The sequence below is a fragment of the Nicotiana tabacum genome, chromosome 10 (assembly GCF_000715075.1).
Source record: "Nicotiana tabacum cultivar K326 chromosome 10, ASM71507v2, whole genome shotgun sequence".
NCBI lineage: Eukaryota > Viridiplantae > Streptophyta > Magnoliopsida > Solanales > Solanaceae > Nicotiana > Nicotiana tabacum.
This window is the reverse complement of record NC_134089.1, coordinates 110351074-110423162: the sequence shown is the minus strand read 5'-3', so window position 1 is coordinate 110423162 and position 72089 is coordinate 110351074. Positions and strand designations below refer to the sequence as shown.

General features: G+C 36.6%; 2 protein-coding genes across 2 annotated transcripts; one reads left to right on the top strand and one right to left on the bottom strand.

The window, feature by feature from the left end:
• Positions 1 to 46208: 46208 nt before the first annotated feature.
• On the top strand, positions 46209 to 54266 carry LOC107795281 (putative bifunctional methylthioribulose-1-phosphate dehydratase/enolase-phosphatase E1 1). Its single transcript, XM_016617890.2, has 13 exons — positions 46209 to 46226; positions 46329 to 46583; positions 46693 to 46829; positions 48440 to 48535; positions 49583 to 49702; positions 51249 to 51338; positions 51601 to 51783; positions 51912 to 52067; positions 52725 to 52874; positions 52989 to 53090; positions 53337 to 53446; positions 53532 to 53650; positions 53926 to 54266. Exons 2-13 carry the CDS (start codon positions 46397 to 46399, stop codon positions 54015 to 54017), a joined length of 1542 nt encoding a protein of 513 aa, XP_016473376.1. The 5' UTR covers positions 46209 to 46226; positions 46329 to 46396; the 3' UTR covers positions 54018 to 54266.
• A 4358-nt stretch (positions 54267 to 58624) lies between these two features.
• On the bottom strand, positions 58625 to 59695 carry LOC107769703 (VQ motif-containing protein 4). Its single transcript, XM_016588939.2, has one exon. It carries the CDS (start codon positions 59489 to 59491, stop codon positions 58814 to 58816), a length of 678 nt encoding a protein of 225 aa, XP_016444425.2. The 5' UTR covers positions 59492 to 59695; the 3' UTR covers positions 58625 to 58813.
• Between the last annotated feature and the right edge of the window lie 12394 nt (positions 59696 to 72089).

Below are 72089 nucleotides of genomic sequence, written 5' to 3'. Positions count from 1 at the left end.
CTTTGAGGTTCTCGCTTTCTCTGGTTAATCTGTTCTTTTTTCTCTTGTAGGCAGCAACCTGCACTTTGTTCTTAAATTTTAGATCTTTAATCTGTTGTTTCAGCTTGCCTATTTCGGCAAGATATTCCCGCTCTTTGGCCAACCGGTCCCAATGTTCTTGTGAAGCCTTGGCAAACTCTTGAAGGTGAGGTCTTTTAGCCGGCCTTCTAGACGACATTTCCCCTTTGTACCAAGCCTGATATCCAGGTGAAACTTCCCCTCTTGCTTGATTCAACACACAAGTATTTGCCTCTAAGTATTGACATTGGCTCCAAATCTGGCGGACCCTCGCTTCAGGAAACTGACCATCGGAACTGATCTCAATTACCTGAGTGCTTAAATCCTCATCTTTGGGCACTATCTGACACCTCCCAAGTTGCCTCAAAACCCGATACGGCGCATAAGGTTGAATGCTCTTAAGTCCCATCAAGAGAAAATGGGGTCTAGCTGCTGGCATGTATATGACTTCGTCGATCGGTAACCATCCCAGTGTCCACTGTATTTGACTGGCGTTGAGGGTCCGGAAATATGAAGTCCATGCCGAGACTCCTTCAGGTAGGCGGGCCTCATTAATTCTGGTGTAGAACTCCTCTATGCATGTCTTTTCAGAAGACCCATGGCTTAGGAACTGGGCTCGGTGACATAGGTGTTCGGTCATCCACATTTGCAACAACAAGTTACAACCTTCAAAAAAGTTTCCTCCGGCTTTGCAGGCCGTGAGAGCTCGGAACATATCAGATACAATCATCGGTGCCAGCGTGCTATCTTTTTGAGTGAGCAAAGTACTGACGACCCCAGCTATCTTTATGTCAATATTCCCGTCTTTCCTCGGGAAAATTAAAACCCCTAAGAAGGTTATCATGAAAGCAACCCGTCTATGTTCGTCCCACTTTCGACGGTTACTTTTGCTGCACAACTTATTTTCTGGCTTGTCGAATCCTCCTATGTGGCCATATCTTTGGTATATGAAGCTCAGAGTGCAAAAACCTTTTGCCAAATCAGGGTTATGAATTTTTCTGACTATCTTTAACGAGTCCAGAAACTGGTGCACTGCTACAGCTCTTGGAGCAACCAGGTATTTATGCCTCAACGGAACCTCAGTACTGCCGATGTACCCTACTATTTCTTCTAAAGTTGGGGTGAGTTCAAAGTCCGAGAAATGGAAGACATTGTGCGCAGGGTCCCAGTAAGGGACTAGGGCTCTTATAATATCTCCTCGAGGCCTGATGTCCAACAAACTCGTGAGACCTTTCAAATGTTTCTTGATTTCGTCATGGCCTTCTTTGCCTAAATCACTCCACCATAGCCACAACTGGAGGGGAATTTTATTCATGATTGAAAAAGGTTCATTCTGAATCGTGCTCATTCTGCACATTTATTAATATGATTAAACAAAAGAAAATTTATTTGACTCAAAATGATTTGATTATTTTCTTAAAAAAACAGATCTTCCGAACACGACCTTTCAGCACTTCAGGGACGAATATTTTAAGGTTGTGCGAGTAAAAAAATGACAGAAGTGGCCATTTATACAAAGTCAGCCTTCCGGCGTTCCTTTTGGGAGCATTCGGCTTTTGATAAAAAACGGCATCACCCGACTCTGTGACAGAAAATTAAAATTTTGACATATATTTTTTCGATTTTTTACAAAATGGGAGGTTGGACCCGAAGAGGGTTGCCTACGTATCTCACGTCCTGTGAGAATCAAACCGGCGCAGACATAAACTAAACTTGTAAACAAGACTCCTTTCTTTTTCTTTTTTTTTCAAATAAATTAAACTAAAAAAACAAAACATTTTTATTTTTTCAAAATTTTGGCATGGTTTTGATACTTTTTGGACTTTTGGTTTTATTTTTCTAAAAAGTAGTTATCTCCCTACACTGCTATTTTCTCTTCTTCTTCTTTTTTCACAATTTATCTTAAAAATTGATGATTTCAGAAGCCGGTCAGCATGCAGATCTGAAGCAAATAAATATGCAAATCAAACAGGATGCAGCAGGATGGTCTTTTTCTATTTCAGGTTGCTAGTCCTAGACGGACCCAACCCCTGTGTTGAGTCCCCTAAGTTAAATGCAACGTGATGCAAATAAGCGTTCCTACTAGGGATCCAGCATGAAGTCACGTTATTCTATGTTCGAAACCTGGGTCGGTGTTCTAGATAGTGTACCCGAGCGGAAAACTCGAGCTGAGGAAGGAGCTCCTTTCCGGGAACCAAAAGGCCAGCCGGCTTAGAAACTTTCCGAGCCTCTTCTATTCAGGGTATGACACTAACAGAATAGGGAGTCTTAACCAGTAAGCACATCCCCGGAGGTAAGAAGAGAAGGTTTTGGCACAGTTTATATGTACAGTTCAAATAATATCAAAGCAGTAAAAAGCATCATTTTGCACATCTAGGCCAAAACATGTCATAAGATCAGATAATAAATAAAATCAAATATAACAATTCATCTAAGCTCGAATTTCTAACCCTGAACCAGTGGTTCTGGGTTTAAATTCCCCAGCAGAGTCGCCAGAGCTGTCACACCTCCTTTTTCCGGCACCCGCGAGGGTGAAAGAGTTTTTTCCAATTAAAGGACAATCGAAACGGGATTTATTTATTTATTTCAGAGTCGCCACTTGGGAGATTTAGGGTGTCCCAAGTCACCAATTTAATCCCGAATCGAGGAAAAGAATGACTCCATATTACAGTCTGCGAATCAGAAATCCAGATAAGGAATTCTGTTAACCCGGGAGAAGGTGTTAGGCATTCCCGAATTCCGTGGTTCTAGCACGGTCGCTCAACTGTTATATTTGGCTTATTTACCTGATTTTTAAACAATTAAGAACTTATATGCAAAGTTAGCATTAAACCGCTTTTATCATTATTCTTATTATTATTTTATACAAGAATTGCAACGTCGTGAAAAAGCATCTCGAACCACGTCACAACCAGTGTACACGTGATTTGTTGACGCATTTTGACTTCGTCAAGATCGGGATTTGGGTTACATAAATGCACACCCGTATTTAAGAAAATAACTTTATTAAATATGCGCCAAAATACTACGTGTTATTAAACTATTAGGTAAGACTATGAAATTTACTAAATGGCCCATCCCGGAATCTAAATAGTTTTTTTAAAAAAAAAAATAAATAAGATTGGAGGACCCTGCAAATTTTGTATTGTTTATATTTATTTATTTTTAGCGAAATCCTCCCTTATTTTATAATTATTTTTTAATGACTACATTTTATTATTACTAAGTTTTTCTATAAATATAAAATCAATCTCTACATACTTAAAATAATATATTAGATACTAGTTTAAAACAAATATTAATGGAAGGTAATATTACTAAAATTATAATTATAAATACAACATGGAATTGTCAAATAATTATTTTTTAAAAAAAACTAATTATCCCATAGTCGGATTAAAAATCATATTGTTAGATGACTTGAGCTATTGAAATTAATTATTTACAAATACTGAAAATTAGAAATAATCTTGATTACTAAACCGTATTTCTAAAAATTAAATAATTTAACCTTAATTATCCTTGTTTTAATTCAAATTATGTCCTAATACTTGATTCGCAAAATTAATTCTTGTTTTAACTGAATTTAGCTACATGATTTCGATTAACTTAACGTTGGCGATACTAAAACCCTTATGAATAAGGAACTTAATCAATTTTGCCAAACTGATTTAATAAAGCTATTTTTACATTATTTTCTTCTATTTTTATTATTTGACAGTTTAATCAGTAATGAACATGCTTAAATATATACTACCTAATAATCAGGTTAAAGCAAAGCATTATTTAATACATCGCTACAATATGCCTAATTATGCAAACGACGGCGATTTACAGAATAATAATACATGAAATAACCTAAATACAATTTTAAAAAATTAAAACTAAATTAGAAATTTAACATTCCATTCTTCATTTCAACTTACAAAATGCCAAAATTACAGTTGTGTACCTGATATTGCCAATATAAGAAGAAGAAAGTTAGCCACGTAGTACGTAACACAGCAACAACAATAATAACCAGCAATCCAGTCAACAGAAATCCCAGTGACAGATTTGAAAATCAAAATAAAATCTAGAAACACTGTCAACAAACAACGGACAGAAACCAAGGGAATTTTCAGATTTGAAAAGCTAATTAATGTTTAACCCTTAATTTCTAAACCCGTATATCAGAATATTTATCAGGTGTGTACTACTCTCTCTTCTAATTTCCAGCTCTTTTTATTTGTTTTTTTTTCTTTTCTTTTTCTTTCTTGAAAGTTTTAATATTTTTCGGATTTTTTCTTTCTCTCTTAAATATTCAGCTTTTTTTCTCTCTCTTTCTCTATCTGTTCTCCTTTCTAAAATCTGATCAAGCCTCCTATATATATCACATCCCAAACCCTTTAATTAATTAATAAAACAACCATTTTCTCCTACCAAATCCATTATATTCCCACTCATCCCCATTTTAATCCTACTAAATTAAACAAATATATCAACCCCACCCCATTACATCTTGTCCCCCATGCTTATCATAAACAATTACCATATTCTCCTCCACTACATTATGTCTTGTCCCCCATTATATTAAACAATTATATCACCTACACCCCATTACCTTTTGTCCCCCATGCTTAGCATAAAGAATTATTCAAAATGTTCAATTCCCAAACTACCCCTCCGAACTTATTGCAATTACCATTTTACCCCTGAACGTACTGCAAATTACCAAACTACCCCCATCAGCTCTAAACAATCAATTAATCAAACTTAACCAAAATATAGCCAATATGACCAATTTCTAAATAAATTCAACAACAACTCATATGAACACAGATGAACAACATCAAATTAATGTGAATGAATTAACCATCTTGGGAACCAATCCTGGTTAATTTAGACCAACAATAGATGAGCAAGGAAACAACAATATTAACAACACAACACATGATTCAAACTAAATCAACAAATCAAAAACATAAACTCGCATTAAATCACTGGATTAAAAATGAACTTCAAACAAAGATGAACATGAATTAAATCTATTTTAAACAACAAAACATGATGGATTCACATGATTAAACCAACATACTTCCCTACTACAACTAAATTCTTTTAGACAAATAACAAGATCGAAGAAGAAACAATTATGAACTTAAACTTGAATCTAACAATATTAACAATTTCTGAAAAATACATAAAACACATGAAACAAATTGAAGAAATAATTAATTAAATTTCAATTTGAATCTAACAAACATTAAACTAACAATTTCACATGAACAACTGAAAAATTAACAAAACAATGAACATGAACAAAACAAAAATCAAACATCTACCGATTTTAGATTCGAGAAATATCAAAACAAAATACGGACAAAAATAAAACTCAAAATCTACTAACCGGATTGAAACGACAAACAACGACTAACCAACGACGAACTCGTATGGACTGTTTTGACGACGCCAACCAAAACTCGAACAAACGACGACGAAGACGAATTTAAGAAGCAACTGAAGCAGCGATGAAGCAGAAAAAGAAGCAGCTGGGTGTGTTTGGTTTGTCAGTACGAAGAAGATGAAAGCAGCAACAGCAGCGTGGCCTGCTTGGTTGACGACGAAGCAGCGGCGACGGGGTAGCTTCGAACCAGCTGCTCGACGGGCAGCAGCAGTAGAAGCCTCTGGTCGTTTGGACGTGAGGTTGAGGAAGAAGAAAGCAGAAACAGCTGGTCATTTCTCGAGACGAAGAAGGTCGTTGATTGTTGAAGGGATGGATTTCCGGCGGGCTAGGTGGCTGTCGCTACTGATTTTCAGTTGGCTGGTGGGGTGCGACGATGGTCATCGACGATGGAGATAGGGTTTTTAAGGACTGGGGTTGTTTGGTTTCGGTGAGACGACGACGAGCGTCGGGGACTGTTTTGTTTAGCAAGATGGTGGTCACTTGGAGACGAAGCAGCGACAGAAGCAGGAGGGTCAGCCATGGACGAGCCTGAGCTCGCCATGGAGAAGATGAAGACGCAGCAGTGATGGAGCTTGAGTGAAGCAGCTCGCCATGGTTGTGCAGTAGTGAAGCAACTGGGGACAACGCGGGTTGTCGAGAAGGAAAATCGCCATGGGAGCTCAAGCTTGAGCTTGGTGACGAAGACGACGAAGCAATGGCAGCGGGGTCGTTTGGTGTGGCTATGGAGGTTGGTACGGGCAACCATGATCGTTTGGACGAAGCTGCAAGGGGCAGCCATGAGAGGTGGGTGGTTTTGGATTTTGGAGAAGAAGATAAGGAAGGGGGGGGGATGGTTAGTCTAGCTTTAGGGTTTGGGTTTTTTTTGTTTTTTTTTTTTTTGAAATGCAAGATAGGGGGTGTTGGGTATTTGGGTTATGGATTGGGTCGACCCGGTTTGAAATGGACCGGGTCGTGGGGAAGGTTGGACAATTTTTTGGGCCTGTGGCTTACAATTGAAGAAGTGGCCCAATCCGATTTTTCTTTGTATTTTTGCTCTCTTTTCTTCTTTTATTTTCCTAAAACTAAATTCTAAAAATTCTTAAATTATTATTAAGAACTAAATTAAGTTATAAAAGCGCAAATTAACTCCCAGTAATAATTAACGCACAATTAAGTAATAATTAAGCATAAAATTGTACATTTGGACATTAAATACTAAAAATGCAAAAGATGCCTATTTTTGTAATTTTTAATTTTTGTAAAACAAATTTAATTACTAACAATTGTAGAACTAAATCCTACATGCAAAATGCGACATATTTTTGTATTTTTTATTAATTTAACAAATAAACATGCACAGACAAATACAAAGAATTATCCAAAAATGTCACAAAAATTCTCAAAATTGCACACCAAGGAAAATCATTTTATTTTGAATTTTTTGGGAGTAATTCTCATATAGGGCAAAAATTACGTGCTCGCAATACCTTTTTTAGCTGGTAAAAAATAATGGAGTTGTACCCAATTTTTTTTTACTGATTTGACTCGAAAATAAAAATATACAATAAAAATAAATAGAAATTATATCTAAAACAAATAACAGAAAATACACAACTAGTACTCCATTATTTTTGCTAAAAAATTTCTATTTAGCTAAAATGATGGAGTTCTCACCAAACTTTTTAGAAATTTGACCCAAAAAAAGAAGAAATATGTCGTTGGAACAAATAGACATTATATCTATAGAAGAAATTAAAAAGAATAAAAGTTAGAGTAAAGTCTACATTGTATATTAAAATGAAGCAATAAGAAATACATAGTTGTAGAATAAACCATTACATATTTATATGACAATTAAAAGTTAAAAAATAACCTACTTGGAAACTAATTTTTCGATTTTTCTTCACTCCCACACGCTTAAAAGAGAGTGCACCCATACTCTTTGTCACACCAACATTCAAGGGTAATGGTTCTCAAAAGCCTGAGTTCAAAGGGTAAATAAGCTCATGAATAGTTTAAGGTTGTAACTAATAATTCGTGCCAAGTTTAGGGGGGTTTTAGGTATTCTGCCTAGAATTACAATTCAAGTATCACCTTTTTACTTTTCTTTTTTTAATAAATTTTAATATCAATTTGAAATTGTTTACCCCAAAAATGGATAATAATTAAATTTATATGTGGTTATAAGAATACGCGGATTAATTCGATACAAATGATAAATGACGTAAGATTAAACAAATAAAGAACGTAGTAAATTGCCAAACCAATCGTCGGAATGATCCTGGACTCGGTAATAGCTTAATGAAGTGCTTGCCTTCGCTCATGGGCCTACAATATAGGGAACTTGGTGAACAAAAGTAAGAACAGAGAAGAATAACAATATATTGCCTTGATACGTGTTACAAAAGTGCCTAATGAATAGTCAGACTCCCCTTTATATAGTAGGGGAGTTTTACCCTAAATACAATTCCATAAAAGGTAAAAATATTCCGTTTTACTAATCATTAATTTCCTGGCGATACGTATCAAAATTCACGTCGTAACATTCGGCTGGGCACAGATATCACAACTTTTTGTTAGTCTTGCTCGATTATCTGGTAATGCTCTCTGAAGTTTTGGGATTAGAACCGGATCTGGGGGATGTGGCCCCGATTCATCCGAGAGTAGGTGTTTTGCCCGGACCCCTACTCGAGGGGCTCCTTGCCCCGATTCCAGTTCCTTACGGTCACATCTCTGCTCCGTTTACTTCATCGAGAACTGAGGTATCCAACGGGCCTGGTTTCACCCGTATACAGATAGTCCCCTCGTTTCTCGGAGAGTAAGCTTACAGAAATGACGAAAAATGACATATGCAATTCGATTCCTTCTTCAATACGCCTTGACAGGAACGATAAAGAATCGAAAACGTTAAAGAATCGGAAACGTCCCGTCAGTCGGATTGTTATGATTTCAAACACGTGTCAGCCATCGACAGGTCATCCCTGAATGCGAAGCGGCGTGAAACCTTTATAAATACTTTCCTCTTTCGTTCATTTTTTTTACCTTTTAGCCAACCTTCTACCTTCGAGTTTTCAGGATATCACTACCCTTCTTCATACTCTAATATTTTTATCTTCGTTCTTGAAGACTTCTCAGTAAGTTGCAATTTTTTACCTAATTTTTACCCAAATCAGCACACTTGAATTTTCATCTTTCAACCTTTCTTCATATTTTTCAAGCTTTTTCCAGATAACAATGGCTAAAACTTCAAAATCTATACCCTAACAAGTCATTTATTCTTCTTCACAACCAACCGCTGAAATAGAGGATACCACTCCCAATGTGGTCATCCTCAAGAGGTCCACTCCTGGCGTGGCTACCGATGAACTAGCTATCGAGTGTCCCTTGAAAATGCTCATCCTCGGGGGTTGTTCGATTGCCGATGACTTTAAGGTTAAGAAGACCTCATTGGTGCAGGCCCGAGGTGAAGGAGTATCAAGGTATATATGTTCCATTACTGAAGACAACCTCCTCGCGGTCCGAGAGGACTGCAACTGGGCGGGTAAGGACATAGTAGTCCCCGGGCCTGTGGACGCCATCACAAGGGGTATCTAAGTGTTTACACTTATCCCTTCACATTGGGCCCGGTGGACCCAGTTATCTTAGATTCCTGCAAGAGGTGCGAAGTATGCCTCAATCCACCCATCACTGTGGAGGATCATGATCCTCCTTTGTTATTTTGTGAATAAGACTGAATCTTATCAGTTCACTATCGATCACCTACTCCGCCTATACAGCCCTCTAATCTTTCAAGGGGGACTAATAAAGCTCACATGCCGGGCAACTAAAGTCTTATTCTTAACATCGATAAGGACCGTGACCGGGGCTGGCAGGGATGTTTCGTTCGGGTAAAAACTGAAGACTTAATTCCCTCGGAACTCATGCCATTCCCCGAGAAGTGGAACGCATCTTGTAAGTACTCCATTTTACCTTCATCTCCTCTTTTCTCACTGGCATTTGTGCTGGTGCAGCCGTCGCTCGAGTCCCAAACGGTATCCCTCGGTTCAAGGAGTGTATCAAAGGCATTTGCTCATAGGTGCCTTATTCCGAGCGCACATGGATCAAACTCTCGAGAGGCCTTTAGGAGGACCGTTCTCATAGTAATACCCTTCCTCGAATAGGTAACATCTGACTATCCCATTCGCATCATACTTCCCCTATTTTCTTCACTTTTTCTTTTGCAAGTTTGCCTAAGACCATTGAGCTTAGGCCTTCAGTAGGGGACAAGGATCTGTCCGTTGACCCCTCCACTTTGGGGAAGCTCGAGGTAAGATAAAAGAAGAAAAGAAAGGCTCTAGACTCCCCGAGCTCAGAGAAGAAGAAGCCAAAGAGAATGTTGGCCTGTAAGCCAAATGAAAGTTCTAGCTCTCGAGCACCCGACTCATGCTTGCTTTTTCGGCTCAGAAAGGAGCCCGAGGAAGATGATTTTTTTGTGGCCCATAGGTCGACATACCTCGAGGAGTAAGCAGTTGTTGAAGAGGATATCCATGAGGTTGATCTCCCTCAAACCTGGGAGGTCGATGAGGAGACTGGGGCTGAGACTTCCCAAGATGCTAGCCACGCCCCGAAGGAGGCACCCAGTGTAATAAATATTTCAGGGTCGCCTTCTTATACCGAGTCCATACTCGAGGAGGCCCGAGCAGGAAAAGAGAGGTCTAACGAAGGGACTCATGGCACGGACGATTCCCTTTGTCCCTTTTTTAATGGCATGGACTCGTCCGTCTTGGAAGATTTTTCCAAGATAGACGACCTAGAAGTGCCAAGAAATGAGTCGTCTTCAGAAGTTGGTGGGCTGAATTTGAGCCCGAAGTTAGTCAACCAATTCCCTGCCCCGAGTGTAGTCCTGGCCGTAAGAGGCCGATAATCATCACTATCCTGGAGGATGCCCGGGTTCTTTCTGCTCCCGTGGGGGTAGCAACTCTCCTCTGATGCCTGGTGACTGAAAAGGAGAAGGCAAAGATGAATAGCGTGGACGTACCGTGCTTGTTCAACGAAGTGCAGAAGGCGCTGAATCGGGTAAGACATCACTATAACCCTTCAAGCCTTTTGTCACGACTCGGATTTTCCACCCTTGGGAGTCGTGATGGACCTACTAGTGAAACTAGGCAAGCCAACTATTCCGATTTAATTACACTTTTCAAGTCTTTAAGTTCTTATATTTCAAAAAAAAACATATCAAAACAGCGGAAATAATAATATCAATAATAAACCGGAAGATGAAATCTGATAATTTAACTTAATACAAACTGCATAAGTCTATATACAACTCTACCCAAAATTTGGTGTCACAATTTCACAGACTGTCTAAGAATACTACAAATAAAGTCTGAATAGAAATACACGAATTTATCTCTGAATAAATAAAAAATAGAAAAGAAAGGATAGAAGGAGACACCAATGCCCACGGACGCCTGCAGGACTACCTCGGTCACCTGTTGGAATGAAGGCAACAACCTCACTATGATCCAAATGCTCTGGTACCAGTATCTGCACATAGTGCAGAGTGTAGTATCAGCACAACCGACCACATGTGCTGGTAAGTGCCTAGACTAACCTCGGCAAAGTAGTGACGAGGCTAGGACAAGACTACCAAATGAACTTGTGCAGTTAAATCATATACAGCGGAAAATAAAAGCTGATATTCATAGTAAAGATGGGAGGGGGAAAGAACACGTTGCGGGGAGTATCAGGTAATAATAGAATACCAAAGAGGAGTGTAAACAAACTAAAAAATTCAATTACTAACAAGAATAAGAAAACAAACACAGTATTCACTTTCATCTCTTTCTTGTTACAGGCGTGCAACCCGATCCCATTTCCAATATCACCGGAGCGGCGTCCCACTCGCTCCCATTTACAAATCAACATCAATCACAAAGAATCTCGGCAAGGGCACAAGAGTACAACAACAATATTCCGGTAAGGAAGAAAATATAGTAAAAACATCCTGACAAGGGAGACAATATCACAACAATAACATCCCGGCAAGGGAGACAATATCATAAACCATAACATCCCGGCAAGGGAACCAACAATGATAATCAACATATTAAGCATGAACAAATCACAACGGAGTCACAGCAATTACAATACCAGAATCACGGGCATACTTGACACCGACGTATACTTGTCATCATGCCTATACGTCGTACTCCATAATTAACACATAGCAAATAAGACACAACTCCTAATCCCTCAAGCTAAGGTTAGACCAAACACTTACCTCAAACTTCCAAGGCCAACTCAAGCCTCAAACACCGCTTTTCCTTTAGAATTCGCCTCCAATTTACTTGTATCTAGCCCAAATTAATTTAACAACATCAATAAATACTAAAGAATTCATACCCAATGCTCAATTATAGGTTTTCTATCATTTTTCCTAAAAAGTCAAAAATCGACCCTGGGCCCGCTTGGTCAAAAATCCAGGTTCGGACCAAAATCTGATCACTCATTTACCCACGAGCCCAAATATGCAATTAGTTTCGAAATCCAACCCCAAAACAAGGTCTAAATTCTAATTATTCAAAAAGCCCTAACTTTACCCAAATTCCTAATTTCTACCATAAAAACCCTAGATTTTTGGATAAAAATTGATGAAATGCAATGGGAAATCGAAAGAAAAAGGTTTAGAATCATATACCAATGCTTTGGGAAAGAACTTGTTCTTTGAAAATCGCCTCAATGCTCTCTAGTTTTGAAAATATGAAGTTATGGACTCAATCCAGATTTGCTACTGTTTTTAATTCACTAGACAGGACTTCTTCGTGTTCGCGAAGGGCCTGTCGTGTTTGTGAAGGGTCAGGCCCAGTTGACTTCGCGTTCGAGTTTAGTGGCTTGCATTCGCGGAACTTTAACTCCTCAAGCCATCGCGTTCGCGTAGAACAAAAATCCCTTTCCCCTTGTCCCGGCCAAAAGGCATTCGCGTTCGCGATAGCATGTCCGCATTTGCGAAGGGTAGCACCCCTAAGGCTTTGCGTTCGCGTCCTATTTCTTGCGTTTGCGTAGAAGGAATTGTCCTTCAGCCTGAATTACCATTCACGTTCGTGGGAGGACTCTCACGAACGCGAAGAACAAAGCTCCAGAATACCAGAAACTGAAAACCTGCAACTTTTCCAAGTGTAAAAATATCCCGAAACCTATACAAAATTGACCCAAGCCCTCGGGGCTCCAAACCAAACATGCATACTAACTCAAAAACATCATATGGACTTACTCGTACGATCAAATTACCAAATTAACATCTTTAACAACGAATTTAGCATCAAAATCAAAGAAAAATATCAAGAACACTTAAGTTTCAAATTTCCCAACCGAGGGTCCGATTCACATTATTTCATGTCCGTTTCTCACCAAATTTTACAAGCTCGATCTAAACACCATATAAGACCTGTACCGGGCTCCGAAACCAAGATACGGACCAGATACCATCAATTTCAAATACATTCAAATTTCCAAAAACTCAAAAAATTTCAATTAAACAATTTTCTTCAAAAATTCATTTCTCGGGCTTGAGACCTCGGAATTCAATTCTGGGAATACGCCCAAGTCCCATATTTTCCTACGGACCCTCCGGGATCGTTAAATCATGGGTCCGGGCCCGTTTACCCAAAATATTGACTGAAGTCAACCTAAGTTCATTTTAAAAGCAACATTTATCATTTTTCATAGATTTTCACATAATGACTTTCCGAATACATGCACGTACTGCACACGCAAATCGAGGTGAGATAAAAAGAGGTTTTTAAGGCCTCAAAACACAGAATCGACTTCTAAAACAAGTGATGACCTTTTGGGTCATCATATTCTCCACCTCTAAAACAAATGTTCATCCTCGAACGGACATAAGAAAGAAGTACCTGAGCTAGGGAAAAGATGGGGATAACGGCTCTGCATATCGAACTCGGAATCCCAGGTCGATGCCTCAGTAGGCTGACCTCTCCACTGAACACAAACAGAAGGGAAACTCTTCGATCTCAACTGACGAACCTGCTAGTCTAGAATAGCTATCGGCTCCTCCTCATAGGACAAGTCCTTGTCCAACTGGACAGTGCTGAAATATAACATGTGGGATGGATCGTCGTGATACTTCCAAAGCATAGACACATGAAACATTGGATGCACGACTGATAAGCTCGGCGGCAACGCAAGTCTGTAAGCCACATCTCCCACTCGATCAAGAATCTCAAACAGGACAATGAACCTAGGGCTAAGCTTGCCCCTCTTCCGAAATCTCATCACGCCTTTCATAGGCAACACCCAAAGCAACACCCACTCACCAACCATGAATGCCACATCACGAACCTTACGATCGGCATAACTCTTTTGCCTGGACTAAGCTGTACGAAGCCTATCCTGAATGATCTTGACCTTGTCCAAGGCATCCTATACTAGATCTGTACCCAACAACCGAGCCTCTCCCAGCTCAAACCACCCAACCGGCGACCGATACTGCCTACCATATAAAGCCTCATAAGGAGCCATATTGATGCTCGACTGGTAATTGTTGTTGTAGGCAAACTCCGCTAAAGGCAAAAACTGATCCCATGAGCCTCCAAAGTCAATAACACAAGCTTGGAGCATATCCTCCAAAATCTGAATAGTGCGCTCGAACTGCCCGTCCGTCTGAGGATTAAATGTTGTGCTCAAATCGACCCGTGTGCCCAACTCACGCTAAACTGCTCTCCAGAAATATGAGGCAAATTGCGTACCTCGGTCCGAAATGATAGACACGGGCACACCATGAAGAAGAACAAACTTCCACTCGGGACACGGATATAGATCTCAGCTAACCTCTCGGAAGAATAGGAGACTGTCACAGGAATGAAATGTGCTGACTTGGTCAACCTATCAACAATAACCCACACTGCATCGAACTTCCTCTAAGTTCGTTGGAGTCCAACAATAAAGTCCATAGTGATACGCTTCCACTTCCACTCGGGAAGATCAATCCTCTAAAACAAACCACCAGCTCTCTGATGCTCGTACTTTACCTGCTGACAATTCAAACACTAAGCCACATATGAAACAATATCCTCTTCATCCTCCTCCACCAATAATGTTGCCGCAAATCCTGATGCATCTTAGCGACACCTGGATGAATAGATTACCAGGAACTATGGGCCTCCTCTAAAATCAACTCTCGGAGCCCATCCACATTTGGCACACAAACTCGACCCTGCAGCCTCAAAACTCCATCACCTCCTAATGTAACCTGCTTGGCACCACCGTATTGCACCGTGTCTCTAAGGACACACAAATGAGGATCATCATACTGCCGATCTCGGATATGTTCCAATAAAGAAGAACGAGCGACTGTGCAAGCTAATACACGGCTGGGCTTAGAAACATCCAACCTCACTAACTGATTGGTCAAAACCTGAACATCCAAAGCAAGCGATCTCTCACCGACTAGAATATATGCAAAACTACCCATACTGGCTGACTTCCTACTCAAAGCATCGGCTACCACATTGACCTTTCCCGGATAGTATAAGATGGTGATATCATAGTCTTTCAAGAGCTCCAACTACCTTCTCTGCCTCAAATTTAGCTCTTTTTGCTTGAACAAATATTGAAGACTCTTGTGATCTGTGAACACCTCACATGACACCCCATACAGATAGTGCCTCCAAATCTTCAACACGTGAACAATGGCTGCTAACTCCAAATCATGAACCAGATAGTTCTTCTCATGAATTTTCAACTGACGCGAAGCATAATCAATGACCTTAATATCCTACATTAACACCGCACCAAGTCTAATACGAGATGCGTTACAATAAACTGTATATGGCCCTGAACCTGTGGGCAAAACCAACACTAGCGTTGTAGTCAAAGTTGTCTTGAGCTTCTGAAAGCTCGCCTCACACTCGTCCGACCACCTGAACTGGGCACCCTTCTGGGTCAACCTAATCATCGGGGCTGCAATAGACAAAAACCCCTCCACAAACCAACGGTAATAGCTGCCAAACCTAAGAAACTCTGGATCTCTATAGTTGATGCAGGTCTAGGCCAGTTCTTGACTGCATCTATCTTTATCGGATCTACCTGAATACCCTCTGCTGATACAACATGACCCAAGAATGCAACTGAACTCAACTAGAACTCACACTTTGAAAACTTAGCATACAACTGACTATCTCTCAAAGTCTGAAGAACCACTCTCAGATGTTGCTCATGCTCCTCCGGGCTGCGGGAATAAATTAAAATATCATCAATGAAAACTATCACGAAAGAATCCAAGTAAGGCTTGAACACTCGGTTCATCAAATACATAAAAGCTATTGGGGAATTTGTCAACCCAAATGACATCACCAAGAACTCATAATGCCCGTACCGAGTGCAGAAAGCTGTCTTCGGGATATCGAATGCCCTAATCCTTAACTGATGGTAGCCAGATCTCAAGTCAATCTTCAAAAATACCTTGGCACCTTGAAGCTAATCAAACAAATCATTAATCCTCGACAATGGATACTTATTCTTGATTGTAACCTTGTTGAACTACCGGTAATCTATACACATCCTCATCGATCCGTCCTTCTTCTTAACAAACAACATCGGCGCACCCCAAGGCGAGACACTAGGTCTAATAAAGCCTTTGTCAAGCAAGTCTTGCAACTGCTCCTTCAACTTAGGCGGGGACATACGATACGGCGGAATAGAAATGGGCTGAGTGCCCGGAGCCAAATCAATGCAGAAGTCAATATCCCTATCGGGTGACATACTCGGTAGGTCTGAAGGAAATACCTCAGGAAACTCACGAACAATAGGCATAGAATCCGTAGAAGGAACCTCAGCACTAGAATCACGAACATATGTCAAATAGGCCAAACACCCCTTCTCAACCATACGTAGAGCCTTCATATATAAGATAACACTACGAGTAGAATGATCAGGAGTCCCTCTCCACTCTAAACGAGGCAACCCTGGCAAAGCTAAGGTCACAGTCTTGGCATGATAGTCCAAGATAGCATGGTAAGGTGATAACCAGTCTATCCCCAATATGACATCAAAATCAACCATATCCAAAAGTAACAAATCTACTCGAGTCTCAAGACCCCCAATCACAACTATACAAGAACGATGAATACGATCTACCATAATAGAACCACTCACCGGTGTAGACACATATACAGGAGCACTCAAAGAATCACTATGCATGATCAAATACAGTGCAAAATAAGATGACACATAGGGGTATGTAGACCCTGGATCAAATAGCACTGAAGCATCCCTACTACAAACCAGAACAATACATGTGATGACTGCATCGGAAGCCTCAGCCTCAGGCCTAGCTAGAAGAGCATAACATCGGGGTTGGGCCCCACCACTCTAAACCACATATCTAGGACAGCCTCCACCTCTAGTGACCTAAGCTCTACCTTTAATACCTCTACCTCTACCTCTAGCACCCTTACCTCCACCTCTAGCTAGCTGAACAGGTGGTGGAACACTCGGTGCCTGAATCATGGCACGTGAACCCTGGTGCTGAGAACTGCTTAGTGCTTAAGGGCAAAATCTAGCAATATGCCTCGTGTCACCACAAGTGAAACAAGCCCTCGGCTGCTGGGGTTGACGACCCTAAAAGCTTTGAAGCGGAGGTGTACTGATAGGAGCTAGCGATGCACTATAGGACTGCTGATCAAAATACTGCATGTGAGAACCCCAGCCACCTGGGGCACCGTGAGAAGCCTGAAGTGCTAAATGAAACGGCCTGGGAGGATGGACCCTACCAAAAGAATCTCTGCCTCTAGACGAGGCACCACTGAACCTACCAGAATGACGAGGTCTCTTGTCTGACCCCTGACCACCCCCCTGTGATAGAACCATCTCAACTCTCCTGGCCACATTGGCTGCCTCTTAAAAAGAAATCTCACTCCCCGTCTCCTTAGCCATCTGCAATCGATTCGACTGAATGAGTCCCTCAATGAACCTCCTCACCCTCTCTCTCTCTCTCTGTGGGAAGTGTAAGAAGAGCATGACGAACTAAGTCAATAAATTTGGTCTCGTACTAAGTAACAGTCATAGAACTCTGCTGGAGATGCTCAAACTGCCTCCAATAGTTCTCCCTCTGAGTGATAGGAAGAAACTTCTCCAGAAATAGTTGAGAAAATTGCTCCCAAGTCAAAGATGGTGACCCAACTGGTCTAGCCAAACAATAATCTCTCCACCAAGTCTTGGCGGATCCAGATAAGTAAAAAGCAGCAAAGTCGACCCCATTGGTCTCCACTATCCCTATGTTCCTAAAAACCTCATGACAGCTGTCTAAATAATCCTACGGATCCTCAGAAGATGCACCACCGAAAGTGGTAGTGAAGATCTTGGTAAACCTGTCTAATCTCCACAAGGCACCAGCAGACATAGCTGCTCCATCACCGGCCTGAGCTACCATACCCGGCTGAACTGCTCCATCTGGCTGAGCTACTAGAGTTTGAAACTGGGGAGCCATCTGCTCTAGAGTGCGGGTAGCAGGAGTCTGGGCTCCTCCTCCAGCCTGAGAGACGACTGGTGCTACAGCAAGCAAGCCTGCCCGGATGACACTCTCTATAAGTCCCACTAGACGGACCAGAGCATCCTGGAGTACTAAGGTAGCAACGAACCCCTCTGGGACCTGAGCTGGGCCCACCGGAACTGCCTGGGTCGGAACCTCATCATCAAACTCAACCTGAGGCTCTATTGTTGGTGTGGCTGCTCTGGGCTAAGCTCTGCCCCTGCCCCGGCCTCTAGCACGGCCTTGGCCTCACCCTCTACCCCTCGTGGGAGCTGTTTTTGGAGGCTCGGGCTGCTGATCAATGGATGAGGAAGCTCGTGTCCGCGCCATCTATGAAAGAATAGAGTAGAAATTCAATTAGCATTGAGAAACCAAACCGCACGACAGGAAAGAATAGATGTGAAGTTTTTCCTAACTCTGTAGCCTCTAAGGATAAATACAGACGTCTCCATATCGATCCCTCAAACTCTACTAATCTTGTTCACGAATTGTGAGACCTAAGTAACCTAAAGCTCTGATACCAACTTGTCACGACCCGGATTTTCCACCCTTAGGAGTCGTGATGGCGCTTACTAGAGAAAGCTAGCAAGCCAACTATTTCGATTTAATTACCCTTTTCAAGTCTTTATGTCCTTATATTTCAAAACAACATATCAAAACAACGGAAATAATAATATCAATAACAAAGCGGAAGATGAAATCTGATAATTTAACTTAATACAAACTACGGAAGTCTAAATACAACTCTACCTAGAATTTGGTGTCACAATTTCACAGACTATCGAAGAATACTACAAATAAAGTTTGAATAGAAATACACAAATCTGTCTCTGAATAAATAAAAAATAGAAAAGAAATGATAGAAGGAGACGCCAAGGCCCGCGGGTGCCTGCAGAACTACCTTGGGTCGCCTGTTGGACTGAAGGCAGCAACCTCACTGCGGTCCAAACGCTCCGGTACCAGTATCTGCACACAGTGCAGAGTGTAGTATCAGCACAACCGACCCCATGTGCTGGTAATTACCTAGCCTAACCTCGGCGAAGTAGTGACGGGGCTAGGACAAGACTACCAAATACCTGTGCAGTTAAATCATATACAACGGAAAATAAAATCATATATTCACAGTAAAGATGGGAGGGGAAAAGAACATGCTGCGGGGAGTATCAGGTAATAACAGAATACCAAAGAGGAGTGTAAACAAACCAAAAAATTCAATTACTAACAAGAATAAGAAAACAAACACAGTATTCACTTTCATCTCTTTCTTGTTGCAGGCGTGCAACCCGATCCTATTTCAAATATTACCGTGGCGGCGTTCCACCCGATCTCATTTCATATATCTTGTTGTAGGCGTGTAACCCAATCCCATTTCATATATATCATTGCAGGCGTGCAACCCGATTCCATTTCAAATATCTTTGTGGCGGCGTGCCACCCGCTCCCATTTCATATATCTTGTTGCAGACGTGCAACTCGATCCCATTTCCAATATCACCGTGGCGACGTGCCACCCACTCCCATTTACAAATCAACATCAATCCCAAAGAATCTCGAAAAGGGCACAAGAGTACAACAACAATATCCCAGCAAGGGAGACAATATAGTAAACAATAACATCACGGCAAGGGAGATAATGTCACAACAATAACATCCCGGCAAGGGAGACAATATCATAAACCATAACATCCCAGCAAGGGAATTAACAATGATAATCAACATATTAAGCATGAACAAATCACAACAGAGTCACATCAATTACAATACGAGATTCACAAGCATACTTGACACCGACGTATAGATACTCGTCACCATGCCTATACGTCGTACTCCACAATTAACACATAGCAAATAAGACACAACTCCTAATCCCTCAAGCTAAGGTTAGACCAAACACTTACCTCAAACTTCCACGGCCAACTCAAGCCTCAAACACTGCTTTTCCTTTAGAATTCGCCTCCAAATTACTTGTATCTAGCCCAAATTTAACAACATCAATAGATGCTAAAGAATTCATACCCAATGCTTAATTATAGGTTTTCTATCATTTTTCCCAAAAAGTCAAAAATTGACCCCGGACCAGCTTGGTCGAAACTCGAGGTTCAGACCAAAATCCGATCACCCATTCACCCACGAGCCTAAATATGCAATTAGTTTCGAAATCCGACCCCAAAATGAGGTCTAAATTCTAATTATTCAAAGAGTCCTAACTCTACCCAAATTCCTAATTTCTACCATAAAAATTCTAGATTTTTGGATGAAAATTGATGAAATGCAATGGGAAATCAAAAGAAAAAGGTTTAGAATCATATACCAATGTTTTGGGGAAGAACTTGTTCTTTGAAAATTATCTCAATGCTCTCTAGTTTTGAACATATGAAGTTATGGACTGAATCCCGATTTGCTACTATTTTTAATTCACTAGACAGGCCTTCTTCGCGTTCGCGAAGGGCCTGTCGCATTCGCGAAGGGTCAGGCCCAGTTGCCTTCACGTTCGAGTTTAGTGGCTTGCGTTCGCGAGCTTTAGCTCCTCAAGCCATCGCATTCACGTAGAACAAAAATCCCTTTCCCCTGTCCCAGCCAAAAGGCATTCGCATTCGCGATAGCAGGTTTGCATTCGTGAAGGGTAGCACCCCCAAGGCTTCGCGTTCACGTCCTGTTTCTCGCGTTCGCGTAGAAGGAATTTTCCTTCAGCCTGACTTACCCTTCGCGTTCGCAAGAGTCCTCCCGCGAATGCGAAGAACAAAACTCCAGAATACCAGAAACTGAAAACCTGCAACTTTTCTAAGTGTAAAAATATCCTGAAACCTATACAAAATTGACCCAAGACCTTGGGGCTCCAAACCAAACATGCATACTAACTCAAAAACATCATATGGACTTACTCGTGCGATTAAATTTTCAAATTAACATCTTTAACAACGAATTTAGCATCAAAATCAAAGAAAAATCTCAAGAACACTTAAGTTTCAAATTTCGCAACTGAGGGTCCAATTCACATCATTTCAAGTCCGTTTCTTACCAAATTTTACAGGCTCGATCTAAACACCATATAAGACCTATATCAGGCTCCGGAACCAAGACACGGGCCCAATACCATCAATTTCAAATACATTCAAATTTCCAAAAACTCTAAAAAATTTAGTTAAATAATTTTTTTCAAAAATTCATTTCTCGGGCTTGGGACCTCGGAATTCAATTCCGGGCATATGCTCAAGTCCCATATTTTCCTACGGACCCTACGGGACCGTCAAATCATGGGTCCGGGTCTGTTTACCTTAAATGTTGACCGAAGTCAACTTAAGTTCATTTTAAAAGCAACATTTATCATTTTTCACAGATTTTCACATAATGGCTTTCCGGTAGGGGTGTTCATGGTTCGGTTTGGATGGGTTTTTCCCTAAAAAGAAACCAAATCAAGTAAGTTAGTTTTTCAAATATTAGAACCAAATCAAGCCAATTAAGTCGGTTTTTTCTCGATTCGGTTTATGTCGGGTTTTATCGGTTTTTCGATTTTTTTAGTTATTTGTCAGTTTTTTCTTAAATATAAGACATACACTACCAAATACATATTTTGGCGACCACATTTTCAACATTACACTATCAAATCAATTGTCCTTTGAGAAATCTATTATTTACTAAAATATATTGATGATAATTGAATCAAATAGTGATGAATAATTTAAGGACTCAGTTAAAAATATATATTTTTTTTAACATGAAATGGATTCTTACACTTAACAAAAGAAAACTACCAATCAAACTAGAATATAAAGGTAAAAAACTATACTAAAAGTGCAAACAATTAACATTCACCATAAAAATTTTGAATCTTTGTAGAAAAATACACACACACACACACACACACACACACACATAGTCGGTTTGTGTGTATGTGTGTGTGTGTGTGTATGTGTAATAATAAATTTGAAATAGATATCCCTATAGTCGGTTTGGTTTGGTTTTTTCGGTTATTTTTTGATTAAAACCAAAACCAAACCAAATTTGATCGGTTTTTAAAATTCAAAACCAAAACCAAACCAAACCAAAAAGTATCGGTTTTTTTGGTCGGTTTGGTTTGGTTTTCGGTTTGGTTCGGTTTTTCGGGTTTTTATGAACACCCCTACTTTCCGGATACACGCCCGGACTACACACGCAAATAGAGGTAAGATAAAAAGAGGTTTTTAAGGCCTTAGAACACAGAATCAACTTGTAAAACAAGTGATGACCTTTTGGGTCATCACACCTTTACTCAGGTTTTATAGTTATAATGTTTTTTCATTCTTTTTTGGCCTCTGTACTTCATCACGAGAGCTTCCTTCGGTACTGGGTCGAGGTCAATCAACTCGAGCTCGAGATTAAGGAGCTTGCCTAGAAAAGGGACATGTACAAGCTTCTTAGAGAGCAACATGAGGAGATTGCCAAGAATCTCCAAGCCGAGCTGGATGTGGCTCAGAAGGAGCATGCTGACTTGGTAGAAAAGGTAAAAGTTTTCAAAGTTATAAATGAAGGTCTAGTCGCATAGGCTAACAACAAAATTTTGCAGGTCCACAAGAAGATTGACCAGATCGACCAACTCCACAAGGAGATGGATGAGATCCAAGTGATGGTTGACAGGTGGAAAAACAAAATGGACCTGCTGGCCTCAGAGAAGGAGACTGCCCAGGTCAAACTGTCTTCAATGGAAGTTCAGCTTTGAGTGGCAAAAGAGAAGACCGATAAGCGAGCCAAGCTGAACAAGGAACTCCGAGCTCAACAAAACTCGGCCCTAGCAGAGCGGGGTACCCTCAGCAGTATATGTAAAGCTATAAGGGCTCAGATTCAAACAAACTCTACCGATGTTGAAGAAATGGTAGCCCAGTATAGGGCCAACGTCAAGGCATCTGAGGCCCGCCTAAAAACCACTATTGAGTACGTGAAGCGGTTGTATCGAAGGGAGACCCTCGAAGAGATCCATGCCTGAGGCTTTGACCTATCTGCCGAGATCGAGGAGGCAAAAAGACTTGAGGTGAGGCCACGAAGCTAGCTGATCCCAAAGGTGAAGAGGGCACCAAGGGCTATGAAGAATCCGAAGGCCCCGACGATGTTGGTGATGGTTCGAGTTCCGGTGAAGATCAGGCAGAGATGCCTTAGAATTTTTTTTTTTGTATCTTGCACATTTATTTTGTTGAGGCCATTTTCATTGGCCTTTGTAAAGATATTCCGGAATGTATATAAAGTCTTTTTCCCTTTCGGCAATTTTCAAGTCTAGTGTCTTTAGCATCCTTTCATAATTGCAAAGATTTCAAATGCCTTAGCATGGAATCAAAAGTTGCAATAAGTCGTTTCAGGAGTCTGAATAAGACATGTCCTCGGTGCAATCTTTTCTCAAAACTTATGGGGGCTCGAGGTGATCGGAAACTTTCTCTAATATGCTTGTCTAAATGTTTTAAGACTATATCTTTGATGAGGGTAACCTTTGAATAGGTTTGGGATTTTGTTTGAAGGCCTTATGTTTCGATAACGGACTTCGAATGTCTCCAAATCATTTTTAGGTTGGTCATAGCCTTCTAAGTTCAGGCACTGCCTAATAGGCTTTGTACCTCCGAATTTTAATAACCCGAGCCGTCCGAGTTTGTCTTGGACGACAGTCCCCGAGAGGGGGTGGACCTTTGGGTTCAGACAGTTTTTAGGGTGGTTGTAACCTTTTGAGTTTAGGCACTGCCTAATAGGCTTTGTGACTTCGGGTTTCGGCAACTTGAGCCTTTCGAGTTCGTCCTTGATGATGGTCCCCGTGTAGGGGTAATCTTTTGGATCCGGAAAGAGGCGGCCCTTCGGCTCGATATACCTAAGGAACAAAATGTAATACTCTTAAGGAACAAAATGTGTATCAGCAAGGTAGAAACTTTCTTTCATTCCTGTTTGTAATATACAAGATTGTAAGCATGTAAAAGCTTCGTATTGTGGCTTAGACGGTCTATGTGAGAATAGTTCATTTAACCATTTGGCCCTTACAATAAATCCTATCCACCTATCCTAGACTGTTCAAGCACAAAGTTTCCTTCCTTACTAGAAATCTTAACCCGAGGGTGATGGCTCCCAGCATTCGAGGTTGCTCTTCGAGAGGGCTCGGATACTGTTGATGTGACCATCAACTCCGATTTAAAATCGATCTTCGACTCTAGGTTAGTACATTCCACTGTTGCCTTGTTAAAAACCTTTCCAGAAAATTCATTTGGGGCAAAACCGGTTCAAGGGAAAAAGAGTGCAACGTGTACTTTGAGGCCTAACAGCTACATCATCCTTTGGTTGTTGCCTGCAAGTGTTAGTTAGTAGTATCATTTTAAGTGGGTCACGTTCCAGTTGTTTGGTAGCTATGCGTTGTTCCCTGCTTCGAGTTTCTACGAACCTTTACCGGTAATCTCGATAATTCAATATGGACCTTCCCAATTCAGTCCCAGCTTCCCTGCCTCGCGCCTCTCATCCAATAGTTCCAGGCTCATGCTCATGGCCTCATTGTTTGACTCTTTAGTTGTATATCGGAACCCGAGACTCGGTTCTCCTACCTCGACCGGTATTAGTGTTTTGGCACCTAGACCAACGAAGCCCCGGTACTAGACATTGAGATCGTACGATATGCCCAAAAGACTTTGGGTAAAATTTCCCTCCATATTATCGCCAGGTATTCTATCAAATTCTTTTTCAACTACTGCGAAGCCATTGAGATTTGGGGGTTGAGTCCTTGGGTGAATGCCTGAATCGCATCTGCGACTTGAGGCAGATCCATCTGTTCCATTGAAACCTCAACACGAATTCCCTGAGCATCTCGTTATCTATTTGCTTTACTTTGAAAAGGTCTAACTTTCTGGTCTCGACCTTGATGGCCCCGACGTGCGCTTTTACAAAGGCATCTACAAACATAGCAAACGAGTCAATAGAACTAGTAGGTAAGTTGTGATACCATATCATATCTCCCTTCGGCAAGTTTTCTCCAAACCTTTTCAGCAGAATGGATTCGATTTCCTCATTTTCCAAGTCGTTCCCCTTGATGGCGCACATATAAGAGGTCACATGTTCATTTGGATTAGTTGTCCTATTATACTTCGAAATTTTGGGCATACGGAACTTCTTTGTAATAGGCTTTGGAGCTGCACTCGGAGGGAAAGGATTTTGGATAAATTTCTTGGAATCCAGGCCCTTCAGTATCGGTGGTGCTCCTGGGATTTGATCAACCCAAAAGTTATAGGTCTCCACTTTTTTTGTCGTTGGCTTCGATTTTCTTTTCTCTCGATTTCACCTGCTTTGTCAGTTCCTTGAGCATCTTTATTATCTTGGGGTTGGTCCCGGGTTCGGCTTCACTCGACCTTTCTATGGCTGGTTCATTTCCGCGAGCGTTTTCCTGGACAGTTCTGTAACGACCCGACCGATCATTTTGAGCTCTAGCGCGTCGTTCAGCAGTTGGAAGTCATGAACAACTTCATTTCAGGTATATTGACTTGTACGTATGGTCAGAGTTTAATTTCGGGAAATTCGGAGTCAAATTGGAAAAAAAACTTTTCATTGCGGCAACCTTAAGTTGAAGAAAATGGCTAAGATTGGAATTTTGAGTAAACGACCTCGGAATTGGGATCTGAAAGTTCCAGCATGTTCGTATGATGATTTTGGACTTGGGCGTGTGTCCGGATTTGGTTTTGGATAACCCGTGAGTATTTCGGCGTATATTGTGGAAGTTAGTATTTTAGAAGAATTTCATAAATTTGGGTTGGAAGGCATTTCAGAGTTATAGATGTCCATTTGGGATTCCGAGTCTGGGAATACCTCCGTATGGTGATTCTGGAGTTAGGAGCGCGATCGAAAGTGAATTCGGATGTCCGGATGTCATTTTGAAGTCATTCGGACTAGTTTTGGTAAGGTTTGAGACACTTAGTCTCTTTTAAGGAAGCTTAAGTTGGAAAGGTCAACCGGATATTGACTTATGTGTTAGAGGGCTCGAAATGCAAATTTTATGATTCGGATAGCTTCGTTAGGTGAATTAGGACTTCGGAATGTGTCCGGAATATTTTTGTGATGACCGGTGTAGAATTAAGTTTGAATTGGCAAAGTTAGTATTTTGGCGAATTTTGGTTGATAGGTGAGATTTTGATCCGAAGGTTGGAATGGAATTTCGAGAGTTGTTGTAGCTTCGTTATGTCATTTTGGACTTGTCTGTAAAATTTGAGGTCATTCGGACGTGGTTTGGTTGGTTTTTTTTTTATCAAAAATGGAATTTGGAAGTTCTTGAGATTCATAGGCTTGAATCCGATGATGATTTGATGTTTTGATGTTATTTTGGGTGTTCCAAAGGTTGGGACAAGTTTGAATGATATTATTTTGGGACATGTTGATATAATTGGTTAAGGTCCCGAGGGCCTCGAGTGGATTTCGGAAGGTTAACGGAATGGAATTCGGACCCAAAAAGAAAAGAAAAAGCTGCTGCAATTTCTGCTGCTAAGCTGTCTTTGGACAGCAAATGTGCAGTCGTGGAGCGTACTTCGGAGGCCTATATCTTTTGATCTACAAGGGAATTTGAGATGATTCAAAAACAAAAGTTGTAGCCCTTCGTGCCTAGTTTCCATAAAGCTAAGGAAATCGTAATTTGGACATCTGTAGAGAAAGTTATGATCGATTGAAGATGACTGGTGGAGCAGTTTCTCCAGAATTTTCTGATTTCATAGAGCCGACTTTAGAAGCTCATATCTCGGGATATATAAAGTGTTATATGGTGTACAACCTATCAAATTAAAGATCTTCAAGTCTAGTTTCTAAATATTCAAACTGTTTGTAATTTGGATATTTATACAAGACGTTATAGGTGTTTAAACAGAAGGTGTCAGACTAGGAAAAATTTTAATAGGATGTACAACTTGTATAGCACAAGTGCAAGGTACAACTCGACGAAGCACGGGCAGATTCTTTAAACACGGATTTGGCTTATTTCTTTCATTTGGCTTGGATGATTTTGGAGAGAATTTCAAGGGGGATTTTTTCAAGCATTAAAGGTGAGTTGTTTCTACTTATTTTCAAGTTAAATACAAGATTATGTGAATTAGAACATGAAAATTAGTAGAAAAGTGGGGTTTTAGTGCTTGTGCTTTTGAGATTTTCTAGGGTCGATTTGAAAGGTCAAACGAGCTCCGATTTTTGTGTTCTTTATATGTACGGACTCGTGAGAGTACGAAGAACATTTTGGTATAAAAATTTCTGAGTTTTGAGACGTGGTCCCGGGGCTCGGGTTTTGTCAAATTCGTGAATTTTGATATTTTTCGATTGCTTTAGATTGGGAATTGTCCCTTTAGCATAATGCAACATATTCGTTTTGATTTTGGGCAGATTCGACACACGTGGAGGCCAATTCGAGGGGAAAAAGCGTCGCGAGCTAAAGAAGTAGCCGGTTTGAGGTGAGTAATTGATGTAAATGATGTCCTGAGGGTTTGAAACCCCGGAATTTCACATCGTAATGCTATATTTAGGTGACTTGCACGCCGGATAACGGGCGTGGGGTAGAGCACCATTGGGGATTGTGACTTAGTCTGGCCCGAGAGATGTTTTTACCATATTTTCTACTTGAACTAAATTGAAAATCATCCTTACTTGGATTTGATTGTTACATTTGGGCTTCTTGCCAATTATTTGAATCCTTCAGGGATTAACATCACTGTTTTCGCATACATGCATATCATTTGATCTCAGTCCAAGGTTTTAAATACTGTTTTGCAAACTCAGCCATCTTTCTAAGATTTGAAAACTTAAATGATATTTCTAAATGATATTTCGGGATGAGAACTACTGTTTTACAAATGCCCAAGGGGCTTATTATGATTTTTGGACTGAGCATCGATCGGGCTGCGCGCCGCAGCAGTGATTTGAAATAGTGGTAACAATAACATTGTATGATGTAATTTGAAACAGTGGTAACAATGGCACTGTGTGATATAAATTGGTCAGGTAACAATGACTGACCAAGGCTTGATTGATGCCACGAGATGGCTTGTTATTGCGCTTGGGCTGTAGGAGCCTCTCCGAAGTCCGTACACACCCCTAGTGAGCGTCGTCGACGATAAATAAATATGGATGGCTCGGGCTGCACGCCGCAGTGGGTACCAGAGGGTACTGTCATATGCATTGCATTGCATTTATGCATTTATTCCTCATCTGCATTATCCGCCATAATAATTATGTGCTCTTATTTCATTGACTGATTGCTTCATATTGTTCTGAGCTTGAGGGGCTGATACTGTTCTGAGATACTAAACCCGAGGGGCTGATACTGTTCTGAGATACTGAGCCTGAGGGGCAGATTTCTACTTATTATTTTGATACTGAGCCCGAGGGGCAGATTTCTACTTATTATTTTGATACTGAGCCCGAGGGGCAGATTTCTACTTGTTGTTTTGATATTGAGCCCGAGAGGCAGATTTCTACTCGTCATTTTACTGCCAAATTATTTTTTTTTACTGGTTTAAAAGAAATTTCACATGATGTTTCACTAAATTGTTATTTTAAATGATTTCGCTGCTTCTGTATAGAGTGTTGTGTGCCTTAACGTGTTTTCTTACCTTCAGTTATTATTTATATTTATTACTCACTGGGTCGGAGTACTCACATTACTCCCTACACCATGTGTGCAGGTACAGGTATTCCTGAGGCATAGAGCAAGTTTTCTGCTGTTCAGTTTTCATCGGAGTTATCGAGGTAGCTGCATGGCGTTCGCAGACCCGTTTTCTCCCTTATCTTCTGTATTTATGATATCTTCAGATGTCGTTCCTAATTCCGTACTTTGTAGAATTTTAGTAAACTCTGTAGTAGCTCATGGCTTGTGACACCCCGGTTAGGGCTGAGTTGGGTTGGATTTCCGTATTTTATCTATACTTTTCGCTATTGGATATTATTAAACCATTTTTATAATATAATTGTGTTAATTAATTGTCAAAAGGATGAATTGGGTTGAATGGCTGGCCTTGTCTTCATGAGAGACGCCATCACGACCAGGTTCGAAAATTGGGTCGTGATAAGTTGGTATCAGAGCCTAGGTTACATAGGTCTCACGAGTCATGAGCAGGTTTAGTAGAGTCTCGTGGATCGGTACAGAGACGTCTGTATTTATCCTCGAGAGGCTGCAGAACCTTTAGGAAAACTTCACATTCTTGAATTCTTATCTTGCGTTCTTGATTCAGCTTGAAAAGTAACTCTTGAAATTTCTTCCACGCGTTCACATGCGCGCATGAGCGCTCAATATCAGATGTGCCTTGATGGCTTATGATTCCCTGATTGAGGGGCGAGACGTGATCTCTTTGAGTTGATGTTGGGACAGTCTGAAGGACTTGAGGCCGGATCTTTTCCTATGACTTAAGCACCAAGGTGCTGATTGTGTGAGCAAGTGTTTTGAACTTATATGTTCGGTATTGCCCCTATTAGCGGGAATGACGGCTGGGTAGCAATGTGATGGGTATGTTAGTACTGCGAGATATTTCTATATGACTTGGAAGTGTTGAGGAAGATCTGCTGGATGATAGGTGAACTATTAAGTGTATGATTTCCATTGTGATTAGAGGTGTAGATCCGAGTTATGGGCGTGAAGAATCTTTTCAAGTCTCCTGTTTGGAGTGAAGTAAATTTCATGTTACAGTATGAGTTTAGACCCAGGAAGACTAAGTGATTGTGTAATGTGTATGATGGTGGAAGGTATACAAAAATGTTAATTGGAGGCAAAGTAGGTGGGTTATCTCATGCGGAATAATCTACGTAGGTGTGTTCCTTATAATGTGGAGTAGAGAGTTTCTTTTCTACTAACAGGATGTATGTGTTGAGATTTGAATTTGACTCTAATTGAGAAATTTGAGTTGATTGTCACGAGAATGAAGGTGATCTTAGTAGTGGAATTGAGGTATTTTACGGTCTATGTTACCTAAGCTTGTGAAGAATTTTTGTTGAACTAGCTGTAGTAATATGGCAATATTTCTGAGTTTGATGACCTGCGTGGCCTGGTTGAATTAGAGGAATTTAGTTCTGATAGCTTGATTAGGAGAAAATGGATTTCCAAGTGTTCTTGATGGTTTCTACCATGGTTTAAAATAGATACTTTCTACATGTATGGGGAACGTGTTGTGTATTGTGAGTTCCTGTATATTTCTTCATTATTGATGGGGTACGAAGGTTTTGGAGTGAGGTTCTGTTTAATGTGGGGTTTCCTACTGGTACTTGGTTGGTTTGAGTGGTTATGGTGATCGAGAATGGTGTTGCGAGTATACGAGTTGTGTAGTATGTTATACGATTATATCTAGGGTTATTGTTATGGCTTGACACAGTTTGGCCGGACTTATACAGTGTGTGTATGTGAGATTCGGGTCTTGAAAAGAATTCTGGATGTTAGAAATTGGGCTCTAAGGATTTGGGGTAAGGTTAAAGTAATGTTAATTATTCACTACAATGGGTTTAATGTGTTTCGGAATAATTGGTTCCAACTTTTTTTATGAATTATATGTCCTACCAGTATAAGGGTTCGTTATGTGCTATGAAAAAAAAATTTACGAAATTTATTGAGAAGAAGAACGAAAGGAAATTGAAAACTGCAGTTGGCACAATGTGAAATATTTAAACCGGGCTGCAAGCTGCGGTGGAGGTTATGTAAGGACAAGGTCCTTGTGGTAAATAATTATGAGTTTAAAGTTTTCCTTTGTAAAGTTTAATTCGTACGATAATATTAAAGGGAGTCATGCCAGTTAGGTTGATTTGATAATTCTTGTATATTTTATGTTCATATTCAGCCATTTTCGTACTGTAAACATTGAGTTTTAGCTTATGAGATGAGTTCCCAGGTGGCGTTAAATATGACTCATTAATCCGAGTAAGTAATAATGAGGTCTTCATGCCTCACATTCTGTTGTCAGTATTGTGAAAATTTGAAATGAGGTGGTGGTTAATATGAGATTTATTGATAATGATGGAATTATTTATGAACAACTATTAAGACCAAAAATGTGGTTATGATCATACAAATGATGCGTTTCATGTCAAAATATCATTGTGATAATGTCGGGCTTGTAATACGGAGATTAGTGTTATTGATATACTTGTGGTGCTTGTTGGGTTGTGGACATGCTGTTAGGAGTTGTTTTGGTGTTACTCTGACAGGTGGATAGGCCCAATTACAAGGGAGACTCTGCCGAAATATTTGAAAAATTTCGTAGTTAGTCAAATTTTGGGGACTTAAGAAAGTTGAAATGTTGGAAGAATATCTAAGATCTATATGAAGTCGTTCGGTTCATTTGGTTGTGGATTGTGGGGTGTTCCCGGCTATGGTGGTAGTTCTTTCATGTTATGAGAAGAAATGACTTATTACGGGTCCAGGAAAGGCTATCATCCTAGTTCAGTGCGAGCAGAATCGACCTGAAGTGGGTGAATGGATTTAAATAGGATTATGGGCTTCATGTGAGTCAGATGTGTTCATTTTAGTATAGCGCTCCTCAAGGAGGGGTGTTGGAATATCATATGTTGTTCCGTGTTCGTCAACTCATGTAATATTGTGATTGTGCCATGTGTGCTGTGAAACGGCTTGATAAATTCCTATTCTCTGGGGAAAAGTCCATATTAGTTGTGTGAGTTGAGCAGTCCATTCCTGAATCATTTCCTTATGTATCTTGTTCGCATTATGGCCTATTGGCGCATTTTTGCATCATGTGAGACCGTTGGTCATTGTCTGTGGTGATTGGTTGTCTGAGCAGCTCGTACTAGGTGAGGCGAGACTATTGGTAACGGGGACCATTGTAGTGGGATTATGTGAGGTATATTACAGGGCAGGTACCAGTATTTGGGTAGTAATGAGGTGATGATTTTAGTCAAAAAGGAGAGAATTAATGTTTGGTTAACTCTGCAATTGGTTAGAAATTTTTGCATATCTCTTCCGTTGTGGTTGTATCGTCAGCATTATAACAGAATGTATAGGTATATCATCATATGCATTGGGAGCATCAGAGTCGTAGAATTTTGGCTATTAAGGTTCATAGAGTGCCATTGTGGTTAGATTGTGAATTATGCGATGCATGTGCTAATTCAACAAAGGTACGCAGTCGTGTTCTGGTACCTCGTGTGGTAGTTGATACAATGTTTATATACAGGGAACAGGTCTGGCAGAGAACTTCAGGTGTTGGAATTGGGTTCTAAGCTTATTGTATGGATAAAAGAGGATATCTGCAGATTTGATCAAACTAATGTGTCCATATGAGTTGTGGTAGCACGGGCAGGTGCACGAGGTGTTAAACAGTGATTTCAGATAACTTAAGAGCAGTTCTTGGAACGTTCGAGGACGAACGTCTATTTAAGTGGGGGAGAATGTAACGACCCGGCCGGTCGTTTTGAGCTCTAGCGTGTCGTTTAGCAGTTGGAAGTCATGAACAACTTCATTTCAGGTATATTGACTTGTACGTATGGTCAGAGTTGAATTTCGGGAAATTCGGAGTCAAATTGGAAAGAAACTTTTCATTGCGGCAACCTTAAGCTGAAGAAAATGGCTAAGATTGGAATTTTGAGTAAACGACCTCGGAATTGGGATCAGAAAGTTCTAGCATGTTCGTATGATGATTTCGGACTTGGGCGTGTGTCCGGATTTGGTTTTGTATAACCCGTGAGCATTTCGGCGTATATTGTGGAAGTTAATATTTTAGAAGAATTTCATAAATTTGGGTTGGAAGGCATTTCAGAGTTATAGATGTCCATTTGGGATTCCGAGTCTGGGAATAGCTCCATATGGTGAGGAGTTGGGAGCGCGATCGAAAGTGAATTCGGATGTCCGGAAGTCATTTTGAAGTCATTCGGACTAGTTTTGGTAAGGTTTGAGACACTTAGTCTCTTTTAAGGAAGCTTAAGTTGGAAAAGTCAACCGGATATTGACTTATGTGTTAGAGGGCTCGAAATGCAACTTCGGATAGCTTCGTTAGGTGATTTGGGACTTAGGAGTGTGTCCGGAATATTTTTGTGATGATCGGTGTAGAATTAAGCTTGAATTGGCAAAGTTAGTATTTTGGCGAATTCCGGTTGATAGGTGAGATTTTGATCCGAGGGTCGGAATGGAATTCCAAGAGTTATTGTAGCTTCGTTATGTCATTTTGGACTTGTCTGCAAAATTTGAGGTCATTCGGACGTGGTTTGGTTGGGTTTTTGATCAAAAATGGAATTTGGAAGTTCTTGAGATTCATAGGCTTAAATCCGATGATGATTTGATGTTTTGATGTTATTTTGGGTGTTTCAAAGGTTGGGACAAGTTTGAATGATATTGTGGGACATGTTTATATAATTGGTTAAGGTCCCGAGGGCCTCGGGTGGATTTCGGAAGGTTAACGGAATGGAATTCGGACCCAAAAAGAAAAGAAAAAGTTGTTGCAATTTCTGCTGCTAAGCTGTCTTTGGACAGCAAATGTGCAGTCGTGGAGCGTACGTCAGAGGCCTATATCTTTTGATTTACAAGTAATATTGAGATGATTCAAAAACAAAAGTTGTAGCCCTTCGTGTCTAGTTTCCAGAAAGATAAGGAAATCGTAATTTGGATATCTGTAGATAAAGTTATGATTGATTGAAGATGACTGGTAGAGCAGTTTCTCTAAAATTTTCTGATTTCATGGAGCCGACTTTAGAAGCTCATATCTCGGGATATATAAAGAGTTATATGGTGTACAATCTATCAAATTAAATATCTTCGAGTCTAGTTTCCAAATCTTCAAACCGTTTGTAATTTGGATATTTATACAAGAAGTTATGGGTGTTTAAACAGAAGGTGTCCGACAAGGAAAAATTTTAATAGGATGTACAACTTGTATAGCACAAGTGCAAGGTACAACTCAACGAAGCACAGGCAGATTCTTTAAACACGGATTTGACTTATTTCTTTCATTTCTTTCATTTGGCTTGGATGATTTTGGAGAGAATTTCAAGGGGGATTTTATCAAGCATCAAAGGTGAGTTGTTTCTACTTATTTCCCAGTTAAATACAAGATTATGTGAATTAGAACATGAAAATCAGTAGAAAAGTGGGGTTTTAGGGCTTGTGCTTTTGAGATTTTCTATGGTCGATTTGAAGAGTCAAACGAGCTCCGATTTTTGTGTTCTTTATATGTACGGACTCGTGAGAGGACGAAGAACATTTTTGGTATAAAAATTTCTGAGTTTTGAGACGTGGTCCCGGGGCTCGGGTTTTGTCAAATTCGTGAATTTTGATATTTTTCGATTGCTTTCGATTGGGCATTGTCCCTTAAGCATAATGCAACATATTCGTTGTGATTTTGGGCAGATTCGACACACGTGGAGGCCAATTCGAGGGGAAAAGGCGTCGCGAGCTAAAGAAGTAGCCAGTTTGAGGTGAGTAATTGATGTAAATGATGTCCTGAGGGTTTGAAACCCTGGAATTTCACATTGTAACGCTATATTGAGGTGACTTGCATGCCGGATAACGGGCGTAGGGTAGAGCACCATTGGGGATTATGAATTAGTCCGTCCCGAGAGATGTTTTTACCGTGTTTTCTACTTGAACTAAATTGAAAATCATCCTTACTTGTATTTAATTGTTACATTTGGGCTTCTTGCCAATTATTTGAATCCTTCAGGGATTAACATCACTGTTTTCGCATACATGCATATCATTTGATCTCAGTCCAAGGTTTTAAATACTGTTTTGCAAACTCAGCCATCTTTCTAAGATTTGAAAACTTAAATGATATTTCGGGCTGAGAACTACTGTTTTACAAATGCCCAAGGGGCTTATGATGATTTCTGGACTGAGCATGGATCGGGCTGCGCGCCGCAGCAGTGTTATATTGATATTGAGGCCGATGACATTGTATGATGTGACTTGAAACAGTGGTAACAATGGCACTGTATGATATAAATTGGTCAGGTAACAATGACTGACCAGGACTTGATTGATGCCACGAGATGGCTTGTTATTGCGTTTGGGCTGTAGGAGCCCCTTCGGAGTCTGTACACACCCCCAGTGAGCGCCGTCGACGATAAATAAATATGGATGACTTGGGCTGCACTCCGCAGTGGGTACCAGAGGGTACCGTCATATGCATTGCATTGCACTCATGCATTTATTCCTCATCTACATTATCCGCCATAATAATTATGTGCTCTTATTTCATTGACTGATTGCTTCATACTGTTCTGAGCCTGAGGGGCTGATACTGTTCTGAGATACTGAGCCCGAGGGGCTGATACTGTTCTGAGATACTGAGCCCGAGGGGTAGATTTTTACTTATTATTTTGATACTGAGTCCGAGGGGCAGATTTCTACTTATTATTTTGATACTGAACCCGAGGGGCAGATTTCTACTTGTTGTTTTGATATTGAGCCCGAGAGGCAGATTTCTACTCGTCATTTTACTGCCAAATTATCTTTTTTTTTACTGGTTTAAAAAGAAATTTCACATGATGTTTCACTGAATTATTATTTTAAATGATTTCACTGCTTCTGTATAGAATGTTGTGTGCCTTAACGTGTTTTCTTACCTTCAGTCATTATTTATATTTATTACTCACTGGGTCGGAGTACTCACATTACTCCCTGCACCATGTGTGCAGGTACAGGTATTCCTGAGGCATAGAGCGAGTTTTCTGCTGTTCAGTTTTCATCGGAGTTATCGAGGTAGCTGCATGGCGTTCGCAGACCCGTTTTCTCCCTTATCTTCTGTATTTATGATATCTTCAGATGTCGTTCCTAATTCCATACTTTGTAGAATTTTAGTAAACTCTGTAGTAGCTCATGACTTGTGACACCCCGGTTAGGGCTGAGTTGGGTTGGATTTCCGTATTTTATCTATACTTTCCGCTATTGGATATTATTAAACCATGTTTATACTATAATTGTGTTAATTAATTGTCTTAAAAGGATGAATTGGGTTGAATGGCTGGTCTTGTCTTCATGAGAGACGCCATCACGACCAGGTTCGGGAATTGGGTCGTGACAGGTTCTGGCTCAACTATGTTGGGAGCGCGACTTTGGTTTTGCAACTGGGCTATTGCTGCCTATTGAGCCTATAACATTTCGAAGATCACCCGCAAGTTGATCACATCACCTTTGTCGTCGTGTGTACTCCGGGCTATCGATCGGGCTCCCCCGCGAACCGAATGCTGTTTTCGGGGTCAGTAGGCAAGTTTGCTTCGATAGCCACGTTTGTGTTAGCATTAATTGGATCCGTGACAGGACTTTGTTAGGGTCAACAGGGGGCACCTCGTTATCGGGCGCCATGTTGTTGTTCTTACCATGGTAGCCAGACTTAGCATCAACGGTCAAATGGGCAGATTGGGGGTTTGAGTTTTTAATTTGACCTGAAATTGAAAGCTCAAAGAACAAGTGTAAAATAGAGAGCGTTTGGAAATTTCTATCAAATTGCCACTATTATCCTTAGTTCAACGGTGGGCGCCAAACTGTTTTCCCTAAAAAAGGATAATAATTAAATTTACATGTAGTTTTAAGATACGCGGATTAATTCGATACAAATGATAAATGGCATAATATTAACATATAAAAGACGTAATAAATTGTCAAACCAATAGCGGGAGTGATCCTAGACTCGGTAATAACTTAATGAAGTGCCTACCTTCGGTCGTAGACCCACAATAATAGGGAACTTGGTAAACAAAAGTAAGAACAAAGAAAAATAATAGTATATTGCCTTGATATGCATGTTACAAAAGTAACTAATGAATAGTTAGACTCCCCTTTATATAGTAGGAGAGTTTTATCCTAAGTACAATTCCATAAAAGGTAAAAATCTTCCGTTTTGCTAATTACTGATTTTTTGGTAATGCTCGCCAAGATTCATGTTGTGATATCCGTCTGGCATGGATATCACGACCCTTTGTTAGTCATGGTCAATTATCTGGTAATGCTCTCCGAAGTTTTGGGATTCGAATCGGACCTGGAGGACGTGGCTTCGATTCTTTCGAGGACATGTGTTTTTCCCGGACCCTGACTCGAGGGGCTCCTTGCCTCGATTCTGATTCCTTATGGTTGCATCTCCGCTCTGTTTCCTTCATCGAGAACCGAGGTGCCCAACGGGCTCGGTTTCACCCGTATACTGAAATTATCATAGTAACTTGCAATGATAATGCATTGTGTTTCCTCCTTCAATGAAACTTTAAAAAAGAAAAGTTTAGATCCTGCATTCATGCAGGATTCAGTGAAGGAACACTTCCAAAAAATACGATGGAGACAGTCTATCCTAATACAAGCACTAGTGACTGATTCCAGTGAATCTTATGCAACACAATCCCAAATTATTGGGGTTTTGATAGGGTGCATAAGAATAATATTGAGTAGGGTGTATTAGTAATGTTGTTATTTGTTATGCTTGCATTAGTTATGTTTTCCATTAGTTATGGTGACATATTTCTTATCCATTGTTTGGTCTGATGTATTAAAGCATTGCACAATTCTTAAAAGAATTATTTGTTTACAAAAATACCCTCGTAACTAGTCCATCACTTTATCTTTTTAAAAGAAACATATGTTGAGGAATGTTTTTATATGAAAAGGTTTAAAGAATTATTTAATTTGTCTACCTATATTATAATATAGAACTGAATATTTATTTATAAAAAAGAAAATATGATAAGTATTTTGTTTATTTACCAGGGGTGTGTGTGTGTGTGTATATATAAAATTTTATTTCCTACTTTCTTGGATTATTTCAAACTTGCATAAAAATAATAGCAAATTTTATTCTAGAATAAATTTTGAAGGACAATTTTATTTTTAACTAAGCTAATGCATGCGTTAAAACCCATTGCATTATTAATACTATGGTTTCCTATGCATTAATATGCATAGGATAATATCCAATATGGTGTATAATTAATGCTTGTATAACTAATGCATAGATTCAAAAAGTATACCAAATATCTATATTTATATTAAAAGGAGAGTAGTATGCATTGTGGTTAAGCCAAGTGTCAAGCTAAAATGAAGTCACTTGGCAATTTTAGGATAACATTAATAATTAGAAAATATATATAGAAACATAACTAGTGAAAGTAGTATAATGAATCTTATACATAATCTAAATAGATCTTAGACAAATCTAATCTACATATCTATATTTAAATTTATATGTATATTTGTATCAATATCAATATCTATATTTATATCTAAATATTGATCCACTCATAGATTTTCTTCTATGTTAGCTAAAAATATAGAGGTAAAAAAATTAATTAAAAACTATAATAGAAAAAAAATAAAAATATATAAAGATGTAAATTGAGATAACCAATGACTATTTATACTTTGAGTAATTTAAAATATAAAATAAAATCTATATTATATTAAAAGGAGAGTAGTATGCATTGTGGTTAAGCCAAGTGTCAACCTAAAATGAAACCACTTGGCAATTTTAGGACAACATTAATAATTAGAAATTATATATAGAAACATAACTAGTGAAAGTAGTTTAATGAATCTTATACACAATCTAAATAGATCTTAGACAAATCTAATTTATATATCTATATTTAAATTTATATGTATATTTGTATAAATATCAAAATCTATATCTATATTTATATCTAAATATTAATCCACTCATAGATTTTCTTCTATGTTAGCTAAAAATATGGAGGGAAAAAATTAATTAAAAACTATAATAGAAAAAAATAAAAATATATAAAGACGTAAATTGAGATAACCAATGACTATTTATACTTTGGAGTAATTTAAAATATACAATAAAATCTATATCATATTAAAAGGAGAGTAGTATGCATTGTGGTTAAGCCAAGTGTCAACCTAAAATGAAGCCACTTGGCAATTTTAGGACAACATTAATAATTAGAAATTATATATTGAAACATAACTAGTGAAAGTAGTTTAATGAATCTTATACATAATCTAAATAGATCTTAAACAAATCTAATCAATATATCTATATTTAAATTTATATGTATTTGTATCAATATCAATATCTATATATATATTTATATCTAAATATTGATCCACTCATAGATTTTCTTCTATGTTAGCTAAAAATATGAGGGTAAAAAACATTAAAAACTACAATAGAAAAAAATAAAAATATATAAAGACGTAAATTGAGATAACCAATGACTATTTATACTTTGGAGTAATTTAAAATATAAAATAAAATCTATATTATATTAAACGGAGAGTAGTATGCATTGTGGTTAAGCCAAGTGTCAAGTTAAAATGAAGTCACTTGGCAATTTTAGGAAAACGTTAATAATTAGAAATTATATATAGAAACATAACTAGTGAAAGTAGTTTAATGAATCTTATACATAATCTTAATAGATCTTAGACAAATCTAATCAATATATCTATATTTAAATTTATATGCATTTGTATCAATATCAATATCTATATCTATATTTATATCTAAATATTGATCCACTCATAGATTTTCTTCTATGTTAGCTAAAAATATGGAGGTAAAAAAATAATTAAAAACTATAATAGAAAAAAATAAAAATATATAAAGACGTAAATTGAGATAAGCGCTTACGCTTGCTATTCCAAATTGGAATGGAGAATGACTTCGGGACAAAAATAAAAGAGGCAGGAGATGCAGGAGCCGCCAGCCGGATCGACCAACAAATGATAGGCCAGAGAGATGGGCTCATTCGACTAATCAGTGATCCCTGGGCCTACCTAACACAGAAAAGATGAACCCTACAGCAAATAACATGGGTGTTTTGTATTGTGTAACCGGGGGGCTGGAACCAAAGAAAGACTGTACCCGGCGTCCCTTCCTCTCATCAGGCAGCTATCTCGAGGGTAAGGAACCTTGGATGAACTAATGCGAATGGGTGTAAGCCTCGCTGCTCGGAAACCCCCAGAAAAAAAAAACAAAAGAAAAAGCAAAAATAGCTAAAAACACCAATGACTATTTATACTTTGGAATAATTTAAAATATAAAATAAAATCTATATTATATTAAAAGTAGAGTAGTATGCATTGTGGTTAAGCCAAGTGTCAAGCATAAAGAAGCCACTTGGCAATTTTAGGACAACATTAATAATTAGAAATTATATATAGAAACATAACTAGTGAACGTAGTTTAATGAATCTTATACATAATCTAAATAGATCTTAGACAAATCTAATCAATATATCTATATTTAAATTTATATGTATTTGTATCAATATCAATATCTATATCTATATTTATATCTAAATATTGATCCACTCATAGATTTTCTTCTATGTTAGCTAAAAATATGGAGGTAAAAAATTAATTAAAAACTATAATAGAAAAAAATAAAAATATATAAAGACGTAAATTGAGATAACCAATGACTATTTATACTTTGGAGTAATTTAAAATATAAAATAAAATCTATATTATATTAAAAGGAGAGTCGTATGCATTGTGGTTAAGCCAAGTGTCAACCTAAAATGAAGCCACTTAGCAATTTTAGGACAACATTAATAATTAGAAATTATATATAGAAACATAACTAGTGAACGTAGTTTAATGAATCTTATACATAATCTAAATAGATCTTAGACAAATCTAATCAATATATCTATATTTAAATTTATATGTATTTGTATCAATATCAATATCTATATCTATATTTATATCTAAATATTGATCTACTCATAGATTTTCTTCTATGTTAGCTAAAAATATGGAGGTGAAAAATTAATTAAAAACTATAATAGAAAAAAATAAAAATATATAAAGACGTAAATTGAGATAACCAATGACTATTTATACTTTGGAGTAATTTAAAATATAAAATAAAATATATATTATATTAAAAGGAGAGTCGTATGCATTGTGGTTAAGCCAAGTGTCAACCTAAAATGAAGCGACTTGGCAATTTTAGGACAACATTAATAATTAGAAATTATATATAGAAACATAACTAGTGAACGTAGTTTAATGAATCTTATACATAATCTAAATAGATCTTAGACAAATCTAATCAATATATCTATATTTAAATTTATATGTATTTGTATCAATATCAATATCTATATCTATATTTATATCTAAATATTGATCTACTCATAGATTTTCTTCTATGTTAGCTAAAAATATGGAGGTAAAAAATTAATTAAAAACTATAATAGAAAAAAATAAAAATATATAAAGACATAAATTGAGATAACCAATGACTATTTATACTTTGGAGTAATTTAAAATATAAAATAAAATCTATATTATATTAAAAGGAGAGTCGTATGCATTGTGGTTAAGCCAAGTGTCAACCTAAAATGAAGCCACTTGGCAATTTTAGGACAACATTAATAATTAGAAATTATATATAGAAACATAACTAGTGAAAGTAGTTTAATGAATCTTATAGATAATCTTAATAGATCTTAGACAAATCTAATCAATATATCTATATTTAAATTTATATGTATATTTGTATCAATATCAATATTTATATCTATATTTATATCTAAATATTGATCTACTCATAGATTTTCTTCTATGTTAGCTAAAAATATGGAGGTGAAAAATTAATTAAAAATTATAATAGAAAAAAATAAAAATATATAAAGACGTAAATTGAGATAACCAATGACTATTTATACTTTGGAGTAATTTAAAATATAAAATAAAATATATATTATATTAAAAGGAGAGTCGTATGCATTGTGGTTAAGCCAAGTGTCAAGCATAAAGAAGCCACTTGGCAATTTTAGGACAACATTAATAATTAGAAATTATATATAGAAACATAACTAGTGAACGTAGTTTAATGAATCTTATACATAATCTAAATAGATCTTAGACAAATCTAATCAATAATATCTATATTTAAATTTATATGTATTTGTATCAATATCAATATCTATATCTATATTTATATCTAAATATTGATCCACTCATAGATTTTCTTCTATGTTAGCTAAAAATATGGAGGTAAAAAATTAATTTAAAACTATAATAGAAAAAAATAAAAATATATAAAGACGTAAATTGAGATAACCAATGACTATTTATACTTTGGAGTAATTTAAAATATAAAATAAAATCTATTTTATATTAAAAGGAGAGTAGTATGCATTGTGGTTAAGCCAAGTGTCAAGCTAAAATGAAGTCACTTGGCAATTTTAGGACAACATTAATAATTAGAAATTATATATAGAAACATAACTTGTGAAAGTAGTTTAATGAATCTTATACATAATCTAAATATATCTTAGACAAATCTAATCTATATATCTATATTTAAATTTATATGTATATTTGTATCAATATCAATATCTATATCTATATTTATATCTAAATATTAATTCATTCATAGATTTTCTTCTATGTTAGTTAAAAATATGGAGGTAAACAATTAATTAAAACTATAATAGAAAAAATAAAAATATATAAAGACGTAATTTGAGATAACCAATGACTATTTATACTTTGGAGTAATTTAAAATATAAAATAAAATCTATGTTATTTTAAAAAGAGAGTAGTATGCATTGTGGTTAAGCCAAGTGTCAAGCTAAAATAAAGTCACTTGGCAATTTTAGGATAACATTAATAATTAGAAATTATATATAGAAACATAACTAGTGAAAGTAGTTTAATGAATCTTATACATAATCTAAATAGATCTTAGATAAATCTAATCTAAATATCTATATTTAAATTTATATGTATATTTGTATCATTATCTATATCTATATTTATATCTAAATATTGATCTACTCATAGATTTTCTTCTATGTTAGCTAAAAATATAGAGGTAAAAAAATTAATTAAAAACTATAATAGAAAAAAAATAAAAATATATAAAGATGTAAATTGAGATAACCAATGACTATTTATACTTTGAGTAATTTAAAATATAAAATAAAATCTATATTATATTAAAAGGAGAGTAGTATGCATTGTGGTTAAGCCAAGTGTCAACCTAAAATGAAACCACTTGGCAATTTTAGGACAACATTAATAATTAGAAATTATATATAGAAACATAACTAGTGAAAGTAGTTTAATGAATCTTATACACAATCTAAATAGATCTTAGACAAATCTAATTTATATATCTATATTTATCTTAGACAAATCTAATCTATATATCTATATTTAAATTTATATGTATATTTGTATCAATATCAATATCTATATCTATATTTATATCTAAATATTAATTCATTCATAGATTTTCTTCTATGTTAGTTAAAAATATGGAGGTAAAAAATTAATTAAAAACTATAATAAGAAAAATAAAAATATATAAAGACGTAAATTGAGATAACCAATGACTATGTATACTTTGGAGTAATTTAAAATATAAAATAAAACTAAAAATTACTTAAGGTATTAAAGATTTATTGAGTTTAAAAATTAAAAAAAATTTAAGCAGCAAAATAAGATCTTACATAAAATATAAAAATTATTTATAAGGTAAGAGAAAAATTAAATAATTAGCAAAAAATATTTTAATAACAAGAATAATAAATTCATATTATATTGATAAATCATGCAAACGAATATTTTATACATAATTATTACTACAACATTTTGATATAATATGTTCAAACAATCAAGAAAATATTTTTCTATAATTGAGTTCAGTTAGTTTAAGTTTGAAAGCATAACATAATTTTTGAAAATATGGTCCAATTAAGAAAATAGAATGATAAAAATTATTTGAATTTGAGATGAGAACGTATTTTAATTTTTATCTATGTTATATTAGAACGAGCGTGGTAAAAATAGATATTAAATTCAAACAGGCTAATGAAAATTCACATGACAAATATAAGAATATTAGGTATTGGATAATATAAAATAAAAAATAAAGAATAAATAAAAAAATTCAGATTTTTTATCATAGGAAAAAGTGTAAAACTTATTTAAATTTGATATGAGAATTTTTTTTATATTATGATAAGAAAAGTCATAATATAAGTCCACATAACTCAAGTCTAATAGTAAATCAAAAACTAAAAATATTGAACAATAAAAATAAATTAGAGATAATGTAAGGACATTTATAAATCATGTGTAGAAAATAAAATAAAGTAACTATACAATAGTTAAAAATATTATTAAATTTTAAATAATATAAAATTTTTGAGCAAAATTTTTAAAACAAAATAAATATTTATTTATAATTAAAAAATTATATATTTATCTTATATTATTAAAGAAAAATAGTTGAGAATGATATTAAATAAAGTTACAAGTTAATTAAAAGCCATATAAAATGTAATAAGACTATATATTAGATGAAAAAAATAGCAAATTTATGCTGAATTATTAGAAATTTACTCTTAGATATGAAAAGAAAAGACTATTTGAATTTGATATTACAAAGTTCTTAAAACTATAATATGAATGCTCAAATTATGAATAATACCACAAAATTGAAGTCTTATTTATGAAAAATAAAAAATAAAAATTTTAATTACAAAATAAATTTCTAATATAGGTAATTTTACAAAAATTAAATTTTTATCTTAAAACTAAAAAAGAAAAATAATTTATGTAAAGAAGTAAAATGACAGTGAAAATATTACTATAATATTTAGATATAATATGTTCAAACAAATAAGATTTTTTTTCTATGATTAATATCTGAATTGAGTGCAGTTAGTTTGAGTTTGAATGCATAACACAAGTTTTTGAAAATGCGGTCCAGTTTAGAAAATAAAATGATAAGAATTATTTGAATTTGAGATGACATTTTTTTTTTTGAAAATATTACGTAAAGAATTAAAATGGCAATAAAAATATTATTACAATATTTAGAAATAATGTGTTCAAAAAATTAAGAAAATTCTTTTCTATGATTGAATAAATTTTTAAAAATACAAAATAAATTTCTAATATTGGTAATCTTACTAATGAAAATTAAAAATTATATTGTATCTTAAAGCTAAAAAAGAAAGAAAATTTATGCATCTAATACAAAATTAATTATAAGAGATCTCAATACATTTGGAATATGATAATCAAATAACTTATGTATTAATATTTTAGACTAATTAAAAATTACAATTTAAAACAATATATGATATTATTTTGGTTATAGGTAAAACATTAATATAAAACTACTTAACATTTATAGTAGGGAAGAGAATGTATATTAAAAAATATAAGGTAGGGTGAGGATATTTATACTTTAAATTAATATAAAAATAGATAAAATAAAATAATTAAATTATATTTAAAAATATTATTGATAAATTCAAATGATTAAAATATTATGAATAAGAGGATAAAAGCATAAAAATATACCAAATTTCAAGAATAAAATATTTATTTTTATTAATACTATTAAAAGGATAATGAGTAAGACATTAATTTAATTATAAGCTAATAAAAAATTATATGATAATATAATAATATTAAATATTAAATAATACAATAACTATAAGAAAAGAACAAAAAGAAAATTACGTAAAAATAATGCGATGGATAAGACATATTTGACTTCCAGATAAAAATAAAGCGGTAGTCAGAATTTTGTTAAAATAATATGATCTAATGTGCTTGAACAAGACAGATCACAATATGACATGTTTAATATTCTTTAATATCGACAGCGGAACGAAATGCGAGTACTAAAATCAAGGGGTTAGGTTGCTATAAATATTTATTAAAAAGATTGGTTGTCCACTACGAGATTTGATCAATAATTTTATATAATTTATTCGTGTATCGCGCGAGTACTAATACTAATAATATTATTAATATACAAAAGTGACGAATTAATTATTTTTTTCAAATTCATCCTACCAAACCTACCACTTAATGTTCCACTGCAAATATTAAACACAACAAAAATACAATGGATTGTCTTGTCACGAGACACGCGCCGTGGAAAACGTTTGTTGGAAGAACACGCAGTTTGAGATGAGATGATGCAAATAGGCGCATGAATAATGTGCCTTTTTAAAAGTAGATTCCTTTTATATGCCTAACCAGTAACCACTTACCATTCCTTCATTTGAACTTGGGCAATTTTATTGCACAAAATTCAGATTCCATACATTAATAAACCCTAATCACCCTAATTATAGTGTTAATTGTTTTTTCCTCTCATTTATATGATACTAATGTCAGTTACATTTGACTAACTAATAAAGTTAAATTTGATTAGATTTTTAAATAATATATTATTTTATAAATCAACTTCATATTTACGCAAGTGAAAACATAAATCTTCATATCAATTTCATTTTCCTAGTATTTATTTTTTGAAACAAATATCAAATTACGGAGGTACTCTACTCCCTACCTATGTTAATTGAATCATCATTAATTTAATTTATTTCACTAAGAACCGTAACAATTTAATAATTGAGTCATTAATTATTTCTCTAGTAATACTACATAAAGCAACATGAGTGAAAGGTTCAGCATCCCAATTGACTGTGAGCGGAGCTCTGAAAATGGCGACTGACTCTCAAGCATACTTAGAAGGTGACAAGGTCAAAGACACCAAGTCCTTAATCGCCGAACTGTGCCGTCATTTCTACAACCAGGGATGGGTTGGGGGCACCGGCGGCAGCATCACCATTAAAGTCCATGATGAATCTATTCCCAAACCCCAACAACTTATCGTCATGTCCCCTTCCGGTAAGAACCCATTTATTTACGATTTAACCTTACTTTCTATCTATCTTTGTGTTATTTTTTTCTCGTTTGTTTGAATTTTTTTGTTTCTTTTGAAAATGGTTTTGGTTAGGGGTGCAAAAGGAAAGGATGGTAGAAGAGGACATGTATGTGATGTCATCAGATGGGTCTATTTTAACTGCGCCGGTGGCTAAACCTCCCCCGCACAAATTTCCCAAGTGTTCTGATTGTGCTCCTCTTTTTATGAAGGTACAGTAGGTCATCAGTGTTATAGTTATAGTTAAAGAGGAAACAAAGATTGTTGTTTTTATCATGGGACAATTGTTTTGCAATCTTGTCTATTTGAAATACTGGAATTGATTGTAGTATAGTTCTTTGATAGTCTAATCGTTTTGTTGTATGTGTTGAAGGCGTAAATTAAGTAAATAAAAGTGTACTCTCTCTAAAAGCTTTAGCTTTTAGATGAGATGGTCCTACACATAAGCTTTTAGATGAGATGCTAAGGCATTTCAGCAATCCAAGCCCGTAGTCTCTTCTTTGTTTCTAGTCAGCTCAGCAAACTTTTGCATATTTCATTTCTATCTGGTTCACCTCAGGATTGTTTTACTATTTCTCTGATGCTATCTTTTAAATTTGTGTTGTCTCTCTTTCTCTCTCAACATTCTAGTAAAACCTAGGATTATTAGGTGTACACTGTTGTCAAAGCTACTTAAGTCCTGAAGCGAGGCGTAAAACATGTTGAGAGCTTTGCCTCGCTTAGCGGGTGTCGTCATCAAGGTTCTAATCATACCTTTTCTTGCCAATGAGCGTTATCCCGAAGAGGTGACACTAAACAATTGAGATTTCACTTTTTCGTTCTTTTTTTTTTTTTTTTTAATTTCTTTGTCCGTCTATTTGTTATTCCTGCTTATAATTATATAATCTTTGACTACACATACGTATTTGTATTTTTTCTCCATTAGCGCTTTGCCCTTAAAGCCCGGGGCGGAGCCACCTTAGATGACACCACTTCGTCGGAAGATTTTGCTAAATATATATATTTATTAGTATGCAAAAAAGATGTAACCAATAAAATATTAAAATGACATTGCTAATCACAAAGATAGGCTTAGCTCTCATGGTTAAGCGCCTAAAATTAGTATGAAATGTCGCGGGTTTGAACATAAGTAGTTGCATCTATGTTATTTTTGAAGTTTTGAGCATTGTTGGATCTTGGCGTCGAACAAAAGTAAACCGCTAGCTACTGACCTCTTAGCTTTAAGGGCATTCAAACCAAGGGGACAAATGTGATTTTGGTTTAATTCAGTGGCAAATATAATTTCAATGTATTCTGGAACGTAATTATTTCATCAAAATTGCAATTTTGGGGATTTTTAGTGCTTTTTGCTACTATTTCTATTGTAAGTTATCTTGCTATCTTATCTTTTTTCTCGGCGACAAGCGTGATTTGCAAAATCGGAAAAATGAAATCTCTTGTAGTGATTATGTTTGATTCTTACATACAGTTGAAGTATTAAGTACTATTTTCATTTGGGATATTATGAGTCCATGTCAAAAGAGTAAATAAAAGCTCTCTGAGGAGAATTGTAGTAATATACTTTATTAGTATGTTGAATGGTATTTTTTTAGTATATGATGTCATTATATTGGATTGTTCATTTATTTCTTTAAAGTTTAAATGTCGACACCGCTTACAAGAAATCCTGCATATGCCCCTGCTTAAAGCCCTAATGGACCTTAGGGCTTTTTGCGCTTTTCGCCTTTGATAACACTATTGTATACTTGAATTCTCTTAGTTCTTTTTGGTTCTGTATTCTATTTTACGTATTGTAAGTTATTTCCTTTTTGTTTTTCCTTAGGCATATGAGATGCGTAATGCTGGTGCCGTTATCCACAGTCATGGAATGGAATCCTGCCTTGTAACAATGCTTAATCCACTAGCAAAAGAATTTCGGGTAAATATTGCTACAAACTTTTGTAAAGTTACCACCATCTTGGTGTACATAAAGAACAAAAAAGGGGAACTTGGTAATGCTGAGTTCCAAACGTTCGATGTAGTCTGTATGATGCTGACTATAGATTTGTTTCCCATTGACTATAGATATTTTGGATTTTTATTTGAGAATCAATTTTCCTTCTAATAAAGATACTTGTTCTTTTCCTAAATTATATGAAGTCTAAACCTAACACTTCTTCCCTTTACCCATAACTGTATATAGGCTAGTTATTTCATATAGCAGAGCCAATTAGTTTTGGATCAAGGCATAATTGATTGATCTCTTAAGAGAATATGCATTTGAAACTTTCTATTTTTGCCAATGTAATAAGTTACTACTGTCTGTATCTTCTCTGCCAAATTCCCCTAGCCCAATTGATAAAATTTTAAAAGACATCTAATTACGCAGTGTAAAATACTGAAACCTATTGTTCTTTTTCATCTCAGCCTTGTAACAATGCTTAATCCACTAGCAAAAGAATTCTGGGTAAATATTGCTACAAACTTTTGTAAAGTTACCACCATCTTGGTGTACATAAAGAACAAAAAAGGGGAACTTGGTAATGATGAGTTCCAAACATTCGACATAGTCCGTATAATTCTGACTATAGATTTGTTTCCCATTGACTATAGATATTTTGGATTCTTATTTGAGAATCAATTTTCCTTCTAATAAAGATACTTGTTCTTTTCCTAAATTATATGTAGTCTAAACCTAACGCTTCTTCCCTTTGCCCATAACTGTATATAGGCTAGTTATTTCATATAGCAGAGCCAATTAGTTTTGGATTGAGGCATAATTGATTGATCTCTTAAGAGAATATGCATTTGAAACTTGTCTATTTTTGCCAATGTAATAAGTTACTACTGTCTCTATCTTCTCTGCCAAATTCCCGTAGTCCAATTGATAAAATTTTAAAAGACATCTAATTCCGCAGTGTAAAATACTGAAACTTATTGTTTTTTTTTCATCTCAGCTACTATTCATTGTTGCTTTGATTGACAGATCACTCATATGGAAATGATAAAAGGAATTCAAGGGCATGGTTACTATGACGAACTTGTGGTTCCTATCATAGAAAACACTGCATATGAGAGAGAACTCACAGAATCTCTTGCTGAAGCTGTATGTGGCTCCCTCTTCTAAAAGCCACACCCTTCCTTTGCATGATCTCATGTCTACCGGCGTTCTGTTCGTTTGTGTATCTGCAATTAGTTTTTTTTTTCTTCTCTGCTTTAAGTCATTAGTTTTAGATGGTTTTACTGGAACTGCTATAATCAAATTAATGATAAGTAGGTCAACGTCATTCCTGTTTTTCTTGGCTGTGACTACCAAACAGGGTGACAGTTTTTCCTTTGCAAAGTAACAAAAATACATTGTTGTTGCTCAATCATTCGACTACTAAATTTGTTCGTTACAACATACTGTTACAGTCTGCAATTCTGCTTCACTTCTGAATTTGTTCAGCAGTTATAACAATACATGGAAGAAAGTAGACTGGTTTTTTTTTAAAGTAAAATTTTGCTTAAAGCATTGATTGCACTAGATACCCTGTCCCTTGAAGAAGGGAAAAATCATTGAATAGTTCTTTTCATTCTAAAAGCAGTTCTAATAATATATGAAAAATGGACTAGGTTTCTTTGTTGTCATTTTGGCCTCAGTCCACGCAAAATGGTAGCCATTAAGGGAAGCGGCTGGTGGATATTTATTTTTAACAAGTTATGTCGAGCTAAAGAGAATTGACTGTGCCTAGTTAAAAGCTCCTTCCTCTCTCGTGGATGAGTGGGGAGTATGCAGGATAAATTCTATATCAGCTCTAATATAGAAGATCATTATAAATTTAGTTGTATAAATGGTTTTCCTTAAAAGATAAAAGCTAGAGTATAAGGACATTTCACCCATAATTGGTTGTCACAAAACACAAAGTTCTATTATTACTCACTCTTCCGAGTTACCAAATTTGAGTTGCCCAGGGTTTCACTGTAAACTTGATAGGTTATATTTTATGCAGGGAGTAGGGTAGAGAAGCCTGCCAGTAGGTTGGCAGTTAGCATAAAAATAATCAGACTATGATGTATCCTCTGAATGACAATAGAGGATTCATATAGCCGGCCCAACTAGTTTGGAATTGATGCATAATTTGTTACAGTATTGTTTATAATAGCTTAATTGTTGGAAGCAAATTTTTTACCATTTAAGGATAGAGGTTCAGACATTTGCAACGGAAGAGAGAAGAAATAAGTCATTTTTAAAATATGAGGATAGATGGAATATTCTCAAAGAGTCATCTACATAATATGAAAATTAACTGTATATCAAGGTTAGGTAGAATAATATCCATAGCTGTCTCCTAAATTAGTACACTTCTTATTATGTTGCCCTAAGGTTTAGGATGATATTTCGATGCTACTATTTACACGAGGCTTGATATATCTGCCTAAACAAGGCTTTTATTTGATTCATGCCTATTTGGAGACATCTGTTTTTAGTTTGAGCAGCATGTAAATTTTTTCCATTATTTTCTTGTGAGAAAAATATAGTAGGTGCCTGATGCCATTACTCACCTTTGAAAGAAGATTTAACTGAAGAAGTTTAGATTTTCAGTCTTTGTCTAGTGATGGTTCTATCTGTTGAGTGACACACTGTTGAAATTTTTTTCCATGTTGAACAGATCAAAGCTTACCCAAAAACAACAGCTGTGCTGGTCCGCAACCATGGTATATATGTGTGGGGAGATTCTTGGATCAGTGCTAAAACACAGGTTTGTGCCATGAACCATATGGTCTAGTTATTTCCCAGATGGGTTTAGTAGCTACTAATAGTTATGATTAGGTAGAAGATTAGATTTTATAATATTGATTTAATATGTGCTAGTAAGTTAAGGATGATCTCTGTAGGATTTTCTATGTACATCGTGTAATCTATTTAAGAATGTAAGTATGGAAACAGTCCTCAGATCAATGGTTTGATGTATCTGAGAATATACATTTCATCACTCTTCTAATTGATATGCCATCTTCCAGGCTGAGTGCTACCACTACCTCTTTGATGCTGCAATTAAACTTCATCAATTAGGACTTGACTGGACAACACCAGCTCATGGTCCCATTCATAACCCCAATGGTCATTTTGATGGCATCCAGAATGCCAAAATATCTGCAAAAGAAGGTACTCTTGCTTCAAATGGCAGCATTAAATCATCAAGGGTAAGCATTTGAAAATTTTGGATCATCCTCTGACTTTCTTGAAATTCAAAGGCTTAGGTCTTTGTCTTAGGTATTTCCATTGAGTTCTTATTGTTGTCTGCATTGTGTGTATTTATACTTTTTCGCAGCGGTGCATCGTTTTGGATATAGAAGGAACCACTACCCCAATAACATTTGTTACTGATGTTCTGTTCCCTTATGCACGTGATAATGTGGGGAGACACTTGGATGCTACATATGGCTCAGCAGAAACTCAACAGGATATTAAGTTATTACGTGCTCAAGTAAGTAAACTTACTGAGAAATAGCTTTGTGAAAAAGGTCTTCAAAAGAGTTGAGCCTTTTCTAGGAAAAATTAGTGGTGAGGTGATATTATTGTCGTAATGGTGTTTTGCATGTCAGTTTCTAGAGGACATTTGGGGAAAATCAATAAAACTTTTCGGGGTAACTAACTTGAAAAGTTAATGAGAAATCCAAACCTGGATTGACTAAAAGTTATGCCAAACTCTTATTCCAACTTTGTCACGACCCAAAGTACCTCCTAGCCATGACTAACACCTAACGAGCACCCACCGCTATGCGAACCAGAGTTCTATCACATACATTCCAACCGCTAACCAAAACAGCAAAACATTAAGTAAAGTAGTGGCAATCTCCAATATCAGCACAAACAGAAATACAAAGTGTAACCGCAATACAACCCATAATCTAAGTCATGGAGTAGGCACAAATCCAAATACCAAATGCCAGGTCTGAGCCCTACAAACGTGGTAAAAAGCATAAACTAAAAGATAGGCGGCAACCTTCACAGACTGCATATATCAAGAAGCCATGGCCCTCCCTGCTCAAATTCTCGATATTCCCCACTTGCTGAACTTAATGTTGATAAGCGTAAACATATGTACTGATTTTTTAATCTTGCCTCTGCCATCTTCTTTCAGGTGCAGCAAGACCTAGAAAATGGTGTTGCTGGTGCTGTGCATATCCCGTCTGATGATGCTGGGAAGATGGAGGTAACTGAAGCTTTGGTTGCTAATGTAGAGGCAATGATTAAAGCTGACCGAAAGATTACTGCATTGAAAGAGTTACAGGTGAGAACAGTGGTACCTAGATCCCTCATATAGTATATAAATGTTATAAACTTTCATAACTTAGTTGCTTACCATTTTTTCTTTTTTTTTTCTTTTCTGTATTCTAATACTCAGGGACATATATGGCAAACTGGGTTTGAGAATAATGAGTTAGAGGGACTTGTTTTTGATGATGTGCCTCAAGCTCTTGAGAAATGGACTTCTTTAGGCTTCAAGGTTTTTTTCATCTTTCCTTGTTTCAATACTCTCTGCATTCCTCCTTTTTTTGTAAGCTCTAGCGCTATCCAAATTTAGTTACAAATGCAAACCATTATGACCACCAAAGAAGTTGCTCTGATTCTTTTTGAAAGGGTTCAGCATGCTGCATGGTTTAAGTGTGTTCTTCTTCATTATCATGACAAGGTAATGCCTTAGCCTATAGTCTCCATCTGCTAGTCATATTAACTAGTTTTTCTACCACAGGTATACATATACTCAAGTGGCAGCAGATTGGCACAGAGACTTTTGTTTGGTCACACAAAACATGGAGACCTGAGAAATTATCTCTGTGGATTTTTCGATACAGCAGTGGGGTAAATTTTTTACTTTTCTGCGGGTTTTCATATTTTGATACTTTTGTCAGTTGAAGTAATTCATCTTTCTCCTTTTCTGCTGTAGCAACAAGAGAGAAGCAAAAAGTTACCAAGAAATTACAGCATCATTGGGAGTAGATAAGCCATCAGATATATTGTTTGTGACAGATGTATATCAAGAAGCGACAGCTGCAAAGGCAGCAGGTAATGTCCTGCTCATTTTGTATGAAACAACTTTATCTCAGAATTTGCTAGCTCTTCCTCTCTTACTTAAAAGCAGATACTAGCTGAAAAAGTAGCTTGGTCAACAACTGTGTTGCCAATTTAGGATGTTAGTACGTACTTGTATTGTTGGTGTGATTCCTCCTCTTTAACTCCAACAGTTAGCAGTTTATCTAGGCAGACTTGTGTGAGCCTGTAGCTGAAAAAGAACTTATGCATATGCTTCACTGACATTGCTGCCCTTTTGGCTCCTTCAGGTTTGGAAGTGATAATCTCTGTCAGACCAGGAAACGGACCTCTCCCGGATAATCACGGGTTCAGGACAATCCGATCATTTTCAGAGATCTGAAGATGGAATGTGTCATCCTGTAACATTTTCCATGTATGGTGTAACATATCATAATAAAAGAAAGTTGGGGGTAGGTCCATGTTTCTCTAGCAAAAATTAATAGAGTTGATTGAGTCATACTGCTGCTCTTACCTTTCACAAATTGGGGGTCCATTTACTTGTTGCAACCTTAGGATTAGTGTCAACTAGTCTCCTCGTTTCTGTTGTATTGAGATGGTATTAAGTTAACTTATGAGAACAATTTCCGGAGATCGATGTTTTTAGTTCCATTTCCAAAGAGATGGCTGGAATGGAACCTCGCTCTTCTCATTTCTAAGTAAGGTAGCTTGCTGGTTTTTCCCTTGGTTAATGTATAGAAAATTGAATGAAAACTGGCGAAAAAGTAGTATGCCGAGGAACAAAATTCTCAATCCGCTCTTGCTCTACAAAATGGTCTCAAAACGGTCTAAATTGATCTTTTTTAACGGTTCCTGTACCCTTGGCTTGGCAGCCCGATCTGAATAATTCAAGATTTATGTCCATGCTATTTCAATGAGATGAGAAATTTATTTATAAATGGAGAGACTAGTCTATAAGGTAACGCAAATTATAATAGTGGTTTTGGAGCTAAATTACTGATATAGACGTAGACTAGTTCAGACGTCTCTGCTGATAATAAAAAGCTAGAAAAAGAAAAAAACATAAGCAAAGGAATCTTTTGTTACAAGGCAGAGAAATAAAAAGTTGAAAAGAAATCACATCTTGTTTTGACATATAACTTGTGGTAGATATAGTGGACATATGACAGTCCTAATCTTACTGTTATCCCTTCATTTGTCTAACTTTTCAATCATAATTGGTTCCCACTCTCTTCCTGCAATTTCCTTTTCATTGTGTATGTCGTCATTCCCTAACAGCTGGTCCCTGCTAAGTCAAAAGACACAATCTTATAGAAGAAGGCTTTATATTTGTGTTGTACATCTAAGGTGTCATTTAGTCGGGTGTATAAGAATATTGTTGAATAAGGTGTATTAGTAATGCATGAGTTAGTAATGTAAGTATTAGTTATGTAGAGATTATTTCTTATTTACTGTTTGGTATATTAAAAATTAAAATGCATTGCATAATTTTAAGAAAATTTATTTACAAAATGTCCTCCATATTCTATAGCTTTAAAGGAATTTAAGGATAATTTTATCTTTAACCATGGTAATGCATGCATTAATAGCCTTCGTATTACTAATATCATCGTTTGCTACTAATACCATCTTGCAAAAATGCAAGGTAAGGTTGCGTACAATAGACTGTGGTCTTGCCCTTCCTCGGACCCCGCGCATAGTGGGAGCTTAGTTTATCGGGCTGCCCGCTATCTATTAGTTATATATAGGATAATACCAAATAGGTTGTATAACTAATACTTGCATTAGTGATATATAGGTTGAAAAAATATACCAAACAAGAAATTAGCAAATACCAAAAGTTAATGCATGCATTATTTTTCTCTAATGCATTTTGCCATACGATCCCTAACATGTTTGCTTAATGTGTTTCTTACGCATTGCCAAAAGTTCCGAAATTAATTATTTATTTGCTTTCCATTATGTAATGGATCTTGGAACAATCACAGAAAATAATCTCTTAATAAAAAATCGTTTTAATGGATTTATTCATAATCTAATACTCCCTCCGTTTCAATTTATCTGAATCTTTTTTCTTTTTGGTCCGTGTCAAAAAGAATGACCCATTTCCTTATTTGTAACATTGTCACACAAAATATATGTGCCTCATTTTACATCACAAATTCTAAAGTCTTCTCTCTTTTCTTAAACTTCGTGCCCAGTCAAATGGGTTTACATGAATTGAAATGGGGGAGTATATATATAATCTAGGATCTAGAAAGCCAGAAGTCATAGGAACGCTATTTACAAAGGGTGTGGGATCAAAACTCAAGTTATTTGCATGTCAGAAATTTTAGCAATAGAAGGAAAGGGAGAAAAGGATAGATCCCAAGAAAAGGAGAGGGTGAAAACTCATCAAAATCTTTGGAACAGTACTAAAAATGAAAATATCTAAGCAAGTGGGGCCATCCAAATATATATGGTTTAGGGTGTGTTTGGTATAACGGAAAATATTTTCCGTGGAAAATGTTTTTCAAGAAAATGAAAACAAGTAGTAATCTTATTCATTTTCGGTGTTTGGTATGCAAATTAAGGAAAATGACTTCTCAAGAGTATTCATAAATAATTTAGATATAATAAATATGAAGCCATAAACTTTCAAACCAACAACCTTCCGGACCCATAAATTTCATAAACTTTCAAATCGCTAAACTTTCAAAACCGCGGAATTTCGAACTCGTAAACTTTATAATTTCTAAACCCGTAAACTTCCAAACACATAAACCACCGAACTCATAATTTTGAAACTTGTAAAAATTTGAGCATTTAAACCGATAAATAAAAAAATATATTTAAATTTTTTTTCGAGGGGGGAGGGGGGCAGGGGGCGGGGCTGGGGGCAGTAAAACGAAAAAATAGAAATTTAAATTACAAAAAAAAGTAATTTTTTTTTGTGCGATGGGGGAGGAGAGGGGGCGGTGAGGGGGTTGGGGTGGGTGGTGCAGAAAAATGAAAAAATAGAAATTTGAAATTGCAAAAAAAAAAAATTAAGGTAAAAAAAATAATTTTTTTTTTGCGAGGGTGGAGGGGAGGGGGGATGGAGGGGTAGTAGGGTGGATGGTAACGGAAACTGAAATTTAAAAAAAGAAAAAACCTTTTTTTGGAGAGGGGGTGGGTGAGTTGGTGAGGGTGGGGAAGGTTGAGAAGGAGCTTTGGAAAATATTTTCCTTCTATTGATAAGGAAAACATTTTCCTCCAATTGGAGAAAAATGAATTGATAATGAAAATATTTTACAGAACATTTAAGCCAACCAAATATGGGAAAATTGAAAAATATTTTCCTTCGTACCAAACACACCTTAATGTGAATCAAACATCCAATCATCTCAGCACAAAATGATTCTTCTAATATCTTTGATTTGATTAATCCATCTTAGGAATATAACTGCATATCTCACTGAAAAACTTGAGACTCCAGAAATGAGGAGTCTTCCTCCCATCAAAACGAGAAGTTTATTGTGTATCTCACATAACTGATATTAGTTATGCGAGCCTCCTTTTTATCACATAAATTTATGAACCCCGATCTTACACTTCTGAGTCCATAAAAATTCGAGTTCACAAAATTGTGAAACAAAAAAAAAAATGTACAAAATAAAATTTTTCCAAAACTACCATGTCCTTTTCTTTGTTTTTTTCTTATCTTAAGAAGCACAAGCAATTATCCAAGTTAGTAATGCAATGCACCACTTTTTTTTTTCCTTCCAATTAATTCGAATTTGTGTCACGTAAGATCTACTAAAAGGAAAAAAACTTGCTACTAAAAGTTTCTTTATTCTCGCTCGAAATGAAGACCTCAACTTTATCCTCTATATTCATTAACTTACAAAACTATTTTTGTCGCATTGCAATAACTGAATTTTAGCCACTAAAATCATAAAGACAAAAAAATAAATTATTACTGTATTTGTTAACTAAAATAATTAGAACTTTAACCACTATAATAGTAAAATTATAAAATTATTTTTGTCACATTTCAATAATTAACTTTACCCACTATAATTTTAATTTCACTATAATAGTTATGGTGAATAAAGTTGAATTACTTTAGTTGAATAAAAATAGGTTTGTAACTATAATGGAGTGGTACTTGCTTCTTATTTTCACTCATCGGTTATAGAGTATGAGTTTGTGCTGAAGATGAGGAGTTTGACAAGTGAATCTGCATATGGTGCTAAACTCATACAACACTTTTTCTTAGTGTGTATGTGCATATATGCTGATAAGATAGTGCAGAATGTGAATTTGATCCTACACCATTATGCATTTTTTAACATCACTTATTCCTACTGTTTGTATATATAATGGTGGCAAAGAATATGAATTTAATCCCAACACTAATTACTTTTGACAAAGACACTTGCTACTTTGTTATTATTCCAAAATACAGTAGGATTCTCCTTCCACTGTAAAAGTCATAAAAGAAATTCAACTTCTCAATCCATTTTGCCTCGGCTTTCAACCATATGAGATTGAATCTCTTTTTACATGCAACACTAAGAATGGTAAAGAAAAATACCACTTGTATTGTCCTAGTTCCATCTTTAAAATCCTTTTGTCCCCATGGACTTTAATCCAAATTTTTACAAAGGTGTTCAAGGTTAATATATATCTATAAAAAATAATTTTTTTATATACTCTGTGTAATTTTTCGATGAAGAACGAATGTCTAGCTTTGATTCGAACACTGTATTTGTTTTAAAAATATTATATTAAATATGTATAAATTATTAATTTAGAACCCAATAACTTAAAACAATTAAAATTCCGAAGTCATAAGCTTGAAATTCTGGCTCCGGCCAGACGGCCCCTGACTTTTCCTGGCCTATGAGAGATTAGATTTGCTAAGTCAAGCTTTGCAGTAAATTTCTGTTACACTACTTCAAAAAAAGGCACCAGAGATTAAAAGGTAAAAATAGAAGGTAAAGGAGCCAAGGGATGGAAACAAAGTGAAGGAAGAAAGAGAACGAAACAAAGTTGTTTATTTCATATTTTTGAAACAATGGATGAAGGGAGATCAAATTATACAATTGAAACAATTAATTAAGATCTCTACCTTTTTCTCTTCAAATTAGTTGAAAGACTCCTCCTCCAACCCACATACTCACATCAGCACAATCACAGAACGTTACATAATCCTCAAGAAGAAGAAGACCCTGAAACTCTAGGAGAAGTGACTGGAAACAAGGGCAAAAGCTGTGGCTCAGAATCTCTAGGCGTTCTCCTTGGCGAAGGATGCATATAAAACTTCTTCTCAGCAATAGCTTTATCCTCTTCAGAAAGATTACTCAATGGAGAAGACTTATTAAATGGGTCTTCAATCAATGGCGTAACTGGGCTTAAAGCAAGAGAAGGGAAATCAAGAATACTGGGGGATAAAATCTCGGGCTTGTTCCGAGGTGAAAAACTAGTTGAATTGTGGGCTGAATGAATCAAAGGGCTAATCATAAGCCCATTTTTTAAACTGTTTCTTCTTTCGTAGAGCTTGAAACCGGGTTTTTTAGGAGCAGTTCTAATAGGAGGAATGGTCCCTTTATTGGAAGATGAAGATGAAGATGGATCTGCTTGTTTTGCAGTTTCAGAGGAACCAGTGAGCATTTGAACAACTTGTTTAAAGGAAGAAGTATCAGCTTGTACAAAAGTTGTTGGGTAAGGGTTGTTTGTTTCAGATCTAGAGATTGTTTTTGGGGTCAGTGGTGGGGTTGGATTTTGGATTACTGATCCATTGCTGTTGCTGTTTGGACTTGTTCCATTGCTTCTTGGTGAGTTTATTGAAGATGGGTTCTCTCTATCTTGAATTCTTGAGGTCATTTCCATTGCTCTCTTTTTTTGGCTAATAGATGAAGAAGAATTGAGAGAAAGAATGTTGGAGTGAAAAATAAGGCTATGGTGAGAGGAATTTGCTTTTGTATTTGTGCAAAGTGCATTTGCTTCAAAGTCTTTCTTTTTGTCTTTAAGACTAATTTTCTCACCTCAGCAACAAAAGAGAGTGAAAGACTCTTTCTTTTTCTCTATTTCTCTTTGTTTTGCTTTTGCTTTATGGTGGGAGGTGGTGGGGGTGAAAAAAAAAAGGGATGGTTGATTGGGTATAGAGAAAATGCAACCCACAATGGTCAATTTAGATAAGAAAAAGAAAAGAAAAGTAAAGAAAAGGTAGGGGAAGGGGGGTATTGGTGGAGTTTGGAATTTAGGGCGTCAGCGTCAGAAGTGGCCAAAGAGTGGGAATTTCAATTTCAAAGTATTTGAGCTGTACATTGACTTCAGAGCCCTGACCCTGACCCTTTCTCTGGCCCCCTGTTGTACTGTGAACTAAGAGAAACCCTACACACACTACACTCACTGCTGTTTTGATTGGATGTTAACATGTCATCTCTATACATGACATTTTATCAACGTCTTTTAGCTTGTTCGAGATATGTGAATCAAGAAACTTAGGATAAGAGGCACATTTGTCTTAAAATGAGATACAAATTTAAATTAATTGGACGTCCGCTCCTTTCTTTTATTCGATGTAGCTAAACTTTCTTGCTTATGCAACGAGGAGTTTAATGAATATTGAAATCGAGTTTGTAGAAAGTACCAAAAGTCAGCCGCCCAATATTGAATTACTGGCGACTCCGACTAGATCTCGTATACTAGATGGTTATACAAAAGAAATATCTTTATAAACAAACTAATACATTCATAGTCAGTTGGAGACACATTTCTTATTTGAGAGATATTTATTCAAAAAAATATATATTTTTATTTATTTTTCATATATAATTCGATTTCAAAAACTGAGTTTTGTCGAATCCGCAATTGCCACTTTCCAAAAGATCTAAGTGTACGTAAACTTTTATGAAGGAAAGGAGGAAAGGTGCGAGAAACAGCGTCCGTGACTTGGGCACTTTGAGCCCTTGTCTTGTTTTTCTTCCTTCAAATTATTGAGAAGACATTTTCATGATTGACCCTACAAATTTTCTCCTATCACTTCCCTCTCTTCTGTTTTATTTAACTTGTCTTTACTTTTTTTCTTCTTCTTGTATATTTAAATCTTAGATTAATTCTATTTTATAGGATTAAAATCAAAAAAATACTACCTCTATTATGAAGTATTGGTTTTACTTGGTGGGGCTACAAAGCAAGGTCCCCTTTGTTTAAAAATTTCAGGTATTTATAGTTTATAAATGTCTTGTCATACCAAATAGTAGCAAAATATATCGGTCCCAAAATTTCAGCGATCAATATTGCCTAACAAGTTCAGTCAACCACTTAATGTATCGGATATGTTAGAATATGAAAACAAAAACAAAAAACATACATTAAACACAAAGCAATTTCAATAATTGAATGATTAATTTTCTATGTGGAAGTTTATTTATAGCCTGTACACAATACAAAGTCGTAATTAATGAGAGATATTTAGTCAATAGTTAACGATTAATGGGTATTAAAAGTAAGATCCCTTCCAATAAACACTTATTTAAAGTAATGGGAAAGCATTTTTAAGCACTTGAAAAAGGACGATCAAATTCCCATTCAATTGGAATTGAAAATACTAATAATTAAGGGATAGAAACGAGGTGGGCACCAAATAAAATAGCACTAAGTACTGCTATTATTTTCAAGAACGTAACAGACACGTACACCTTTCTTTGAATTCTTCATTCAATTGGAGTATTAATTTGTTGAATAAATGGGTTTTTCAAACCCTTATGACAAAAAAGAAAAAATTGTTAGCTTCTGTAAGTGTTCGAGTAGTAAAGTTAAACGAGCAATAAACGTACTTAGCCTTATTGGTTTAACGCCGATACTGACTAAGTTTGAAATTAATTACTAATTATTTGATCTTAATAATACTTACTTTGGCCGGCTTGACTTAAATTGTTAGACAATATTTTCACAGTAGGTGGGCTGTAATAATTATTATAATTATTATTTGGGTGCTTTATATGTTTGGATTGAATAGTGACAAGATTAAGTGAATCCTACTCTGATAATTGCTGGCCTAGCTACTCCTAGTAGGGTCCGAATTTCCATTGGTTTAATCTCTAAGTCACATGATTTTAACAATTATGATTATTATAATTGGCATCTTAGTAGGTCGGAAATTTAAGGGGCTAAGTCACATGTGAGTTTTAAGAATATGTCCAACTCTTGGAAGCTGTCAAATAAGGAAATGGTTCAACAATCCAAATACTAATTACTATAATATTAATCTACTTTGACTTTTCTTTACTATTGAGCCATTCTTGCTTAGTTGTTTTCTAGAACTAATAAGCCCGAGAAGATTTATTTATTAAATTTCCTAGTAACTTCAAATGTTGCTGTAACTATGATATGATTAACTATATATTCAGCTTCGACTTGACAAGATTTGCAGTTATTTTCACCATAAATTCTATGCAGATAATATAATTTAAAGCAGTGGAAACGACAAAAAATGTAGTAAGGTGTGGAGTCATTACTTGTTTGTTGAGAATATTGTATGAAAAAATGGAATCATATGTCTAATTGATGAGAAGATGGAAAATCGGCTTAGAGATTTTTGATGGACACTTTTGAAAACATTTCATATCTCCTTTTTATTATTTTCAAGCAAGGAGTAGGAAATGTCTAACTGTTTATCAGTAATTAGGATGTCTTGAAATTCAAATTACTAGTAATATTATCATTCGAATAATAACCTTTTAACTGCTAATTTATTCTAGTTGAGCGAACGATAATATGATCTTATGCTTATTTTGATGGACAGAATTATCTGATGCATATATTGATGGAAGCAGATGATATTTGTGGAATTAGTCGAGGTACATGTAAGTTGACCGGAACATAATTATAAAAAATACACTATACTTAATGTAAGTAATCTTCAATTAGTGGAATATGTAGATATCTAAAAAAATGGAGTATTTAAATGCTGAAAAAGCTTTCGTCGAAGTTGTAATTTTGAAAGTGTGGGAAGTCAGGTTAGATCTTTGCTCTTATATAAAATCTAATGGGAATCAATATTTTTTGTCTGGTTTTGGCAACAGGACTGTCTAAAACGCAGAAACTAAAAAACAAAAGTGAGTTTCTTGGTTGGTTTCACAACTGCGTCGCTGCACCAGCTCAGATTATTTTAGAGGGGCAAGTCATTTTCATATGTAGTGAAAATTTTATAAAGTTGTTAATCGGATTAACAAGATTTTAGAACTTTTCATAGCTCTTCTGTATTAAAAAGAAAAAGAAAAAAAAAGAAGATAAAAAATTAAAGACAGATATGAACCTCAAAAGATTTATGATACCTCAAAAGATTGTGTAAACGGTACATTGAAAGGCTTATCGCGTCTCTTACGTAGTGAAGTATTATTGTTGTTGGTTCTGTCGTCCAGTCTGATTTCTTAAAAATAGTGTTTGTTCATAATTTCTTTTTCTTTTTTTTTGGCTAGAAGTAGGTAAAATAATAAATCAAAACTAAGGAAATTCTTTTTTGAACTATGTCATAAAGATACATTTTCCTCTACACCAATCACACGTTTTTCTCAAATTTTCTTTTATATCATCGTAAAACCCTTAGTTATAGGTTTTGAGAATGTATGGATCAAAATCTGACCACACGTAGATCAACGCTAAAAGGAATGGTAAGGGCTCAATTAAGCCGTGGTCATACCCACAAGGCGTAATAACGACGAGTATCTCGGCCACTGCCGAGATCGAGCCATCAGAAAACTTGTACAACAAAGTAAATGTCGTGATACTTAAGGGAAGCGACGTGAAGTACAATCAAGGGATGAAGGCATTCTGGCTAAGGACCGTTGGACAAAAGAGAATACTGATAATATATATAGGAGGTAAGAAGACAAGAAAAATGGGGGCTTCCTCTCCTAGAGAGAGAAGAGGTGAAGAAAACTAAGAAAATGTTCAGATAGTGAATACAAATCTCTATAATCGTGATTATTGAATCAACAAAGATAGATCTCGTTACTGTCGATGGCATTCTATCTTTTCATCTATATCATTACATCACGGGATAACATGTCAAGAATGTAAGCCTATCATCTATATTCGTTATCTACTATGATCCCAGAAAGTTTATAGGCTTGATTATATCTTATTCTCTTATTCAATGTGCTTAGATCTAGAGTTAATTATCTTTGGCTAAGATTTATCCTCTATTCTTTTCATTAATTAGTTTAGCAAAAAGCTTAACACTTTTTGGTCAAACAATTTGGCGCCGTCTGTGGGAATTTCCTAGCCAAATTTTTAGTTCCCTCTGGATCTAAGAGCCAGAGTTCCGCTTCCCGGTAGCCATAGCCCCACCCTCTGTGTAAACACCAACTTGAGAAAGTTGTAGGTAAGCTTTTGAAATGACCAAACCAATCGGGGTCAGATCTTTGCACGAAATCGAAATTATGTCTGATGTCTATGCAAAACTCACGCCTCATCTATAGCGATGGGTTAGGCACGTCATATGCATGTTCAAAGTAGGATCACAGTCACTACGCACTTAGAATGACCGCAATCCTATTTGACGTATTTACTTTATATACCGACCTTTACTCTCACCTCTTAGGAAGGGACGATCTCCTACTATGTGATTCTTTGAAATAACGGGCATATCCTGCCTTATTTTAGTACCCGCACGCACTACGTGATTATGAACAACTATGACATGTTTCCCTTATTGTTTGCTCATATCGGACGGGATCGGATTGGGACTCGGTCTAAATATCCCAACGGAAAAAGTAAGTTCAGCCCACGAGAAGACTAGGCGCGACTAACGATGAAACCAAACACGACTGCCAAATCTGAAATCGCCATTCGAGCACGGGGCGAAGCAAGTAACCCTACAATGCCTTTCCCCTTCATCGACTTACCAGGACAAGGTAACATGCAATTTCGTTTGGGTTTAACTTATCATACTCTCTTTTTGGTTCAGAACAGGAACACGAGCATTCTCCAGTTACGTGAACAAGGAACGAACGCCACCAAACACACTAGGAAAACGTTCTGTACCGTCCCATCTCGCAAGCAATGACCGAGCAAAGCCCTCTGTGCCGTACCGTATTACAAATAACAGAAAAGGCTCAGAACATGCCGACACTACTAAGAAACAATCTCCGAAATTGGGGACTGAGAATTGGGTCCATGAAATGTATAGTCTCCCCAACACCGGCAAAGCATGGGCTTGAAAAGATTAGTGACCAGTAACCCGAGCAATAAGTTCATCGTGTGTCTCGCCAACAGCCTCTCCAGGCCGAGCAACGAAAGCAAAATTAAACAAATTAGGACTCACCCCGACGCACGGTACTCTCCAATGAAAGCAAAATTAAACAAACCGGGACTCACCCCGACGCATAGTACTCTCCAATGAAAGCAAAATTAAGTAAATCGGGACTCACCCTGATGCACGCATAAACAATACGGGAACGAGTAATGTTCTCCAACAAAAGTAATGCAACGGGTTACAATTTCGACCTCGCTCGAATTCACACCCTTACGGCCATCGACCATTGCCAAATGAAAGGAAAATTCGACCGCGCTCGAACTTGCAACGGGTTTCAATTTCGACCTCGCTCGAATTCACACCCTTACGGCCATCAGCCATCGCCAAATAAAATGAAAGTTCGACTTCGCTCGAACTTGCAACGGGTTACAATTTTGACCTCGCTCAAATTCACACCCTTACGGCCATCGGCCATCGCCAAATGAAAGGAAAGTCGGCCTCACTCGAACTTGCAACGGGTTACAATTTTCGCTCGAATTCACACCCTTACGGCCATCGGCCATCGCCAAATTAAAGGAAAGTTCAACCTTGCTCAAACTTTCAACGGGTTACAATTTCGACCTTGCTCGAATTCACACCCTTACGGCCATTGGTCGTCGCCGAGTAAAGGAAAGTTTGACCTCACTCGAATATATAAGTCAAACTGATTCCACCCAAGTCGGCGAATTAAATTTGACCTCGCTCGAATATACAAGTCAAAACTCATCTCGCCCAAATTGGCAAACTAGAAGTCGACCACACGTAGATTAGTGCTAAAAGGAATGGTAAGAGTTCGACTAAGTTGTGGTCATACCCACAAGGCGTAATAACGACGAGTATCTCGGCCACTGCCGAGATCGAGCCATCAGAAAGCTTGTACGACAAAGTAAATGTCGTGATACTTAAGGGAAGCGACGTAAAGTACAATCAAGGGATGAAGGCATTCTGGCTAAGGACCGTTGGACAAAAGGGAATACTGATAATATATATAGGAGGTAAGAAGACAAGAAAAATGGGCTTCTTCTCCTGGCGAGAGGTGAAAAAAACCAAGAAAATGTTTAGATAGTGACTACAAATCTCTGTAATTGTGATTATTGAATCAACAAAGATAGATCTCGTTACTGTCGATGGCATTCCATCTTTTCGTCTATATCATTACATCACGGGATAACATGTCAAGAATGTAAGTCTATCATCTATATTCGATATCTACTATGATCCCAGAAAGTTTATAAGCTTGATTATATCTTATTCTCTTATTTAATGTGCTTAAATTTAGAGTTAATTATCCTTGGATAAGATTTATCCTCTTTATTAATTAGTTTAGCAAAAAGCTTAACATTTTTTTGGTAAAACAGAGAAAAGTCTGTAATTAGTAATTTGAAGGCATTGTATTAGGTAAACGTAGTAACATGGTTCTTTAGGAAAGGAATAATAATGGATTTTCTTTTTAAATTCTTTTGTGAGCTTCCTAAGCCGTGATTATATAGTGGAAGAAGAAAGAAGAGAAGAGGATCTATTGTGAGATAAAATTGTGAAAACTTAAAATTGGGTAAGGTGGTATGATGGAATATAATTAAAACCATTAGAAAGGTAGTAATGCTTTAGATTCCTGTTTAAGACTTCAAAATCAAACAAGTACATATATATAATTGAAAAAATACTATATTACCTATTTGTTGAGGAAAGAGGAGTGACTTAAGCGTGAGGGGTAGTTTAGTCTATTTATACTTAGTTAGATTTAGTTGAGTATTTAGGTTGTTAACCTACGTGTATATATATACACCTCTGTACAGCTCTTAAAGCTTGAACAAAGAAGCAGTTACTGTTCCATTCATTTCCTGTGTCTTCTCTGCTCCTTTTCTTCTTCTCTCTTATATCCTCTCTTCCTTCAGCTAAGCTCTCTTATAGCAGTATCTCCATAAAGTTTAGCATGGTATTAGAGCCAGGACCATCCCAATTATTGTTACCGATGTTGGGCCCCTATTTATGTTGTCCACGCTCCAGAGGCCTGGGCGTGAATGGGGTGTTGAGTTGTCCCACATCGGAGGGATTTGAGGTCATTGGTCTCCTTATATGGCTTGGGCAATTCTCACCTCATAAGCTAGCTTTTGGGGTTGAGTTAGGCCCAATGTCCATTCTTATCATGGTATCAGAGCTTTGAGCTCTGAATCGAAGCTCAAAATCGATCCAAAATCTTTTCTCTGTTCTTCATTCAATTAATTTTCTGTATTTTTGAGTCAATTGTGATCTCAATTGTTTCCAGATCTGAGGCAAAACCTTGAATATCTCAATAATGGCGATTGATGATGAGAATGCAACTGTCACTGCTGAGACTACATCACATGCATCATCGTACGATGAGTTCGAGGAAGGAGTTACAATCGTAGTGACTCATCCTCTATATCTGGCGCCTGGTGATACTAGCGGCATTTCCTTGATCTCATTTTAGTTAACTGGAACTTATAATTACTCCTTGTGGTATAGATCTATGCGAATTGCCTTATTAGGTCGTAATAAGCTGGGAATTGTTGATGGCAGATGGCCAAAGGAGAGGTTTCGTGATAAGTATTGGTACCAGTGGGAAAGGTGTAATGCTATTATACTATCGTGGTTGATGAATTTTATTGCTCCGTCACTAATTAGTGGCATAGCTTACGCCACTAATGCACAAAAGGTATGGCTAGATCTACAAGAGATATTTGATAAGGTAAACGACACTCGCTGCTACAATTTACACAAAGAAACAACCACTTTGTGCCAAGGTACATCTTCTATTTCTGTTTACTACTCAAAACTTAAAGATCTCTGGGATGAATGTGAGTCTATAATACCTACATCTGGTTGTGATTGTGCAAAGACAAGGGAGTTTATTGAGCATCTACGAAAACAAAAGGTATATCAGTTTTTAATGGGATTGAATGACTCCTACTCGCAAGCTCGTAGTCAAATCCTTATGATGAAGCCCTTACCTATAGTGAATCAAGTTTATTCCATGCTTATGAGTGATGAGATCCAACAAGCTGTAGCTGCATCAGCTAGTGTATTAAGTCCCCCTCCTATTGTGAACTCTAATACCTATGAATCAACAACATTTTATAGTGCTAAGTCCAATTCTAACTCAAGGGTTAGAAAGAACTACAATGTTCAGTGTGACTTCTGCAAAATGAAAGGTCATAGTAAGGAAAATTGTTACAAAATTATAGGTTATCCAACTGATTATAACCCTAAGAAGAAAGGGGGAGCTAGTGCACACAATGTCATGGTAGAACCTGGTTACTCTATGCCTCTATATGCTGAAAATGCTTCTCAGTGTGCTCTATTGCAGTCTCTACCTGCAAACTATAGTCATTATCAGGCTATGAGTCGGGGTGCTGGAAATTATCAGGTACAAGGAAGTGCCAGTGCTCAAATTCAGGGTGGTTCTTCTACTTCACAGGCCAAAAATGTTACAAACACCCAGCCAACAGCTTAAAGAGGTGCTTTCCCATTCACCAAAGAACAATATGAACAAATTATGCAGATCCTAAACAGTAATCATAATGGCACTTCATCTTCCACTTCCCAGGCAAATGCAGCAAGTACTCTCATTGCTCTCTTGGCTTCATCACCAAGCCTGCAAGAATGGATCGTTGATACTGGAGCCACAAACCACATGGTTTTAGACATTAATATGCTAACCAAAACCTCCCTAACTGCTCCTAGTGAGCCCAAACAGGTGCTACTACCTAATGGAGATGTTATTCAAGTCACACATATTGGAGACAGTCACATTTCAAACAACAATGTCATTAAAGAAGTTTTCTATGTGCCTCAGTTCAAATTCAACCTGTTGTCTGTTTCAAAAGTGACAAGAGACCTAAAATGTTTTGCTTCTTTCTACCCTGATTTCTGTGTATTTCAGGATCTCTTCAGTGGCAGGGTGAGGGAGATTGGTAGGGAGAGAGATGGCTTGTACTTTCTGCAGAGGCATGGTTCCAAGAGACTCACTACCATTTTATTGGCTACAGCTGGAATAAAGACACACAGGAGGAACTCTACTATGGATGTTAACTTGTGACACAAAAGATTAGGACATGTGTTTAGTACAGTTTTTAATAAACTGTTTCTTACCAAATTAGCAACTATTACTGATATCATCAATAAATGCACTGTGTGTCCATATGCTAGGCAGACTAGACTGCCCTTTCCTAATAGTTGTATTAAAAGTACTGCTACTTTTGACCTCATTCATGTTGATGTCTGGGGTCCTTATAAACATGCAACAATTGATGGTCATAGATACTTTCTAACTGTGATTGATGATTTCACTAGAATGACCTGGTTGTTTCTCTTAAGGCTAAAGTCTGATGTTTGTGTGGTATTGACTCAGTTTATTGTCTTTGTTCAAACACAATTCAACAAAGTCCTCAAGGCAGTCAGATCTGATAATAGATCTGAGTTTGTCAATTCTATCTGTCTTGCTCTATTTCAAAAATATGGTATTATCCATCAGAAGACTTGTGCATATACCCCTCAACAAAATGGAGTTGCTGAGAGGAAGCATAGACATATTCTAGAGGTGACTAGAACCTTGAGATTTCAAGCACATATCCCTATTAAGTATTGGGGTCACTGTGTTATTGCAGTTGTGTATATTATCAACAGAATGCCAAGTTTTGTTCTCAATGGCTTATCCCCTTTTGAGTTGTTATATGGACAGGAACCTACCTTGGAGCATCTGAGAGTCCTTAGTTGTTTATGCTATGCCAAACAAGTGCAAGAGACAGACAAGCTGCTTCCCATGGCCAAACCTTCTGTCCTTATGGGGTTCTCTGACACTCAAAAAGGTTAATTGTTACTGGACCTTTCTACTAACTGTTTTTTCATCAACATGGATGTTTCGTTCAAAGAAGATACTTTTCCCTTTAAGGAGTCTCATTCCTCTCCACCTGTATTTTTGTCTTCTGATTCCTCTACTTATGATGCAGACTACATCTTTATATTACATGAGTTTCACAGCTCAGAAGAGGTCTCTTCTCCTTCCTCCAATATGAGTCCTGTAGGTGATGCCTCAAGCCAGGAGACATCTGCCCAGCTGGATAATATCACTGAAGGTGTGCCATCCTTGCTGACTTCTATTGTTCAACATTCTACTAGCCTGAGAAGATCCCTGCGGACCAAGCAAGCTCATATTTGGCTGAAAGATTTTGTGACATGTCCCAGTCACAAAGCTGTTCCTTACTCTATTGCTAACTACATCTCCTATGATGGTGTGTCTCCCAAGTATCAGTGCTACCTAGATGCTTTTTCTTCCATAGTTGAACCTACTACAATTGAAGATGCTGTCAAGGATCCTATATGGGTTGAGGCAATGCAAGCTGAGATCACTGCATTGGAATCCAACCACACTTGGGATGTGGTACCTTTGCCTGCTGACAAAGTTCCAGTTGGTTGTAAATGGATATATAAAGTGAAGTACAAAGCTACAGGGGAGGTGGAAAGGTTCAAAGCTAGGCTAGTGACAAAAGGATATAGTCAACAAGAGGGTATTGACTACTAGAAAACTTTCAGTCCTGTGGTCAAAATGGTTATTTTTAGGACAATATTAGTTGTTTCTGCTTCTGAACATTGGCATATCCATCAAATGGATGTGTATAATACATTTCTTCAAGGATATCTACATGATGAGATTTATATGACTCTTCCCCAGGGATTTTAGAGTCAGGGGGAGAACAGACCAACATGCAGACTTCTAAAATCCTTGTATGGACTTAAACAAGCACCAACACAGTGGAATGCCAAACTCTCAGAAGCACTACTGAAGTTTGGGTTCTCGCAGAGCCAGCATGACCACTCTTTGTTCATAAAGGGAACATGTGAACATACTATGGTTATCCTGGTGTATGTAGATGTCATGCTTCTTACTAGACCTAATCTGATGATGTTAGAAGAAGTCAAGGCCAATCTGCAACAAGCATTTAAAATGAAAGACCTAGGTGTGCTGAAATATTTTCTTGGCATTGAGTTTGCTAGGTCACAACAAGGCATTCTAATGCACCAAAGAAAGTACAGTCTGGAGCTAATCTCTGAGCTTGGACTGGGGGCTGCCAAACCAGCTACTACTCCTATTGAAGCCAACACTAAACTAACAACCAAGTGTAGACACGTGATTTTTGACCCTCCCCGAAAATTTTCACATTTTTAGCATAAATATGTAATTTAGGTCTAATATAGCTATTTTGACTATTTTACTTTATTTCGTCGCAAAAGGAAAAATTACAAAAATCTATATATAAATTTTAGTTTATGTATTTTTCATAAACTTGAAAAAATACAAAAAATGTACTTTATTTTTGTACTTTATATAATTTCGAAAATTACCAAAAAATATATATAGTTCTATTAATGTTTTGTAGTCATTTTAATTTTGAAAAAAAATACAAAATATTACTTTATATTGTATCTTTATATAAAAACGAAAATTACAAAAATAGTTTTATTAATATTTTGTAGCTATTTTAATCTTGGAAAATATTAAAAAAAGATATAGTTTTGTTTTAAATATTAGTCTTATTTTTGGTAGTTATTTTACTTACATAGGATTAGTTGAGCAATGTCATGTTCTTATTCTCGGGTCCGGGCAAAAGAATAATATTCGGGTTCAAACTACCCGTTTTTAGGCCTAATTTTTGGACCTAGCCCATAATAATTCGAGTCCACCACACAAGGAGGACAAGCGTGAGGAACACGGACGGAACACAACACACGGGGAACCCCACCGCGCATGGGGGACACAAATCTTGGACCCCTACACACTGGGGTCCATTTTTCTTGGCAAGAGCTACAAATGCACGGGCAAACATAGGGAAATGGGGGGATTTTTGAAAAGGGGTTGGACAAATTTTGAAAGGGGGGCACTGTTCATTCATCTTCTTCCTCAAAAAAACCCTAGAAAAACCCTAAAGAAAGTTTCATCTTCTTCGGCTAGAAACAGGAACCACCCGGACCCTGCTGTCAATCAACCAGCTCCCTCCATCGTCGTCAAACAAATAACCAGTCAAACCACCACGCACCAGTCCCGTCGTCACTGCCTACACGACCACTCCTCCTCCTCCTAGCTCCATCAAACCAGTCCAGCGATCCTCTATTAAATCCGACGAACACTGCTGCTTCGCCTTCGTCGTCACTGCCCCCAGCCCCCAA

Bases quoted from the DNA above. Each gene is read 5' to 3' on its own strand.
- LOC107795281 (XM_016617890.2), top strand. From the start codon at position 46,397: ATGGCGACTGACTCTCAAGCATACTTAGAAGGTGACAAGGTCAAAGAC. The intron at 46,830-48,439 runs GTACAGTAGGTC...GTTTTTCCTTAG, and splicing joins GTGCTCCTCTTTTTATGAAG to GCATATGAGATGCGTAATGC. The intron at 52,068-52,724 runs GTAAGTAAACTT...ATCTTCTTTCAG, and splicing joins TTAAGTTATTACGTGCTCAA to GTGCAGCAAGACCTAGAAAA.
- LOC107769703 (XM_016588939.2), bottom strand. From the start codon at position 59,491: ATGGAAATGACCTCAAGAATTCAAGATAGAGAGAACCCATCTTCAATA.